Raw genomic sequence first — 72,089 nt, forward strand, 5'->3', positions numbered from 1 at the left:
AATTGTATGCTTTGCGCATATGGAGCTCGAGTGAATTCTCTGCATTGCTACTTTCCACTCCTTTTCTGATATATTAATTGAGAGATCATTTTCCCAGTGTCCTCTTGGATCTTTGAAAGGAAGGGATTGTAAAAGGATTTTATATATTGTAGAGATGGTGTCTGAGTCCTTAAGATTGAGCAATATTTTTTCCAGCATGGATGAGGGTGCAAGATGAGGAAAATCTGGAAGGTTCTGTTTAACAAAGTTCCTGATTTGAAGATAGTGAAAGAAATGTGTAGCTGGAATGTTAAATTTGGAATGTAATTGTCCATAGGATGCAAAGACGTTGTCTATATAAAGATCTCTAAGCAAGTTAATTCCAAACTTTTTCCAGATATTAAAAACTGCATATGTTCGTGAAGGTTGAAAGAGGTGGTTCTCTTGCAGAGGTGCCACAGATAGAAGCTTCTCCGTCTTAAAATGCTTTCTACATTGGTTCCAGATTCTGAGTGAGTGGAGCACAATTGTTATTAGTGTATTGCTGATAACGTGTGTTTATTGAGCGCAGAGCAAGGAATACAAAGAAGTACTGCAGGATTTTACTTCTATTGCGGTCCAAGCCTGTGTATGTTCTTCTATTTGTGTCCAGGTTCTTATCGCCTGTATATTTGCTGCCCAGTAATAAACTGGAAGTTAGGTAGAGCCATGCCGCCTTCTGCCTTTTGTCTTTGTAGGGTCGCTCTTTTGATGCGTGGATGTTTTGAATTCCAAATAAATGAGGTTATTGTTGAATCTAATTGCTTAAAGAATGATTTATTAATGTATATTGGGATGTTTTGAAATAAAAAAGGAGCTTAGGAAGAATATTCATCTTAACAGTGTTAATTCTTCCAGCTAGTGTGAGATGAAGGGTTGACCATCTATGCAAGTCTTGTTTAATTTTTTCCATGCAGACGGCGAAATTTTGTTGATAAAGAGCTTTATGTTTACTTGTGATGTTTACCCCGAGGTATTTAAACTGTTCTGCAATGATAAAAGGTAGGGTGTCTAATCTAATATTATATGCTTGAGAATTCACTGGAAAGAGTACACTTTTATTCAGATTAATTCTGAGACCAGAGAGCTTTTGAAATTCTGTGAGTGCTGCTAAGACTGCAGGCACAGAATTTTCTGGGTCCGATATATACAGTACCATGTCATCTGCATATAATGAGATTTTCTGTTCCAGTCCTTCTCTGATAATCCCCTTTATCTGATCACTTTAAGACTCAGGTGTATCAAAGTTGGCAGGCTGCCATACAAAAGTGAAAGAGAAATAAATCAGAGGAGGAACACAAAGTCGCAGTCTGTGATTTGAAGACTTTATTTTATTACACGCCATTTTCTCCTTCTACAGACTGATAAGACATTAAGAACACAAAACACTGACACTGATTGTGTTTAAAGTTCACAGACCCTGATGAAGGAGAAATCCTTGTGATGTGTTACCTCTAAACGAGGAAAGAGAAGGGAAAAATAAAGTGAAAGCAGGTAAGTGGAGACGTTAGGGATGTTTGTTACCTTGGTTTGGATTCTTTGGAAATGAATCATTAGGTTGTAAGGGAAAAAATTCTAATTTTAAGGCTCACTCAGTAACGTTTAACTGGTTTATGCTACACAAGTTTACCTTTAGCTCGTGCAGATTAAGTGTGTGTTTAGTGAAGGAGCCATGAGCAGAGCAGGAGGTCTTCACATGAGATCAAGGTGCTGTCATGAATTAGCTTGGCCACCACTAGTTTTTAATAGTAAAAGTAACTCAAGTCAAAATCACCACGACAATCATTAATGAACATTATGAACATTGATCAGGATTTTACAGATGTAGGTTAGCCACCACAGACTCCTGCTACTCCTTCAATTCAAAAGCAAAAGAACTGAATGTCTCCAGCAAATTGTCACTACTAGAAATGTAGGTGCGATGATTCAGAACTTATTATGAGATCTGACTGTGCTGTATGGCGATAGTCATACTGATGAATGGGGTAACAGGAATGCAGACGGTTTATGGTATTATCATCAAGTGTTAGGGTGAAAGTAGAAATAAGTAGAGAACAGTTGGGCTGTCAGGTTCTTCTTCTTAGATAGATAGATAGATAGATAGATAGATAGATAGATAGATAGATAGATAGAGATAGATAGATAGATAGATAGATAGATAGATAGATAGATAGATAGATAGATAGATAGATAGACAGACAGACAGACAGACACTTTATTAATCCCACGGGGAAATTCCCATACTCCAGCAGCAGCATACTGATAATGAACAATATTAAATTAAAGAGTGATAACAATAAAGGTATAACAGACAATAACTTTGTATAATATTAACGTTTACTCCCCCGGGTGGAATTGAAGAGTCGCATAGTGTGGGGTCTCCTCAGTCTGTCAGTAGAGCAGGACAGTGACAGCAGTCTGTCTCTGAAGCTGCTTCTCTGTCTGGAGATAATCCTGTTCAGTGGATGCAGTGGATTCTTCATGATTGACAGGAGTCTGCTCAGCGCCTGTCACTCTGCCGCGGATGTCAAACTGTTCAACTTTATTCCTACAATAGAGCCAGCCTTCCTCACCAGTTTGTCCAGGCGTGAGGCATCCCTCTTCTTTATGCTGCCTCCCCAGCACACCACCGCATAGTAGAGGGCGCTCGCCACAACCGTCTGATAAAACATCTGCAGCATCTTATTGCAGATGTTAAAGGACGCCAGTCTTCTAATGAAGTATAGTCGGTTCTGTCCTCTCTTACACAGAGCATCAGTATTGGCAGTCCAGTCCAATTTATCATCCAGCTGCACTCCCAGGTATTTATAGGTCTGCACCCTCTGCACAGTCACCTCTGATGATCACGGGGTCCACGAGGGGCCTGGGTCTCCTAAAATCCACCACCAGTTCCTTGGTCATGCTGGTGTTCAGGTGTAGGTGGTTTGAGTCACACCATTTAACAAAGTCTTTGATTAGCTTCCTGTACTCCTCCTCCTGCCCACTCCTGATGCAGCCCATGATAGCAGTGTCATCAGCGAACTTTTGCACGTGGCAGGACTCCCGAGTTGTATTGGAAGTCTGATGTATGTTTGCTGAAAAGGACCGGAGAAAGTACAGTCCCCTGCGGCGGTCCTGTGTTGCTGACCACAATGTCAGACCTGTGGTTCCTGAGACGCACATACTGAGGTCTGTCAGTAAGATAGTCCACGATCCATGCCACCAGGTGTGAGTCTACTCCCATCTCTGTCAGCTTGTCTCTAAGGAGCAGAGGTTGGATGGTGTTCAAGGTGCTAGAGAAGTCCAGAAACATAATTCTTAAAGCACCACTGCCTCTGTCCAAGTGGGAGAGGGATCGGTGTAGCATGTAGATGATGGCATCCTCTGCTCTCACCTTCTCCTGGTATGCGAACTGCAGAGGGTCGAGGGCGTGGTGGACCTGTGGCCTCAGGTGGTGAAGCAGCAACTTCTTGATTCAATTAGTGGATCTTCTGGTACAGCTGAGGGTCTTGTGTTTAATGGAATGGTGGGCGGTGAAGACACATCAGGAGTACACGTACGAGAAACTTAGAAATTAATGAATTGGGCAATGAATTCCTGTTTGTAATTTTAGTATCTAATGTCATCGCTAACATAGCCCAGCCACAGGGATGCACAAGCCAGTGTATTTCTCTGTGCTGGTCCCAAGCCTGGATAAATGGGGAAGGTTACGTCAGGAAGGGCATCCAGTGTAAAATTTTGCCAAATCAATATGCAGACAACAATACATAGGCCTACTGTATTTCCATACCAGATCGGTCGAACCCTGGGTTAACAACGATCGCCACCAGTACCGTTAACCAACAGGGTGCTGGCAGAAATTGGGCTATTGTTGGCAGAAGAAGGAGAAGAAAAAGGGGAGACATGTCCGGAGGCAGGAGGAGAGGAGGAAAGTAAAGAGAGTGGAACTGAGGGTAGGAACTTTGAATGTTGGCAGTATGACTGGCAAGTGGAGAGAGTTAGCAGATATGATGGAGAGAAGGAAGGTTGATATATTGTGTTTGTAAGAAACTAAATAGAAGGGGAGTAAGGCCAGGTGAATCAGAGGTGGATTCAAATTGTTCTATCATTGTGTGGATAGGAAGAGAAATGGAGTAGGGGTTATTCTGAAGGAACGGCATGTCAAGAGTGTTTTGGAGGTGAAAAGAGTGTCAGACAGAGTAATGATTATGAAGCTGGAAATTGGAGGTGTGATGATGAATGTTGTTAGTGCATATGCACTGCAAGTTGGGTGTGCAATGGATGAGAAAGAAGATTTCTGGAGTGAGTTGGATGAAGTGATGAACTGTGTACCCAAGGGACAGAAAGTCGTGATTGTAGCGGATTTCAATGGGCATGTTGGTGAAGGGAACAGAGGAGACGAGGAGGTGATGGGTAGGTATGGTGTCAAGGAGAGGAATGAAAAAGGGCAGAGGATAGTGGATTTTGCCAAAAGGATGGACATGGCTGTGGTGAATACGTATTTTAAGAAGAGGGAGGAACACAGGGTGACGTACAAGAGTGGAGGAAGATGCACACAGGTAGATTACATCCTATGCTGAAGAGTTGATCTGAAGAAGATTGAAGACTGTAAAGTGGTGGCAGGGGGAAAGTGTAGTTAAGCAGCATAGGATGGTGGTCTGTAGGATGACGTTGGAGATCAAGAAGAGGAAGAGAATGAGGGCAGAGCCAAGGATCAAATGGTGGAAGGTGAAAAAGGAAGACTGCATCTTAGGGAGGAGGTGAGACAGGCACTGGGTGGCAGTGAAGAGTTACCAGACAGCTAGGAAACTACAGCAGACGTAGTAAGGGTGACAGAAAGAAGGGTGCTTGGTGTGGCATCTGGAAAGAGGAAGGAGGAAAAGGAAACCTGGTGGTGGAATGAGGAAATACAAGGGAGTATACAGAGGAAGAGGATGGCAAAGACGAAGTGGGATAGTCAGAAAGATGCAGAAAGTAGACAAGAGTACAAGGAGATAAGGTGCAAGGTGAAGAGAGAGGTGGCGAAGGCTAAAGAAAAGGCGTATGATGAGTTGTATGAGAGGTTGGACACTAAGGAGGGAGAAAAGGACTGGTGGGATACAGATGTGCAGAAGGTTAGGGTGATAAAGGATAAAGATGGAAACGTACTCACAAGCGAGGAGAGTGTGTTGAACAGATGGAAAGAGTACTTTGAGAGGCTGATGAATGAAGAGAATGAGAGAGAGAAGAGACTGGATGATGTGGAGATAGTGAATCAGGAAGTGCAATGGATTAGCAAGCAGGAAGTAAGGACAGCTATGAAGAGGATAAAAATTGGAAAGGCTGTTGGTCCAGATGACATACCTATGGAAGCATGGAGATGTTTAGGAGAGATGGCAGTGGAATTTTTAACCAAATTGTTTAATGGAATTTTGGAAAGTGAGAGGATGATGAGGAGTGGAGAAGATGTGTACTGGTGCTGATATTTAAGAATAAGGGGGATGTGCAGGACTGTAGTAACTACAGGGGGATAAAATTGATGAGCCACATCATGAAGTTATGGGAAAGAGTAGTGGAAGCTCAATTAAGAAGTGTGGCAATGATTAGTGAGCAGCAGGATGGTTTCATGCCAAGAAAGAGCACCACAGATGTGATGTTTGCTCTGAGGATGTTGATGGAGAAGTTTAGAGAAGGCCAAAAGGAGTTGCATTGCGTCTTTGTGGACCTGGAGAAAGCAAATGACAGGGTGACTGAGATGAGCTGTGGTATTGTATGAGGAAGTCGGGAGTGACAGAGAAATACATAAGAGTGGTACAGGATATGTACGAGGGAAGTGTGACCGTGGTGAGGTCTGCAGTAGGAGTAACGGAGGTGGGATTACATCAGGGATTGGCTCTTTCTTATTTGCAATGGTGATGGACAGGTTGATGGACGAGATTAGACAGGAGTCCCCGTGGACTATGATGTTTGCTGATGACATTGTGATCTGTAGCGATAGTAGGGAGCAGGCTGAGGAGACCGTGGAGAGGTGGAGATCTGCTCTAGAGAGGAGAGGAATGAAGGTCAGTAGGAACAAGACGGAATACATGTCTGTAAATGAGAGGAGCTCAGTGGAATGGTGAGGATGCAGGGAGTAGAGTTGGTGAAGGTGGAGGATTTTAAATACTTGGGATCAAAACTACAGAGAAACAGGGAGTGAGGAAGAGAAGTGAAAAAGAGAGTACAGGCAGGGTGGAATGGGTGGAGAAGAGTGTCAGGAGTGATTTGTGACAGACGGGTATCAGCCAGAGTGAAAGGGAAGGTCGACAGGACGGTAGTCCATCCATCCATCCATTTTCTAACCCGCTGAATCCGAACACAGGGTCACGGGGGTCTGCTGGAGCCAATCCCAGCCAACACAGGGCACAAGGCAGGAACCAATCCTGGGCAGGGTGCAGGACGGTAGTGAGACTAGCTATATGATATGGACTGGAGACGGTGGCACTGACCAGAAAGCAGGAGACAGAGCTGGAGGTGGCAGAGTTAAAGATGTTAAGATTTGCATTGGGTGTGACGAGGGTGGACAGGATTAGAAATGAGGACATTAGAGGGTCAGCTCAGGTTGGACTGTTGGGAGACAAAGTCAGAGAAGCGAGATTGTGTTGGTTTGGACATGTGCAGAGGAGAGATGCTGGGTATATAGGGAGAAGGATGTTAAAGAAAGAGCTGAGAGGCAAGAGGAGAAGAGGAAGGCCTGAGAGAAGGTTTATGGATGTGGTGAGAGAGGACATGCAGGTGATGGGTGTAACAGAGCAAGATGATGAGGACAGGAAGATATGGAAAAAGATGATCCACTGTGGCAACCCCTAACAGAAGCAGCCGAAAGAAGAAGAAGAATGTCATCGCTAACATAATAAACATGCATATCATATACACTAACAGCTTGTGTAAAATTAACAACAATATTACATTCAATCAACAAAGATATGAGTATGTTTACTGTTAGTCTCATTTCTGTGATCAACAACTCCACTGGATTGGTTAAAAAATGAATGTTAAATGAGAAAGAGAAATCACTAAGAGAGAGGACCAGTTGTGCCAGTCTGACGAGGCTGTATGATCTGACGCTGTAGATGTCGAGTGTTGAAGGCCTGTCTGAGTTCAAAGAGGCATTTATCACAAGAATAGACACGAAGAGAGGAGTTGTGTCCTCACTAAAGAAGAGCGATTGTGACTCTGGAAACTCTAAATCAAGGAGACAGCAAGTAGATTCTAGTCCTATTAATTTGCATTTTCAAAGGTTTAGTTAATGCCCACATTGTTTTTCTCAATGGTTTGACTTTGTATAGATATTTTGTGTCAAAAATACCTTTTTATACTATAGAGTCCAAGTAGGCACAATTTGTTTTATAGGTTTCTGACCTTCTCCAGTTTCACCCCCCGTTTTTTGTTTTGTTTTTTTTTTTTCCTTTTTGGTTCTGCTTGCCTCAGTTCTTTATTTTGGACATTTCCTCCTACATTCATAACTGTTTTGGTTTCTTCTTTCATCTTCTAATCATCTCTGCAAAATATATCTCATCTCTCACACAGTTCATAAAGATAACAAAAGAGAAAGAGAACACAATTCATGTTGGTGACCACTGGCTGGGCCTGTCTAATGGGCTGGTATGCAGCTGTGTTGATGACTTTTTGGGGGGCTACAATAAGTTAAAGGTGGATGTTCCAGACTGTCTGGTACAGCTGTACCACCAATGTCTGCAAGTTTCATGACAGAGTGTCACTCCTCTGCCATAGTGGTAGAAAGACTCAAAGCCAAACTAGATAAGTGAAGGACTCACTGCGATGAGAGATCATAAAGATCAATGAGATAATAAATAGAAATAATTAAATAAAAGAGCTGAGCGTTGCGTTGAGAAGCTCCATGTCCACCAAAGTGCACAGGCAGTAAAACAAACAAAGAATGTCAGTTAAAGCCGTGGGGTTATTAACACGTAAACACAAATGATATAAATGGTGGTCTCTGCTCCTGTCATTTGAAGTTTTATCTGTGAGTTGTTTTACACACCAGTCTGTCAGAGGAGCTGACTTCACAGGTACAATGAGCTCTTCTTTGTGTTTCAGCCATGAACCTTCAGATGCGATGGACTCTTCTTATCTTATTGTTTCTACACAACACAGATGTCTCCTGGGCAGGTATGGATGGATGGCTGGTTATAGTTTGTTATTTTTAAGTGTGGTAAATACGTTGTACTATTTATTTCCCCATTTCTCCACATAGCAAAAAGAATATTTATTTTTAAGATGGCTTGTCAAAAAAAAATTAATTGTAATAGAAAGTATTTAAATATTTTTCATTTTATGACTTGTGATAATTTAAATGTAGAAAATTAATTTTAGGGCAGTTTATTCTCAAAAATGTCAGAAGGAAGAAATAAAGTCCACACCACCTGTGAATGTAATGCTAGATGATAACAACAACAACAACATTTATTTATATATCACATTTTCATACAAACAGTAGCTCAAAGTGCTTTACATAATGAAGAATAGAAAAATAAAAGACATAGTAAGAAAATAAAATAAATCAACATTAATTAACATAGAATAAGAGTAAGGTTCAATGGCCAGGGGACAGAAAAAAAAAAACTCCAGACGGCTGGAGAAAAAATAAAATCTGTAGGGATTCCAGACCATGAGACCACCCCAGTCCCCTCTGGGCATTCTACCTAACATAAATGAAACAGTCCTCTTTGGATTTAGGGTTCTCACGGAAGGGCTTGATGATGATGGTCACATAGACTTCTGCCTTTTAATCCATCCATCATTGTTGGAGCATCATGATGCTTTGAGTAGGTGGAGGTGGCACAGGAAAAAGAAACAGAAAAGAGAGTAGGTGTCAGTACGGATTTTAGAGCCACCATGAATAGTTATTATGAGGAAATTGAACATACAGAGTATCAGGATTAAGTTAAAGTGAAGTTATAAAAGGCCATGTTAAAGTAATGTGTTTTCAGCAGTGTTTTAAAGTGCTCTACTGTATCAGCCTGGTGAATTCCTATTGGCAGGCTATTCCAGATTTTAGGTGCATAGCAGCAGAAGGCCGCCTCACCACTTCTTTTAAGTTTTGTTCTTGGAATTCTAAGGAGACACTCATTTGAGGATCTGAGGTTACGATTTGGAATATAAGGTGTCAGACATTCCGATATATAAGATGGGGAGATTATTTAAGGCTTTATAAACCATAAGCAGAATTTTAAAGTCAATCCTGAATGACACAGGTAACCAGTGTAGTGACATCAAAACTGGAGAAATGTGTTCGATTTTCTTTTCCTAGTTAGGATTCTAGCAGCTGCATTCTGCACTAGTTGCAAACGATTTATGTCTTTTGGGTAGTCCTGAGAGGAGTGCGTTACAGTAATCTAGTCGACTGAAAACAAACGCGTGAACTAATTTCTCAGCATCTTTCAGTGATATAAGAGGTCTAACTTTACTTATGTTTCTTAAGTGAAAAAATGCTGTCCTAGTGATCTGATTAATATGTGATTTAAAATTCAGATTACAGTCAACAATCACCCTAAGCTTTTTACCTCCGTCTTGACTTTTAATCCTAATGTATCCAGTTTATTTCTAATAGCCTCATTGTATCCATTATTGCTGATCACTAAGATTTCAGTTTTCTCTTTATTTAACTTGAGAAAGTTACTATTCATCCATTCTGAGATACAAGTCAGACATTGTGTTAGTGAATCAATAGAATCAGGGTCATCAGGTGCTATTGATAAGTACAGCTGTGTGTCATCAGCATAGCTGTGGTAGCTCACGTTGTGCCCTGAGATAATCTGACCTAACGGAAGCATGTAGATTGAGAATAACAGCGGACCCAGGATAGAGCCTTGTGGAACACCATATTGGATATCATGTGTCTTGAGTTGTAATTCCCACAACTAACAAAAATTTTCTCCCTGTCAGGTAGGATTCAAACCAATTTAAGACACTGCCAGAGAGGCCCACCCATTGACTAAGGCGATTTCTAAGAATGTTGTGATCAATGGTGTCAAATGCAGCACTCAGATCTAAGAGGATGAGAACAGATAAATGGCCTCTGTCTGCATTACCCCAAGTCATTTACTACTTTAACGAGTGCAGTTTCTGTGCTGTGATTTGTTCTAAAACCCGACTGAAATTTATCAAGAATAGCATGTTTATTTAGGTGGTCATTTAACTGCATAATGACTGCCTTCTCCAGAACTTTACTTAAGAAAGGCAGGTTAGAGATGGGTCTAAAATTTTCAAGAGCGAGGGTCAAGATGATTAAGTAGGGGTTTAACTACAGCAGTCTTAAGACAGTCTGGGAAGACCCCGTATCTAATGACAATTTACTATGTCCAGAACATTATCAATTAGCACGCCTGATACTTCTTTGAAAAACCTTGTTGGTATCGGGTCAAGGACGAGGTGGAGGTTTTAATTGAGAGATTATTTTTGTAAATCAGGTAAATCTATCCTAGTGAAAGAGTTTAATTTGTTTATAACAGGATGCTGGGGTTTAGGAGGATCCTTAGTGTTGGGGAGATATACTATGTTATTTCTAATATCATTAATTTTTTGATTGAAAAATACAGCAATAGCCTCACAGGTTTCACTGGAAGCACTTAGGATGCATTCCTTTGAGTTACCTGGTTTAGCAGACAATCAATTGTTGAAAATAAGACTCTGGGATTACTAGCATTGTTATTTATAATCTTAGAGAAATAGCAGCGTCTCTCAAGACGGACAGTGTTATTGTATTCTGTTATTTTGACTTTTAATATTTCATAGTGGACAGTAAGTTTAGTCTTCCTCCATTTACGCTCAGCTCTACGGCATGTTCTCTTTAAATCAGACACTCTTTGGGTCTTCCATGGTATAACAATGCTAGAAGATTTTTTCACTGTCTTTTCAGGTGTGACTCTGTCAACAGCAGCTCTCACTTTATTATTAAATCTTTCCACCTTACTATTTACATTATCCTCGCTATTATAGCTGGCACTATAAACGGACTGATTGCTTAAAATGTTTGTAAGTTTTAAAGCTGCTGCCGAGTCAAAGAAGCGTTTTTTAACAATATGCTTCTCATGAGTGTTTTTTATCATTATTTCTATATTAAAACGTAGAAGAAAATGGTCTGATAGACGAATATCAGTGATCTGTTTTATATCAGCTTTCAGTCCTTTAGTAATCACTAAGTCTAACGTATGACCTGCTTTATGTGTATAATTCAACATTTATCTGTAGGCTAACATTGTATTTACTTTTCTTATTTTTTCTAATTTACAAATCACATCCTGGTCGTCACTCCACTCTTGTGGTTTCCTTTCCAGACAGCTTCATCGTTGTTGGTCCTTCTAAGCCCGTCGTCACTTATGTCGGTGAAGATGTGGTCCTGCCAGCCTCCCTCTCACCAGCGCTTAATGCTCAGGCCTTTGAAGTGAGGTGGTTTACAACTGACTTCAGGTCACCAGAGCTATTATATGCTGATTACACAATAATGCAAAAAAGTGACACAAGAAGAACTCTGAGCATAGACAACCTCAAGAACGGCAACGTGTCTCTAATAATCAGAAATGTCTGTGTTTCTGATGATCATCTCTACAGGTGTTATGTGTACTCTGGACAAAGAGATGACGAGACTCAGGTCTCTCTCACTGTTGAAGGTCAGTATTGCATTTGGAATGTATGTTTCTGCTTGTATTATGGGATGGCACAGTGGGTCAATGGCTTGCACTACTGCCTAATGAAGTCCATGTTCACTTCCCATGAGCACTTGCTGTCTGTGCAGTTTTCACTCCAAACCACATCCCATCAAGTTTGGCTTTTTTTCTGAATTTTTGATTTTCTTCTCGAGTAGAAAGACGTACAAATTGGGTTATGAAGTGGTGAAGCTAAAGTTGTCCAATATAAGTGATTGTGTCCCATGATGAAATGTAATAATAATAATAATAATAATAATAATAATAATACAGTTATTTATATAGCACATTTTCTATGCTCAAAGCGCTTCACAGAAATACAGAAAGAACAACAGGGCTTATAGGACATTGAAAACAAAAAATATTTCCATAAACACTAAATAAAGATAAACACAGGCTATATAAAGAACTGAAATAGAATAAGAATCAATAGACCAGAATAAAAATACAAAAACACTACAAGACAATAAAGAAGTAACTTAATGTGTGATACAAACACAAATCTTCCTGAACACTCGGACAGACAGAGTAAACTGAAAGAAGGCTCAGAATTTCAGGTCAGTTCATTGAGTTTTATGAGTTTAAAGTTGTTTTTTAAAATGATGAATTGAATCAGCTGATCTCATTCATTTTTTAAGGTTGTTCCAAAGTCTGGGTGCTAGAGAGCTGAAGGTCCTGTCATCCACAGAGCGCTGGTGACTGTCCAGAATTGGTGGACCTCAGTGGGTGCACAGGAGCCCGTTGATGTAGTCCTGTGCTTTCTAGGTTATTAACAGGATTTGATATTCAGTTCTGTAAGACATGAGGAGTCAGTAAAGATGGAGCTGGATGGCTGTGATGTGTTCGCTGTTGCAGGTCTGTGTCAGGACTCAGAGCCAGAGGTGTGATAACAGGTTAAAGGAGCACCTGCCACTAGGGTAGCAGTCAATGAAAGATGTGAGAAAAGAGAAAGAGTGGAATGAGCAAATATGGAGGTGGAGGTCAGAAAGTTTCTTAATGTGTGAAGAAATGAAAAATGACACCAAGATTCCTAGCAGAAGAAGAGAAAGAAGGTATGTTGACATCATCTCCAAAGTGATTGAAAATGAGCTCATGTTCTTAAGCTAAGCTTTAGTACCAATTAGCAGGAATTTAGTTTAGTTTTAAATAGATATGTTCCTTCCAGGATTTAATTTAACTGAGACAAATTGTGAGCTGAGAAAACTCTGATCAACTTTCACTTTTAACACTAAAATAGATCTGCATATAAGTGATAACTCAGTCTGAAACTATGAATAATATGGCCAAGGGGAAGCATATAAATACAGAAGAGAAGAGGGCAGAGGACAGAGCCCTGAGGAGCTCCTTGTGTGACTGGCACTGAACTGGATCTGCTGTCACCAAGACTAACAAACTGTTGCCTATCAGTCAGATAGGACTTGAACCAGTGGAGGGCAGTGCCAGAGATACCCAGCATGTTCGCCATTCTGGACAGTCGAATGTCATGTCTGACCGGAGTGTCGAATGCTGTACTGAGGTCTAACAGATTTGATATGCTGGTTTGTCCAGAGTCTGCTGCCATTAGGAAGTCATTGGTTATCCAAAGCAGAGCAGTTTGACAGTTGTGCTACTCTCTGAAACAGACTGAAAGGGTTCCATCAAATTATTAGAAGTTAAGTACAGTAATTGGTGAGTTGAGAGGCTACAACATGCTCAAGACATTTTGACAGAAAAGGTGAGAGAGACAGGCTGAAAACTGTTAAGACTGTCAGCATAAAAATAAGGGGCCTCATGCATAACGGTGTGCGTAGAATTCACACTAAAACATGGCATACAGACGAAAACGGAAATGTGCATACGCACAAAAAAATCCAGATGTCTAAATCTGTGCGTTCGCCAACTTCCACATTCTTCCATTACATAAATCTCGGTCAGTGTGAAAGTAACACATGTGCACGCACCTGCTGTCCCGCCCCAACTCCTCCCAAAATTACGCCTCTTTGAATATGCAAATCAAAATAAATAGCCCTTAAGCTCAACATTCTGTGACAAGACAATGACAAAAACACGGGGGGAAATAGAAGAATTTCAGCGAATACCAAGTGGAGGCAAAGAAAAGCATACTATTTATTGGTTTAAACAGTGGGATAAACAGCAAAAGGAAGTTGATCGAGTGACATACAGTGTTGGAGAAACTCGAAAGCTCAAGTTCACAAAGTGGCACAGTGCCTGAAATAAAAAAGAACTTGTCAGTTATCAAAGTCGCTGTGAAAAGATGAGTTGTAGCCCACCGTCTGAGTGTCACATGGAAGCTTATTAGAGTACAGAGAAAAAAAAATAGGGACACAGTGGGAAAAAAGCATGAAATGTCAACTTTAATCTTAAAATTTCCACTTTAATCATGTAGTTTATTTTATCATTAAAGCAGAACATCATAAACTTCATCTTTAAATCCTTTAATTTACTAGTGTCCCAAATGCCATCGTAACTAAAGTAGCAAGTTAAATGCTTTGTATTGTATGTGTTCTATGCGCTCTATGTGTGTGAATCACTACATGCTTCCGTTCTTTCTCTTCCTCAGACAGGACACAGAATCCATTGCATTTGTGATATTACAGCTCTCTGAATAATTAAAATACTGAGATGTATACTTGAAATCATTTCAGCATTCATATCATATCAATTACAGCATGTTATTAAACCTGGGAACACGATGGTGTAGTGATAGTGACAAACTGGTGCCCCATCCAGAGATTGTTCCTGCCTCCCGCAAGATGCTTGCTGCACCGTGCACGACCTTTGATTAAATAATTTATTGTAGCAGTACTGTCTCTTTCAAACGAACTAACCTCCAATTTCTGTCCTTACTTTTCTTTCTCCAAATACCCAATCGCCACACAATCAGCTCTGTAATAGAAGTTAAGCCATCTGTAAGCTTAGAATGCCAATTCCTCAAAACTTTTTTTCCTCAAAAAAAAATTCCTCAAAACTTTTACGGAACATTGAAATATCTTCGTAGTACGTGTTTAATTATTCTATCCTTCCATTGTCGCGTCAGCACCAGCAAGCATACTGTGAGAGGCAGGAACAATCTATAAACAGGGCACCATCTCCTTGCTAGCGCTGCGACACCGTGTCCTCACATGTTTAATTATTAACAATACAGATTATTTAAATCAAGTTAAAGTTTTATCTGTATAATATAATAAACATATTTTGCTGCATTTCATCTTAAAAATGATATCGTCATCATATGTAAATACGCACATTATAAATTGGCTCGGGTTGTGTAATATTATAACTGTAGTGCAAGCTTACAGTGAGGTGATTGATTGTTTATAGTTCTTGGGATGAAACTTTCTGAACTGTGAGGTCCGTACAGGAAAGGCTCTGAAGTGTTTGCCGGATGAGAGCAGTTCAAATAGACAGCATGGCGGAGGAAGTGTGTGCTTGATGCTGTATCCCAATAATTCTCTTTCCGATCAGGTGCTGCTGTGATTCACACTCAGATACAGTGATATAAATACTCCGAGTGGTGCAGTGAGAGGAATATGGAAAAAGATGATCTGCTGTGGCAACACCTAATGGGCGCAGCTGAAAGAAGAAGAAGGTGCAGTGAGAGTAACAACGCTAAATGAGCTATGGTATTTAGAATAGTTTGGCCATTCTGTGGACCAAATTGTTGTTACAGGTTAATTACAATCAGGTGCCTTAAACTAATAAATAATATGTGGTTAATTTCAGTGTATATGATAAAGCTGCGTCAGAGATGTAGATCTAAAAAAGAAAAGGAAACCACACAGGAACAAAAGCACTGCTTTAATGCTGGGTGCCACCAGTCTGCAAAACCGAGTGGAGAACTTGTGTATGCCAGGGATTGAGCTACCGTTAAAATGTGCATAGCTTTATGCCAAGTTTAGGTTTTATACATTGTGATTTGAGCATGGAAATGGGAGTATGCAACATTTTTGTGTGTATGCACTGTTTATACATGAGGCCCCTAGGCTTTTTAACACTGGAGTTATAGAAGTGATTTTAAAGTGGCTGGCACAAAGCCAGTGTCAAAGGTTGTATTTATTATTGTTGTAACAGTCGTAATTATGTTATGAAGGTAGGATTTGTGAAGAATGGTAGGGATGTGGTCAAGTACACAAGTAGTAGGCCTCATCTCACAGATCAGGGGCCTCATTTCTAACTATCTGTGCATTGTAACCATTTACATGCAGCAGGAAGTGACCCCTAGGAGACAGTAATTTAAAGAGTGAATCTGGAAAGTATTTTATAAAAAAAAAATGCATAAGGATAATAACCAAGAAAACATCCACACCAAATACTAAAGTCCAAAATGAACCCCAGGAATTTTAGTTCAGAATGGTAGTTCAGAAAATTGAGACTCAAGAGAATTAAAAAATCAAAGCCAAACACATATAGACTTTAGATAATCTGTTAAACTCAGATACGATAACAATATTGATAACAATATCAGAAAACGATACTGTAACGTCAATGACATCACTAAAAATGAGTATATAGTAACATAGTCCCAATGAAGACAAAATGTGTGTCCAAGAAAATACATAAATTAACACTACTAGATCTTGTAAACGTATGGCTCAAAATATAACAAAATACACTAAAAATACAAAAATGAGGCTTAAACCTCCAAATGGAGCCTCAGGCTTTCCTACCTTTATGCTCCACACTCAAAATGCCTTACTGAGGCCTTGACTCCTTAATCTAGTCTCAGGCTTCCTTGAGGCCTAAGCTCTAAAATGGCCGTTTCCCCAAACCATAAGGCACACAATGGGAAAGCACAGATTCAACAAAATCATTATGAAATATTCAAAGGGATGGGGAGGAAACCTTAAAAACATTTGGTTCAAAAATGAAAGTAAATCAGGTTTTCAAAATGTTGAAAGCTTATTATAAAGACAAAATATTTTCAAAAAATAAGCAAATACAAAAAATGAGAAAAAGGCTAAACTTAAAAATGCAGACTACAATACCAAAGGCAATGCCAGTCTGCAGAACTCGACTCTCGGTCTTGAAATATACAGGCAGTTGGTGGTCCTCCAGCTGAAATGCCACCGTGGCTGATTTCACTGAAACTCTATATAAAGGAGACAAGGTACATAACTAAATATGCTAAAACATATTACATAAATAATAAACATCAACATTTAAAACATAATATACATAAGGAAAAGCAAAGCATAATCAAATATTCACAATAATATTGGAAGAAAAACAAAAAGATCACAAATGATTAAAGTACACCTAAATTAGAGTTCAGACTCTGACTAAAACTTGACACTGCACGCCATCAGGCAGGCTTGAACAAGTGGGAAGGCAAGTCACCTGAGAAGCCTTGAACACTCCTGTCTCCCAATAAAGACAGAATGCCAAAGAATTGGAATCCAGAAATCAAAGACGCTGCTCTTCCTGTTTGTGGGAGTGTTGGGCTGAAAAACTCCTCTGGTCTGTCCTGTGTGGATTTCTGTATTTTAATAGCTGGTCTCTGCCAAGGAATTGGAATCCAGAGATCAAAGGTGCTGCTCCTCTGGTTTGTAGGACTGTTGAGGTGACAAACTCCTCAGGTCCAGGCCAGTAATATTTCAATAGCTGGTCTCTTTATTTATGAGTGTGAAGACATTCAAAGAAATGTCCTCAAAGTCTCCAAACCTGCCAACTTCCCTCAGTTGGTCCCAAGCATTTGCAAACTGACGCTCTACCAAGTTTCATTAAATAAATAAAATGATCAGAAACAAGTCAAACAAAATAAAATCAAAGCCTGCACTCCAAACTAAAACAACCAAATTCCTTTATTTGAGCAGTTCATTCTTAACCGTATGCCATGTCAGCTGATGTTAAAGTGTTTCTTCTTCTTCTCTTCACTGATCTTCCACTCTTTTGTGTTTCATTAGTTTTAGGTGCTCAGCCCTCCATTTCTATGAGCTACACTGAAGATCAGAAGACCCGACTGGAGTGCAGCGCTGAGAAGTGGAACCCCCAACCAGAAGTCACCTGGAGGGACATGAATGGGGCAGACGTGACGTCACAGTCCACAATAAAGTCAGAGCGGGACTCCGAGGGTCTTCTGAGAGTGAGCAGCGTCCTCCCGGTGAAGGAGGAGTACAACGTGTTCAGCTGTCTGATGAGAAGTAAAGCACCAAAGCCAGACTGGCACTCCGGACTTGGCATCTACAGTACGTCATTGAATAGTGTGGCACTAGCAGCATTGCCACTTTATTTTTATACAGAATATGACAATGAAGCACATATTTATAGATCAGCCTGAAAAGCTGGGCTTCATTTTAGTAAATATGTGTATAAAGGTGAACTATTTATTTTGGAAAATTATTTAGAAAAAAAATGTAATGAGATAAATTTTAATTATGGTGATCATTTGGGATTATGCAGGTTAATAACAAACAGCTACAGGAACTTGTGCATGCACTTTGTTATAATGGAGTTCTTTTTTATCAGGGTATTCAATAACGGTGCTATTATTGTATTTAATGTCCCCCTTAGTGTTCTGAACAGACTTTATCACCTCCTGGTATTGCTAAAACTCTGAAAGATACCAACGTTGCATTTTATCAATTTTCTGTTTTTCTGCGGTGGGCTGGCGCCCTGCACAGGGTTTGTTTCCTGCCTTGTGCCCTGCGTTGGCTGGGATTGGCTCCAGCAGACCCCCGTGACCCTGAAGTTAGGATATAGCGGGTTGGATAATGAATTAATGGATGGATGGATGGATGGATAGCAAACACTGAAGTGTCTTCCCTGTCACAAGAGCCATTTTACTTTACTATTGTGACTCACCTTGAAATGTTACAGTAATTTCAAAATCTCCTCTCTATATATAAAATCTTAAGCCTAAAAGTGCAACGAGTTTATGTGATGATTTTGTCACACTTTAAATCAGTCTTATTTGAAAAAATCTACATATATATGTTTGGTATTACTCTTCTCATAATATATTGAACTTTAATGTGATGTTGTTAGATTTTCAGGTTTTTATTCCATTTTTAAATTATAAACTAAACAATATCAATAATTCATGTCCCGCAAGATGAGACTTAACCAAGAATACCAAGAGATTTAACCACCCAGGCTGGAAATAAAAGACAAAGAGTAGGACAGCTGCTGCACAGTCTTTTAAATGTTCAAAGTGCTGCCCGAGATGAAGGTCACACGGCATGGCAGCAACAGCAACCCAGCAGCTGATCGAGCAAAGAGGAGGTAAATAAAACTATTTGCTTCCCATTGTATCACCATTTAAGAGGGGGTTTCAAAGGAGCGACCGCTTCTCCTTGGGGTGCATTCAGCCTCCCTCTTCACAACGCGTGCAGCAGATTGGCCACAACTTGGGGTCGGGTACCAAAGGCGCCAGGGGGGCTTGCCCCCCTAGTGTTATATAACAAAATCATGTTATTATTATACAAATGGTAGAACAAATTAACAGTGCCGACCCCTTTGATTTATCTCTGGTTGGGGACATGCTGCCTGAGGGTCTGTCACAATGTGATGGAGAGGGTGACACACAGTGACAGGACGGAGTTTTCTGGCCATGGCTTTGTAGTTGTGACCCACAGTCCTGAGCCCTGACTCCCAGTATGACTCTGAGCGAGAAACTCCACATTCGACTTCTCAGAAACATGAAACATAACATTGACAAACAGGCTTAATCCAGTTCAGGGTAGTGGGTGATGGAGCCGACCCCAGCAACACTGGGCACAGGGCCCACTCACACACACACACACAGGGCTAATTCAGAATGGACACTTAACACAATAGGCATGTCTGGGGGTCTTAGGAGGCTCCTCTTAATTCAAAATTCAAGTTACTAACCAATTTTGTCTTAAATGATGTGCCATATGCAAAAAAATGGAAAAGATCCATAAGTGGAAATGAAATATGAATAAGAGATGGAACAGTCAGATACCACCACACACACGCGTGAACAAATCTTCAGTGTCAGGTACAGTTGGCTAGCAGTGCGACTTCAAAACAAGGCCACCGTGAAAATAAAAAATTAGAAAATTCAGTTGTGACTCAGTCTAGGAGTGGACCCCCTAAATCTGTGTTATATGATTCTAGGAAATGAAAAGTAAAGGTTTCGATGAAAAGACTTAAGAGACAGGCAGCATGGTGGCGCCGTGGTAGCGCTGCTGCCTCACAGTAAGGAGACCCATCTGGGCTCGCTTCCCAGGTCCTCCCTGCGTGGAGTTTGCATGTTCTCCCCGTGTCTGCGCGGGTTTCCTCTCACAGTCCAAAGGCATGCAGGTCAGGTGCATTGGCGATCCTACATTGTCCCTAGTGTGTGTTTGGTGTTTGTGTGTGTGTGACCTGTGGTGGGCTGGTGCCCTGCCTGGGGTTTGTTCCTGCCTTGTGCCCTGTGCTGGCTGTGAATGGCTCCAGAAGACCCCCGTGACCCTGTAGTTAGGATATAGCGGGTTGGGTAATGACTGACTGACTGACTGACTTAAGAGACAAACACCGGAGGAGAATGACACTGAGGGGACATTAATGGAAGTGAGATAATGGGCAGGAAATCTGCTATTTTGTGTTCATATAGTTAATGATGGAGAACGAGAGGGCTGATGGACACGCTGATGACATGGCTGTGAAGGTGTGTTTGGTCCCAGGCTCCAGCAACAGGAGCACATCATCTGTGGTGTAAATGCAGGGTCTCATGATGCTCCCCTTAGCATGAAGGAGTCCCACTTGATGGATTCTTCTGTGTTTTCCTCACCTGAACCTCATTCCTGTCTCACAGACTCACACGTCTTCTCCTCATTTTGCAGGTTTCTCCCCAGGGGTCTCTGGCTGGTTGGTGGCTTTCTGTGTCTTGTTGGTTCTTTGCTTAGTGGTGACTCCCCTGCTGGTCATTCAATGGAGAAGAATGAGAGGTGAGGACAGAAGATCTCACATCGACATCAGAACAGACTGACTGCTCAGTAAATGGTAAAGTTATTCATATTTTTATATTCATTTTTATATTCTTTTTTGTCTTCAACAGAAACAAACACCAGATATGATTCAATAGGTGAGTACAATTCTAAATTTGCTGTTCTCTAATTTAGTCTCGACTTGTGCTGATTTACCTCTTTCTACTTGGCCACTGCTCATCTGTCTCCTGTGATGGTGAGGTGGCTTCTTAGGGGTCTTCAGAGTCCATGAATATCTGAGCAGTTCAATTAGTGAAGGCCTTGAAGTGACAGAATAAATGTGAACTGGTCAGGAAATTCAAAATGGGAGATCAGGCCGGCCAGCCTGAATGAGAAGAGGAGACGATTTGAAAATGGTCAGCATTGAGCCAATGTGGCCCACCACGTTCAGTGAAGTCTTCTGTGTCTCCTTTGTGTTGGTACTTCATGTGTGAATAGAAAAGGAGAAACACAAAATAAACAAGAAAAAATAAACAGGTTTTATTTCTTTGAAGATTTGAATCTAAAATTAATTCACTCATCTATTTTTAGAACCCAGTTTTAAAGTAGCAGAGAGCAGAAAAACACCGCAATAGCCATCAATTTGTGATGTGCCAGTCTGTGACTCACACACACTCACACACACACACTAATGTACTTAACTTATTTAGTATCTTTAGCAGTGGAAACAGTGGAAAAAATGCAGACATTGGAGAAGCGTGCAGGTTCAACACAATGACTTGTGTGGGCAGCAGCACCAACCTCTGTGCCACCATGTTCAGTTGTATCTGATCTTCATGCAGACTAAGAAAGGTGCAAAGTTTGTAGCCAACAAAAAGTCTTCACTAGTAAAAACATCACTCATCAAAAATAGAAGTAGACATATTGCTATATAAATATATATATATATATATACTAGAGAATACCAGGCAGCAGCGGAGAAGTAGTGTGTTAAAGACGGTAATAAAAAAGAAAAGGAAAAATTTTAAAAATAACGTAACATGATTGTTAATGTAATTGTTTTGTCATTGATATGAGTGTTGTTCTCATATCTATCTATCTATCTATCTATGTTGTTCTATCTATCTATCTATCTATCTATCTATCTATCTATCTATCTATCTATCTATCTATCTATCTATCTATATATATATATATACCCGCGCTTGGCAGTGGAGAAGTAGTGTGTTAAAGAAGTTATGAAAAAGAAAAGGAAACATTTTAAAAATAATATAACATGATTGTCAAAGTAATTGTTTTGTGTATTTGGCGGCAGAGTCACGAAGTTGTTTTCGGTAGCTGCATCAGAAAATGTACCACGACGTCTGACACGCCTCCTTCTTAGTGTTTCTCACAGCTTGGATTGCTGCTGTCATATATATACACACACACACACACACACACATACATACACATACATATATATATATATACACATATATATACACATACATATCTTCATATCTACATATCTATATACATATCTACATATACACATATATATATATATATACCTATCTACATATTAGATAGATAAATTATATATATGTGTGTATGTATGTACGTACGTATGTATGTATGTGTATGTGTGTGTATATATATATATATATATATATACACACATACATACATATATATACACATATATATACTTGTGTGTATAGCTTTTATATATGTGTGTGTATAGCTTTGGTCACTGAGTGCAAGTGAGAAATAATAAAATGTAGTCTATAAGTTATTCAACAGTAAAACATTAACGTTTCAAGAAGTACAGGTACATTGAGCACTACTGGAGTGGTTTCAGGTAAACTACATTTTAAAGACTGTGTAACACAACAGGTAAGTAACTAACAGCAGCTAAAATGTATATGGATCATCTCGGTAGTAGATCCCTTTTGAAAGGCGCTACACGACGGCTGTGGTATAGAAATTACATTTTCTATGTGAACGCTCAAATTTGTGCCTCTGGTAATGTGCCTTACCGCATTTAAAGAAAATTAGTTTTGTGTCCTCTGCAGTGTTAAGAGAGAAAGGCTTTGGTTTGGGATAAAAGGAAAAAAGGTGTAAAGAAAGGAAAGTTGCCTTTTTCTTTTATATAGTATAGAGAGATGTGTTCGCTGACGTTATGATCGGCTTTTGGGGACAGTCGCGGTGGGTCTTGTGTAGACTGGTGAGACGTCCCAGCCATTAATCGGCTGTGATGGCACTGTCAGTCCTCCACTCGTGTGCGTGTCTTCATAATCCGAGGTGAGGACCTGATAATCGTATACATGCAAAAGAAAGTGTGAATCGCTTTAATATTATTTTGCCATGGTGTAGAAAAGGGGTCCCGTGTTTGCACTTGTCTGGGCTATAGCGCAGGGGAGGATGAAAAAAATTAAAAGTGCTCACTTTGACTTAAGGCAGAAGCGCAGTCAGCGTCTCAAAGGCCAGCACAGCTATGCACACGCTGGCTGCTCGACTTTTGCTGGGCAGGAGACCACAGTTTTTAAAGACACGCTCATGATATCAAAAGTCTCAGCGCTCTTTGGAGGTCATTCATATATATATATAGCAAAATACCCGCTACCAGAGGAGAAGTAGTGTGTTAAAGAAGTAACGAAAAAGAAAAGGAAACATTTTAATAATAACGTAACATGATTGACATTGTCATGAGTGTTGCTGTCATATATATGCCTGCCTAAATAAGTCACCCTCGCTTTGCTCTTACTTTTTACCGCTCATTTAATCATGGCTAGTGGCGGAAAAATTATAAAATGGAAGGAGGATGGCTTTACCAAAACAATTATTGATGGCGAATCGATTATTCATAAAGCTTGAATTGGTGATCTGTTTTTCTGTGTTAACCTCATATTTTTTCATACTTTCTCAAACTAAGGTGGTGCGAGGGTAAAATGAATTGGGATGCGCTGATCAATGTAATCTGCTTGTAATGCAAAGTGTGATTAAATGCATTATTTTTTAACGCGTTATGGAGCTCATGCATCGAAGCTTCTCAGCTGTGCTTGTGCTAAGAAAAGGAAACATTTTAAAAATAACATAACACGATTGTCAATGTGACCTTTTGTAAGTAGTGCCTGGAGGATTCAGTGTGCAGAAACTCTAGAGACAGCGTGTGTATTAACTTGTGGATTTTTCTGTGAGTATTTGGTGGCAGTATGACGAAGTTGCTTCGGAAGACGGCGTTAGCATGAGCTCAGCTCAGAGCGAAATTAGATGAATGGGAGGGGAGATGATGACGTGACTCCCCACCCGCCTTTAACTGTCAATCCCCCACAAACACAGTCTCGAATTTGCATAAGCACACCCCTTCACCTACAATTTTAACTTAGTCACAAAGTGATCAAAACTCGTTTATATCCTGCGTCCTCTCATTAAACTTGTATCCCGCATTACCATGGGCGTGTGAAACGCCAGCGGTAGCCTGTCTATGAACTTAATTTAAAGTTTAGGTTTACACCTTGCTTTCTTCCGAGTAGCAGCACTCATGAATATGGTTGTATATGTCACTCGCTCGCTTCTTATTGTTTCGCTGCCTTCTCAATTATATAATGCATGTTTTCTTCAGCGCTTTTGGAGGTCTTCCTGGTTTTCTACACACCGCGCTGACAGTCAGTTCACGTGATTACGTGGGAGAAGTGATGATGTCACACGAAACTCCGCCCCCCCACGTCATTCCAGCTCAACTCCATTACAGTTAATGGAGAAAAATACCTTCCAGTTATGACCATTAGGCGTAGAATTTCGAAATGAAACCTGCCCAACTTTTGTAAGTAAGCTGTAAGGAATGAGCCTGACAAATTTCAGCCTTCTACCTACACGGGAAGTTGGAGAATTAGTGATGAGTGAGTGAGTGAGTGAGTGAGTGTGAGTGAGTGAGTGAGTGAGTGAGGGCTTTGTATTTATTAGTATATATATATATATATATATATATATATATATATATATATATATATAAATATATATATATAGTGTCAACTAGGGTGCGCCCCAGAGCTCTGAACACAACATACAAATCACGTCAAACACCGATCCAGGCTAACAGATCATTGTTTCATTACATGACAACACATCACTAGGATTACTTCTAACAATACACCAAGTAAACGGTTTGTCGAATCCTTCTGTTCCTCCTGTGAGTGTCATTGTCTTCCTCCCAACTCTGACTCCTTGAATGAAGGGAGACGCTTCTTCCGGTGCCATAGCATTGCATTCTGGAAGCACTTCTGGTCCATATGGAAGTTGCATGAAACAGGTAAATTCTTTTCTGGCTGTGCCCTCTGGCGACACCCATAGACCCTGACAGGGTTGTCCATCTGAACTACAAGTACCAGGCAACCTCACAAGTATTAAATCAGAGACCAAGCTAGTGGAACACTGCCATCTCTCATACTGGGGGCTATATTGCCGTTTGCACTGAATTTCACCAGTCCATCCATTAACTTTGCACTCTGTCTGAGATAAGAGCTGGAAGTCATCCTGTCAGGGTTGTGCCTCCATCCTTATGGTCCTTCCATTTTGGCCTCCCAGCCAGGCAAGGGATCAGCCTACATTCAAATTGGGACATCACTCCATCTGTTATGACATTACGACATGATATATTAATATTCATCTGAGGTGTGCTTGTTTTCAGCTACAGGCACACATGGAGAGACTGGTGTTGTCAGTCCCACTTCTCTTCTCAAATCTTCACTTTGTTCTTCTCTTTTTGTCTACAGTTGGATTCCTTCCTATATGGCTTCTGCACAAGGAAATTGGTAAGAAAAGATTTTTCTTCTTTGCATTAAAATGCAAAATAAAACTGTTAAAGATTTAAATGGAGGGAGAGAGTTTAGTAATTCAAGAGTTACAATAAGGACATGAAGATCTGGTGCCAGTAATGACACATCCAAGCTGAGCCGTTTAGCTAAGAGAGCACATGAAGTCTATGAATTCTTTTCCTTATAATATTATGAAAATGTTTTTGTCTTTTACTCCATATCTGAAACTGGATTTCTATTTTATAATAATTGTTTTAACTTTCTTAGCCTGCACCCGCACTGCCCTCCTCTCACCCTGTGGTGCCCACTGTGCTGTCCTCTTGTGTCTTATGTATTCCCACTCAGTAAGGTGCCATGTATTTTCTTCTTCTTTGATGTTTTGTGTCCTGCTCTTCTTATCGTTGGTCCATCTATCAGATTAATGCAGTTTGAGGGTCCTGGGGCTCAGACCCTACCTCAGTAGTCCTGGACACAACACAAGAGTCCTCCTTATCCTTTGTTTGCTGTTGTTTTTATTCTAAAGCTCTGTCTGCTCCACTCAGTCTGATTATTAAACATTTGTATTTCTGTCCTCACATTTGGATTCACCACATTATTTTAACTGTGAACCCCTAAGAGTGAGCAGGACCCCGTGAAGTGGGCATCACATGTCACCTGATAGAAGTTCAGTCCTCCACTGTCACTCTGATGTCTCAGGTCACACAGCAGTTTGTTTCTGGTCACCGACACTCAGACAGTTGGCACTGAGGAGCCATTTGAAGTGACAATGGAGAAGACAAATAGCAAGGCCATCAGTAGGAGACAAACTTGTCAAGACGAGGGTCTTCTGGCACGTGTCTTATTGTATTGCAGTCACACTAATTACACCTGCAGCGTTCATTTCTGTGTTTCTGTGGTCACGAGGACACGGTCAGAAGTCTCACAGTAGGACCTCCACTCCTAATAATCATAAATAATTCTGTTCCTTCTTCATCAGACGTCATGCAGATTCAAAGCCACAGGCCAGTAGGCTGTTAATTCTGCAAATCCACTTTCAGTCTGTGCTTGGCACTCCAGCTATTGTCATGTCCATTGTTCTGCTGTCTATTATAAGGGGTCTTTATGAAGGGAAATTTGAAATGCAAAGATATTTTAAGACTTCAGAAGAGGAAAATGAAAGTAAATGAAAGTAGCGAGTGAGAACTGAAGAGATGATGTGTTAAGTTGACCCACCTGATTATTCACTCAGTAACGCAGCTCTCTTCTTCTGCAGAAAAGTCACAACGCGTCACCAATGCAGGTACAATATTTGAACTGGGGGTCTCTGGGGGTCTTTCAAGTCTCACTCTTTATTGGACTCATTAAGTTTATTTCTTTATTTGTTATTTTACAGAATGGAGGAGAATATGCAGCTCAGCAGGTACGGTTGATAAGCTGCTCATGAAATTCTCATTTTCTGTGTCTGTAGTCTTTGTGTCTTCATGTTAAAGTGTCACCTTCATGACCATGGCAAGCAGCACCTTGTGAGCTCTGTGACTGTCCCCAGGTCTGAGTTAATGGCTGAGGTCCCTCTGTGTGGGTGACATGGTGACACAGTGGTAGCACTGCCATCTCACAGTAAGGACACTGGGGTTCACATCCTGGGGGCTCCTTGTGTGGAGTTTGCATGTTCTGCCTGTAACTGTGAGGGTCTCCTCCGTATGCTCTAAAGACTTGCAGGTTAGGTGGTCCGGTGACGCTCAGTTAGCCCTGATGTGTGTCTGAGTGTTTGCCCGCTGATGGACTGGCGTCCCCGCCCATGGGTTGTTCCTGCCTTGCGCCCTGTTGCCTGCTGTGATCGGCTCCATCTGCCCCTCGACTCTGCCCTGGATAAGCAGGTTATGACTATGGATGGCTGATTGTTCTGTGTGTTTAAAGGCAGATGAGCTGCTAGTTAAGGAACAGGAAGACCTCAGCCTCTACTGCCCCCTGGTGGTCTCTTTGAATATCGCTAGTTCTCTTATTCCTATGAAGTTCACTAAACAATCCTCTGTCATAAACAGCTGGATTCTCCTTGGCAGGCGGACATTACTTTATTTTGTGTTCCAAGAACGTCAGACAAGTCAATAAAGACAGAACTAAAGACCGGACCCTCCTCGTGCAGACACAACTCCTCAGATGTCTTCCTCGGTACAAAGGATGCTCATTTGTCTTGTAGACTTTATTCTCAGAAGGTCATTTTGATTCGGTGGTCTCTGCATCGATTAGCACTGCGTGTCATTGTCACTAATCCTGCTACTTAAAGACTCCATGATGTCCCATCTGTCACTTAGGACCCTCTTGTGTTTCAGTGCAGACCCTTTCTCAGGCCCACATTTCCAGCATGTCGATGTTGAAGTATTTGTGAGATGACAACACTGAGGACACACTTGAGGTTTTCACCCCAACGTTTGCTCTTTTAAAGTAAACTGAGTGCTGCTGAGTCCTCACAGGGCCTGCTGTCCATTCTCAGCCCCTCAGTGTCCAGTCCTGTCCCCTCTTTAGTGCCACTTTGTGTTTTGTCCTGCTGTCCTGTCCTTTGTCGTCACTATCAGTGTTGTCACCTTGTATGTCCTCTCGTCCCCCTCTCCTTATTAAAGCCCCCTCACCTGTACTGACCGGTCACATGGTGTCCCTGCTGACTGATGACTTGTGACACTTCATCCTCATCACTGACAGACGGACATCTTGTGTTGTTAGATTCAGTGTCATAAATTCACTGCCCCCCATTGTCACTTCTGACAAGGAACTGAGAAACATAAAATGGGGGGTCTGCTAAATAAAAGGCCACCAACGCAGTGTAAGGACGAGAAAAGTGACAGAGTCACCGACAGAGCAGAGCAAAATGAATCAAAGTGGACAGGAATGACAGGAACAGGAGGACAACAGGCCAGGGGACATGAGACCCTCAGGTTAGTGACGACAAGTCTGAGAGCTGCTGGTGAGTCTGTGAACGAGTGCCAGGCCTCACTGGTGGTCTTCTTGTTTGTGTCTTTAACAAATCCTCGCTGTGTGATTCGTCTTTTATTAAAATGTTCACAGCGTGGTGATCAGGCTCTTTAGGGTTAAATGAAGATAAAATGCAGGAGGTCAGAGGTGCGACTACACAGGGGGCCGAGCAGTGACACAAAGAGACACACGAGGGGCTTGGTGGGCTGAGAACTGAACACGTGCTGTTTGACGTCTTTGTCTTTTTAATGTTCAGGTCCTTCAAGGAGTGTAAATGTGTTGTTGTCTTCCTCAAGTCCCCTGATTTCCTGACGTCTTCCTCTTTTCTTCTTTCTTGTAGGCAGCAGTAGCTCAGTCGGTAGAGCGGGTTGTCCAGCAATCGGAGGGTCGCAGGTTCGATCCTGGCTCCCGGCATGAGAATGCAGCTGTTGTGTCCTTGGGCAAGACACTTAACCTCCTTTGCATGCCCGTGGTGGTCAGAAGGATTGGTGGCGCCAGTGTTTGGCAGCCTCGTCTCTGTCAGTGCGCCCCAGGGCAGCTGTGGCTACAAAGTAGCTTATCATCACCAGCATGGGTGAATGACTGTTGTGTTGTGAAGTGCCTAGGGGGGTTCTTGAACTCTAGTAGGCGCTATATCAAATACAGGCCATTTACCATTTTTCTTCTCCTCAGCTGATGTCACTTTTGACCCTGAGACTGCAGATCCATATCTCATTGTGTCTGAAGACAGAAAAGAAGTGAGACACACAGACACATGGCAGGGAGTGACGGAGAACCCAAAGAGGTTTAACGACAGCCCTGATATCCTGGCCAGAGAAGGATTCACCACAGGGAGACACTACTGGGAGGTGGAGGTCGGGGGGAAGACTGATTGGTTTTTAGGAGTCTCCAGAGAGTCGGCCAACAGGAAGGGGGATGTTTATCTGAACCCATATAATGGATACTGGACTGTGTGTCTGAGGAATGAGAACGAGTACACGGCTCGGATTGGCCGTCCTCTCCCCCTTCCCCTGAGAGTGAAGCCCCAGAGAGTGGGGGTCTTTCTGGACTATGATGAAGGTCAGGTCTCCTTTTACAATGCCCAGTCCCGCTCTCACCTCTACACCTTCACAGACTCCTTCACTGAGCCCCTCTATCCATTCTTCAGTCCTGAAATTAATGACGGTGGTAAAAACGCAGCCCCTCTGGTCATCTGCCCCCTGCGCACACACTGACCCCTCTGTATTAATGTCGTCTGTCCATCTCTGAGCAGCACAAAGCCGATGGAGACTTTCTTTAACATTCAGACCACCGAACTCAAAGCCCCCCTGAGGTGTCCTGCTGTTTGCTGCTCGTCTGATTTTCATTTTAATGTGACATCAGGACTGAACACTTGGGATTTTAAATGGCTCGGATCAAAGCGCCGGCTCCATCATCAAATGTGAATCTGAGGGCCTGAGAATGAACAGAAATCCTGAGTGCGCGTCTTTAATTTGACATTCAAAGAGGAATTCAACAAAGATGGTTGTGTTCTCCACAGCACTGGATTGGTTTTCTTCAGTCGTCGTGTGACGTCACTTGCTGGTGGTCAGTCCTGATGACCCTGAGATGCCCACTTTGTGACATTCAAAGACTGAGAGGACATGAAGAGTGTGAGCTGAGCAGAAGAAATCCGAGACCCTGAATATTGAGACCACCGTCCATTTTGTAACTCGCTTATCTAATTCAGGGTCACAGGGGGCTGTCAATGTGGGGGGCAACACGGATAAGAACCAACCTGTGACACCAGAGCTGAAGGCCGGACCACCAATCACTGTTCTACTACGAGACCACCGATCAGACAAACATGAATTCCTATCTAGCGTTATATACTTCTATTGTTAAACGTGGACTGAAATACACAACACTGTAAGTCTGCTGAGAAGTTCATCAACACTGAGATGAGTTTGTGATGAAATGAAATAAAACAGAAAGGGACGCCAAATGAAATAAAGAAAGGCAGGAATTACAAAAAGAAATCATCGACATCAGTGAGGTGACACGGCGCTGTTCTCTGTAAGAAAATGGCTTCTCGTGAACTTCTCTGAGGGTCCACCTCACAGTCCTGAACCTCCGGCAGACTCGACGTCATTTCAGTGACACACACAGGTGGTCTGCTGCAGTGCTGGAGTCGGAGTGTGTGACAGAAATGACAATAATAAGTTTAATTACTGAACAGAGTGCTAGACGTGATGAAAAAGAACTGAAGAAACAGAATTCAAAATGGATGACTTGACACAAATCAGAACAATTAAAAATGACAACAGAATACAGAATTGTGTGTGAATGGCACCTCTTGTGGTCATGAAGTGTAATTAAAATAATTAAAAATGGACTCAAGTTCATCAATCCAGTCCTCGTCTGAATCAGTTTATTTGTTGTGCATTTGAGTGTGAAGGCGTATGTGAGACTCAGAAATGTCACTTTGTCTGTCATTTATAAATGAACTCAAATAGAGTCAGGGACAGAGCTGCAAGTGTGTTTGTCTGGTGTTACCAGTGACCAGGGGATGTGCGACTGGGAGAACTGGGAGAAAAGTCATGTGACACCAGGAGAACATGTTAATTCCACAGAGACACTAAGCATGATGGGATTTGAAGTCCGGAGTTGTGAGGCACTGGGCCACTTAGGGGCTTAATAATAATAATAATAATAATCATAATCATAATAATAATAATAATAATAATATTATAATATTATTATTATAATAATAATAATAATAATAATAATAATAAAGTTACATTTGTTGAACAGAAGCCTCTATAAATACACGTCGGCCTGCAGTATGAAAGTTGACGTCACTGATGAGATTTGCTGAGTGACTTTGGAGTTGTAGATAAACTCGTGTCATCAGCGTGATCTTCATGCTCTTCCTCTCACTAATCACAGTCACTGCTCTCGTCTGCACACCACACACATGTCGGTGGTCTTACTGTTCGTATCTTTGACTTTCTCACATGTTAATGAAACTCTAAACGTGATGTTCGTGTTTGTCAAGCAGACAAGTCAGAGTTTCCTGTAATCTGCACACTTGTCAGTAAACCTGAACTTGAATGTTTGCCCGTCTTCTCCTTTCTTGTTTGCAATACGATGAGGAGACTGGAGAACATTGGAGGAAGAAACTGTCAGGATCTACATGAATGAATTAAACTGTTTAATGTTTGTTGAATTATTGCATCAAGAAAGTAAAAAGGTGACAAAGAAAACAAGGAGCATCAGAGCAAAGTGTGACAGGTGACACTGATTTTAAGAAAGCCCACCCAGATACGCCAGTTACATGGAACTTCATGCTTGTGTACCTGTGGACCATTAATTTTTTAATGATTCCAATTTCACAGATGTGTGTGACAGGAAATATAAAACACAAACCTACAGTATTAAAATAATCAGATTAATGTGTCCTAAAACCTAAAACACTGACTGAAAAAATTCTCACAGAAAATGGCTTGATATCAATTTTTTTCGGTTAATTTTGTTCACATCCACACAAGGGCGCCGTTTGCACAGATTTATTTATTTAAACGTCATTTCAATGTCACTCATTTCTGTGACGCTGTCTATTTCTCAAAATGTTTTCTTTATTTCAGTTCTTAATCTTAGAGGCTGCGTTCATTCATTAATAAAGGCTTTTGTGCTGACGTGTGCTTTGTAAACGCTAGAGTCTGTTGAGAGTGTTGGTTTGTTCTGTGGTGTGAGATTTACATTAAAAAAATACATTTTGCTCTTAAAAACTTGGATTTTGGTTGCCTCTAAGGAACCGTGTGGGAATTTTAAAGCTTTTTTCCCTTTAGAAGGGTTTTTGCTTTTTTCGCCGCACAAGAGCAAAAGTAGCTGGGTGTTTGGAAGTGCGCTTGGAAAAGTTATTTGTACCTGTACTTTTCTTGTTATCTGTATTTGAATTAGCATCGAGGCGGCAGGGTAGAAAGCAGCAGTAACTGATATCGGCATTTGTAAATAAATAACCGCGTCGTCGTAACAGCGATTCCTTAGTTTAAAGGAAAAGAAAAAAAGGCCGCGGCTGACTTCAAAGCAGTAAAAGGTGGAAACTCAGCAGCGGCCAGCGTTAAGACACCGATCAGGCACAAGGAGCAGTAGGAGCAAATAAGGTAGTAAAGTTTTATTTATTTGTTTATTTTAGATTAAACAGTCCTTAGCGGTCCAGAGGCAGAACAGTTAAGTGGGCGACAGCGTATTGGGTCATTAATACAAACAGTGAGAGTGAAGAGCTTATAAGTAAGAAGAGCGCAAAGCTAGAAGAGACAGAGAAAAGTAAAGTTAACCTCATAGAAAGGCAAACAGCAGGCAGCTGAGAGGGAGAACAGTACAGGAGCTTAAGGGGAAAAGGTGTAAAATATCTGTAGCAGATCTTAGTGTTACCATTTAAGTTAAGGAGCAGCTGAAAGAAGAAGAAATTTAATTTTAAGAAAGAAAAAAAAATATATAGTTAAGGCAGCTTAGTAATCCCAAATCAAATTTTAATAATGAGGCCAGTGCAATGCAAGTCCTGTTGGATGTTGGACTTTTAGATGATGGTTTGGAAGAGCCAGTTGTCTATGAGGGCTACATCTGCAAGAGATGCCAGCTGATCCAGCACCTCGAGCTCAGGGTCTGAACTGGAGGAGGGCTGACCTGCGTTGTAATAGAGAATTGGCGGACTTGGCCCAGGTGTCCTTTAGAGAGATAGTGTGCACCCCTAAGGTGGCGCGGGAGGAGATTCCAGACCAGACAGGTAGGAATAGGTGGGTCACGGTCGCAAGGCTAAGGTAAAGGGTGCACACTGTCCGGGGGCATCAACCCCAGAATTAGAAGTGTCTAACCGTTATCATGTCCTGGCGGAGCTGGACGGTGACTCTGATAATTCTGAGGTGGTAGGCAGGGTTGAGGAGCCCCAACGGGCCACCTCAAAACCAGTTCCCAAAAAGAGAGAGGTAGTGATAGTTGGGGACTCAATCATTAGGGGGATTGAAGCGCAGGTGTGCTCCAGAGAGAGAGTCTGACGTGTGTTGCCTTCCGGGAGCACAGGTGGGAGACCTCCTGGAAGGGTGGATAGGCTCTTGGCCAGAGCGGGGGTGGATCCAGTTGTCATTGTCCACGTTGGAACAAATGACATACATAAGGGTAGTCTGTCAGTTCTGCGATCCAAATTCAAAGAGTTAGGTACCAAGCTGAGGAGCAGAACTGACAAGGTAGTCTTCTCCGAAGTTCTGCCTGTGCCACGCGCCAGTCCAGGTAAGATTGAGGAGATTAGAAGGCTTAACGTGGCTCAAATCTTGGTGCAGGGTAGAAGGGTATAGGTTTATGGGGCATTGGGACTCCTTTTGGAACAGATGGGACCTGTTCCGCCGTGACGGGTTACATCTGAACCGGAGGGGCACCAATGTATTGGGGAGGCGTATGTGTAGGCTAGTCGAGGATTGGAGGAGCAGGGAGTTTAGGACAGGCCAGATTTAGATCTATACATGGAAGAACAAACAATGGTGTAGAAATAAAAATGCATAGTAATGTAAATTTTAAGCAAACACGTAAAGATAGAAGGATTAACACATTAAAAATAGCTTGCCTTAATGCTAGAAGTATCAAAAATAAGGTAAGTGAGTTGGAGTTGTATGTAGCAGAGCACAATTATGATATTATAGCAATAACGGAAACCTGGCTAAATAACAAAGATGGGGATGAGTGTAACATAGAGGGATACACATTTTTTAGGAAGGATAGACAGAACAGAAAAGGAGGTGGGGTTGCTGTTTATGCCAAACAGGAATTAAATGTAAGTCATCTTCAGTTGGATGATGAGCCCCATCTTAGTGAGGACATGTGGCTTCGCCTGGAAAATATTAGGGAAAAAGGTCTCATTTTAGGAGTGTGTTATAGACCACCCAATTCAGACAGTAATTTCAACACACATCTTTTAGTAATATCAAAAGGCAAGTTTACAGGGGATATTATAGTCATGGGGGACTTTAATTATCCAAATATTAACTGGGATAACCTTACAGATGGAGGAGCACAAGAGCAGGAGTTTTTAGAAGTAATCAGCGACTGTTTTTTAACACAGCATGTTAAAGCACCAACAAGGGGTGAAGCCTATCTGGATTTAGTATTCTGTAATAATCAGGATAGAATTGAGGGTGTAGAGGTGATTGAACCACTAGGGTCAAGTGACCATAATGTAATACAATTCTCAGTATTTTGTAAGAGTACAGATGCAAAGACTAAAATTGTTAAGTTGAACTTTAGTAGGGCTAATTTTGAGCAGATGCACAAAGTCTAAGTAGGATAGACTGGGATAAGCTTTTAAATGTGGAGACAGTCGAGGAGCAGTGGAACAGGTTTAAAATGTTTTACATGTAATGCAGGACAGATACATACCTAAATTTGGAAGTAATAGGAAACTAAAAAACTCCACGATGGATTAATAAAGATTTAAAAAGAAGTTGCAAAGGAAAAACTGCTGTATAAGGCATATAAGACTAATGACTGCAAAGAGAACCGTAGCGTATGAGAAATGAGGGCAACCATTAAGAAGGATATCAGAGAGGCTAAAAGACAGTTGGAGAGGAATATAGCAGATAAGGCGAAAGAAGACCCCAAGAGATTCTTTCAGTATTTTAGTAGTAAAAGAACAGTTAAGGAGGAGGTCAAGTTCATCAGGAATAGTAAAGGGAATTAAAAGATACAGACAATGAAATAGCAGATGCCCTAAACTTACATTTTTCTGAGGTGTTTACAAGTGAGCAAGTGGATAACCTGCCAGAGGTAAACTACTAAGGAGGTACTGAGGGATTTGGAAATTGTAGAGGGAGAAGTGCTGCTCAGATTAAATAAGATGAAATCAAACAAATCACCAGGCCCAGATAATATTTATCCTCGTGTTCTTAAGGAGGCTAGTGAGTACATATATAAACCCTTGACACATATTTTTAGGAAGTCACTGTGCACTGGAGAGATTCCAAAGGACTGGAAAATGGCAAATATCATCCCATTATATAAAAAGGGTGACAGGGCAGATCCAAGCAACTATAGGCCAGTAAGCTTAACAAGCATCACAGGAAAATTAATGGAAGGAATTATTAAGGATAAGATTGAGCAACACATGACAAGGACAGGAGTTATTCTGAACAGTCAGCATGGGTTCAGAAGGAGGAGGTCGTGTTTTACTAACATGTTGGAATTCTATGAGGAGGCAACAAAAGGATACGATCAAAGTGGAGCTTATGATATTATTTATCTGGACTTTCAGAAAGCATTTGATAAGGTGCCACATGAGAGGTTGGGCATCAAGTTAAAAGAAGTGGGAATTCAGGGTGATGTTTTTAGATGGGTGCAGAATTGGCTCAGACACAGGAAGCAGAGGGTGATGGTGCGAGGAACCTCATCAGAACTGGCCGATGTTAAGAGTGGTGTTCCACAGGGGTCAGTGCTAGGGCCGCTGCTATTTTTAATATATATAAATGATTTAGATAGGAATATAAGTAACAAGCTGGTTAAGTTTGCAGATGATACCAAGATAGGTGGATTAGCAGATAATTTGGAATCCGTTATATCATTACAGAAGGACTTGGATAGCATACAGGCTTGGGCAGATTTGTGGCAGATGAAATTTAATGTCAGTAAATGTAAAGTATTACACATAGGAAGTAAAAATATTAGGTTTGAATACACAATGGGCGGTCGGAAAATCGAGAGTACACCTTATGAGAAGGATTTAGGAGTCATAGTGGACTCCAAGCTATCAACTTCCAAACAGTGTTCAGAAGCCATTAAGAAGGCTAACAGAATGTTAGGTTATATAGCACGATCTGTGGAGTACAAGTCCAAGGAGGTTATGCTCAACCTTTATAATGCACTGGTGAGGCCTCATCTTGAGTACTGTGTGCAGTTTTGGTCTCCAGGCTACAAAAAGGACATAGCAGCACTAGAAAAGGTCCAGAGAAGAGCGACTAGGCTGATTCCAGGTCTACAGGGGTTGAATTATGAGGAAAGATTAAAAGAGCTGAGCCTTTACAGTTTAAGCAAAAGAAGATTAAGAGGTGACATGATTGAAGTGTTTAAAATTATGAAGGGAATTAGTCCAGTGGATCGAGACTTATATTTTAAAATGAGCTCATCAAGAACACGGGGACACAGTTGGAAACTTGTTAAGGGTAAATTTCGCACAAACATTAGGAAGTTTTCTTTACACAAAGAACGATAGACACTTGGAATAAGTTACCAAGTAGTGTGGTAGACAGTAAGACGTTAGGGACTTTCAAAACTCGACTTGATGTTTTCTTGGAGGAAGCAAGTGGATAGGACTGGCGAGCTTTGTTGGGCTGAATGGCCTGTTCTCGTCTAGATTGTTCTAATTCTAATTAATGTAAACACATTTAGATTTTAACTACAGCTGTGCACTTCACTCACACGCCTCAGATGAGCCCTTGAGGTGACTGAAGAGTCCCTGTTAGAATTCAAGATAACTCTTATCATCATGTGAAACTTTTGTCCAAAGTGACTTACAAATCATGATGATTTATTTCATAATTCAGTCATAAAGTAGCCCCCCAGTGGTCTCATGTCAAGTCAGATCTTTTCATTCGCTCCTCTGATTTAGATGACAAGACACCTCACTGTGTTTCAGGATCTCAGCTGTTTTCTTTTTTATTGTCCAAATCTCCTGATGACTCTGAGATGACATTTGTGAATGTGTCTGCCCCTCAGCTGGAGTTCTTGGACCTTTTCATGTCAGATTTGCTCAAATCTCAGTAACAAACAGGATGGTCCTACTGAATGCTGCAACAATGAAATTCCCAGTAGCTATTGCAGTGTCACTTGTCACTTTATGGAGAGCCTTCTGTCTCTGAATCGAAAATGAAGACCTGATGAAGCAGAGCGCCAGAGCACATTTGTGTTTGTGTCGTCACACACCGACTTCAGAGGCCTCTTGTTATATTCTGACGCCATCACGTCTCTTACTGAATGGTGAGGAGTGATGAGTGGACCCGCTGAGTTCACTTCACCTCAAGGTGGGCGAAATCATGGAAATGATCGGGGACTTTGACAAACTCAGTGAAATGCAGTGACGTCAATGATTTCATGCAGAATGGAGATAAAAAGTTTTGATAAAATACAAGCTAATGGTGAACAAAGGTGTAGAAAGGCAAACAATGTGAAAAATGTCCACTAAATAACCAGAAAATAAAATCTCACGTTACTCAGGTCACATCATCCACATGTTGGTTATCCAGTGGTGTACTCAAAACGTATTGTGAAGGAACCAGGACACCAGTGAGCACCAAACCCCAACACGATCACACAAACACAAGGATGGCTTCTTACCAAACAACCTCTCCAAAGTCACTAAGCACAAGCGCAGGTTTTCTCTCCTCTCACCACCACTCTGCCCTCCTCCAGTCGAGTGTTGCTTTCCATCCTCCCAGCTCCAACTCTCCTGGATAAGGGAGAACATCTCCCTGCAGGGCCACCTTGCATCACCCATGGACCCCAGCAGGGTTGTGCTGCTGGACTAAAACTCCCAGCATTCCCTGCTGATTCCCAAATGGGCGTTGTCATGGATTGCTGCTTGTTTCCTTAAGAGGCATTAGCTGTCTTGGAAATGTGTTCTTTTGAAATTGCGGCATATTAAGTAACTAAACAATATAGTAATATAACAGAAAAGGCAATATCCCTCCCATCGTGATTACGGTGGTACAAGAATCACATGAGAAACATATACTTTAGCTTACATTTACTGACGGTTGACGCGGTTACAGACGGGAAGCATATGACAGACTTTATCCAGGTGGGAATCTGGATCAACACAGTCTGCCATTTCTGGTCCCCACACTGGGAGGTTTTTCAGAACTTTGCCGACACGCGCCTCAAAGGGTCTGGCTGTTGTCCAAGCCTTTTATACTGTTCTTCTTCAACTTGCTGGTCCTCTCTGTTTCCAAACAAGGGCAGGAAAGGGCTGAACACCTCCTCCACAAAATACAGAAATATCATATATAATAAGAAATAAGAATAATAAGAATAAGAAATATCAATATAAGTGCTTACATGCTCATTCTCCCAACAAGGAAAGAAGATTTTGTACTGACAGACAGAAATACTCTTCTGTGTTTAAGCTGACTATACAATCCTCCAGTTGTCTTTGGCTATCTAATCCAATGCTTGGCTAGCAATTCTAACTGCTGAGCCCCTGTGTGCCGCATGCACATGTGAATAAAACTCATAACAGTATTGTCCAGATATAGTGACATAAAGAAAATGTATCATAACACTCTTGCCATCTAATGCCTATGGGGGATTAAGTATCCCTCTATGTCAGTCCTTCCCTGTCCTCTTCCTTTATCCTGGCTAGGGGAAGTATTTAGTGTATGTCCGATCTGGATGCCTGTCCATTTATTTGGGGCTTGTTGTGGTTCAGATGTCTGTCCATCCATTACGGCGGCCCAATCCAACCTAGCCTGCATGTCTTTGGACTTTGGGAGAAAACCCGAGCAGACACGGGGAGAACATGCAAACTCCACGCAGGGTGGACCTGGGAAGCGAACCCTTAAGGGTCTCCTTACTGTGAGGCAGCAGTGCCACCGTGTGCTAGAGCCAATTACCCAAGGCAGCAAACAAACCCTGGGCAGGGCGCCCACCACAGGGCACACACCAAGCACAATATATACAGTAAATTCTAGTCCATGTAAGGGCATCAGCAGCCTTAAAATAAAACCAAACTGGATTCTGTTTCAGTCCAGGCCTAAAGTACAACTCTTCAAAATAAAAATCTCAGGAGCCGGTTTTTGTCCTCAGGAGCCTAACCCTCTCCTTTACATCAACCAGCAGCTCAGCCACCTGGCACCTCTTAGTCTGGCGTGCCTCGCACTATCTAACCCTTCTCAATTCTCTCTGAACGATCGTCCCCCCCTCTTGCAGCCACAACTGTACTTATGAAGACTTCTCCATTCCCAGGGTCGACTTGCCTAAACAAACAGCGATACCATTTCAGGCCTGTCGTGGAAATCATACACTTCAAGTAAAGATCAAAATATCCAAAAACAAAATCTAGACAATAAAACACAAAACAACAGAAACATTTATACCTAAACTTGAGGTTACCAAGATATAAATGGAAACATGACGCTACACATACACTACTAATCCATCCTGTTGCTGTCTTTCGACCTTCCCAGACACCTGTTACTGCGTTTAGCTTCGGCATCACCTTTAAAACACCGGTCGGTAAAAGTGGAATGTTACGCGAGAGGCTTACAAATGAAAGAAACAGCAGAACATCCAAAAAAAAAAAGAAACAAACAGCCTGAAGGTGAGTCCAAACACCTTATTAAAGTCATTTTTTTTCCCGTTGTAAACTCGCTGGCTTATTACTCATGGCGGCTCACACCTAAAACCTATTGAGACTCTTAGTAGCCCCAGTATCTATCTGTACTAAACTGTATTAGCGTCACAGTGACATCCTCCTCCTTTTGGCCTTTCTGTTCACTCAGGGCCCCCCATCTGAGTAGCGGATCCTCCTGCCCGTCCATCCCATCTGCCACCTACAGTACAAAACTCAGAGGTATCAGTAAATTATTGTTAAACAGATACAAAATCTGCGCAGGCCATAAACAGAAATGCAAGTCACATGGGACTGACTTTTTGAACTGAAGACAGGACAGTTGACCAATGATTGGTGGGGGAGGCGGGTCTTCAGTTCAAAAGTGCAGCATTATGGGAATGCCTATAATGATGATGACGTGTGCTGATTTTTCCAGGAGTGTCTATTTTAAAATACAAAAAAATGACAAAAGATCATCAAATCATGAATTTATATTGAAATGGCACTGAATCCATCAATCTTGTTTTTATTTTCTGTGCAATTCGAGTCGCAAAATCCAAGTTTGCTTATAATTTTATAACCGTATTGTAATGCAGTGAAGCCCACAGCCACACTCCCTCTCAATGGACCACACATGTTAGGGTCTTGTCTTTTCATTGTCATGTCTGTGGTGTCACATTCGCAATGACGACATGTTGATGATGACAGTCATGTCACTGGAGCCTCCTCTTGTTGTCACTTTATGGTAGAGCAGCATCACAGGACACTTTGGCTTCCTCAGATCTTTAAACATTTAAATGTTGAGGTCTTTCAGTGTGACGAGGTGACAGAAGACACCACAAAGTCACACTGGACAGGGAAGTCACCGCACGTGGACCACTTGGATCATCAGGAGTGGTCAGCAGGTGCTCAGTGTGGTCCGGTGGGTAGTCAGAAACGTGAGGTTATGTTCTTGGTGGTCTTTGTCTTCATCCTCCCTGAGTGTATCTTTGGTGCTTTGAATGGACAAAATACTCAGAAGTACGAAGTCTGTGTTGAGTTCTCTGCTGAGGTCTTGTCATGTCTGCTCCAGCATTGTCACCGTGGCACAGAACACAGAACACCACATCAGTAAAACAATTTGTGTTACGATTTACAAAGAGCTTTATACACTTGTGAATCACAGACTGAATCGTCACTTGTGCCACCATGTTGTCATCCTGCTTTACGGTGATGACAGTCCAAAGTGTGTCTTCATACCCCAAGAGTGAAGTTGGTCAGTAATATAATAAAGAACTTGTTTTATAATGAAATTAAAAGCAAACTTTAAATGAATTAATCAGACAGAGATCAGTTTATAATTTAGTAACAGGATAAATCACCAGTCCCAAGATGTCTCAAGCTGCGTGTTTTCTCTTCTTCTTCTCTTTCTGGTGCCTCATTTGTCTGAACTGGTGGCACACTGGTCAGTGCTGTTGTCCCATCCTGGATTCCAGTTCTATTCCCAGTTATCGTCTCTGTAGATGTTCTGACCTCACTATTATGACTTAATACAACAACATTTATTTCTATAGCACATTTTCATACAAACAGTAGCTCAAAGTGCTTTACATAATGAAGAATAGAAAAATAAAAGACACAATAAGAAAATAAAATAAGTCAACATTAATTAACATAGAATAAGAGTAAGGTCCGATGGCCAGGGTGGACAGAAAAAATAAAAAAAAACTCCTGATGGCTAGAGAAAAAAATAAAATCTGTAGGGATTCCAGACCATGAGACCACCCAGTCCCCTCTGGGCAATCTACCTAACATATTGAAACAGTCCTCTTTGGATTTAGGGTTCTCACGGAAGAGCTTGATGATGATGATGGTCACGTAGACTTCTGCCTTTAAATCCATCCATTGTTGTTGGCATAATAGACATTCAGGTAGCTGAACTCCCGCCTTTATCAGTTTATCATCCTGCAGACCACCTTGACACGAGGAGTACGAATCTCCATCTTATTAACAAAGAACAGGCGTGAAACTACAAAGTGAAGAAACAAACAGTCCATAACTCAAAGGCAAGTAAAACAATAGAAACACAGCGGAGTGACAAGTGAAGAGCAGCACACAAATAACAAACGGCTCGCTAACGGGTTCTGAACTGTAAATATTAATACATAACGGTAAACTGGCACAGATATGAACTTACTGATCATGTGACCAAAGGCCTACACAGGCAGGATGAACTTGGGGCCTAAAGAAGGCTTGTAGTTGCCATGGTTACACTGATTTACATTGGGACCGCCCCTCTGTATGGCAGCTCAAGAAGGACAAACATCACGAGGCTCACACGTTTAGAGCGTTAAACACAACAGTATAGGACAATAAAATAATAATTAATATATGAAAAAATATATCTTGCCTATCTTTGCCAACATGACCCCCACCTGATATCAAACACATCACCCTTAATGACTGTGATGAAATAATGAGAGAAGTTCAGATACTGGCCTGTTGTAACGTTTGGTTTCCCTTTCCTTGCCAGCTTTAACCTCAGCTGTACAGACTCTGCCCTCCCCACTAGGAGCCCCTCTAGTTATCAGTCCAGGGGTCTAATCGTGTCTTTAAACTGACAGTTCCACACTAGGACCACATCTCCAGGTTTAATGTTGGCCCTCCAGTTTTCCACGTACTACATGACTGCAGAGTAGAGTTGTGCTGTTTCCTCCATTTGTCCCTAAAGCCATTGGCCAAACACTGCACTTGTCCCCAGTGCCCCTTGTGCACGTCTTTTGTATTGAAGTCACCAGGAGGAGCTTTAAACATGACAGCCATTTGGGTGAGCAGTGTGGCAGGAGTTAGTGGCTGTGGGTCCTCTGGGTCATCAGGGTCTAGCATTCATATGAGCCATCACTTCAGCCATGAAACTCAGGAGATACTCATGAGTGAGTCTTACTGTCCCTGATTGTAAAAATGTTCAGTCAGGTGTCCTCTGGGTCACATCTATCATTCATTCATACACCCCTGCCTTGTGTGAAGAATGTGAAGGGTTGAAGTCCAGGACAGTCTCGCTCAGAGTGATATCTTTCACCAAAGTCAATGTTAAGGTCTGATGTCATTTATAATTCTTTGAACGCTCCAATAAACAGAGTGGCTGATGTTAACTGAGCCTCTAACAGAGATGAGCCATCTGAAGGCACTGATGAAACATGAAGTGTCCGTGGACTCGACCAGCACTACATGGACCACCCTGATACTCACACAGGTGAATCTGACTGCCCTCTGTTACCTGTTTGAAGTGAGTCAGAAGTGCAAGGACTGAACACATCAAGCTCTACGTTAGTAAAGGGAGGTTCTGTACTTACTGCTGCTAAGTCAGCCATCTTCTGAGTGTGAAATACACAACAAAGTTTCCTTCAAATGACACATTAAATATGGCTCTGCTTATAACTGTTTTTGCACCAACAACACACAGAGCTCCTCCATGAAGAGATGTCCTTGATGTTCAGTCTGCTCGTGGTAATGGCACTAACCAAGAAACAACGTGAAGACTTCCAGGGATTAACAGAGGGGTTTCATCTTTGAGAGAAAGTTGAACTTCACTAATACGACTTCCAACTCTGAACGTCTATGGAGGGATCAAGATTTATTAGTGCACTGCCTTTGGGAATGGCTTCTCTGTTCTTGAGAGACTCAAACTCTTTAGCATATGCAGTGCCCTCCATAATGTTTGGGGTCCTTGGTGCCCCCCTGTGTTCCACAGTTTAAAACTACAAAGCAAAACATTCAGATGTGATTAAAGTGCACATTGCAGACTTTCATTAAGGGGATTGGCACACATTTCGGTCACACCATGTAGAAGTCACAGCACTTTGTCTACATGATGTCCTCCCATTGCAGGGCACCATAATATTTGGGACAATTGGTGTTTGTGATTCCTCAGGTGTGTTTCATGGCTTCATAAGATACCTCAGCTTGCTTCTACTGTTTGGAGTTTGGAGCTGCCATTGTTCAACATGAACTGTGCCAATGAAAATCAAAGAAGCTGCTGTGAGGTAAAACACGAGAATAAAACTGTTTGTGATGTCAGTAAAACCTTAGGATGACCCAAATCAACTGTCTGGAATATCATGAAGAAGAACACAGTGGTGAGCTCAGGAATCACAAAGAGACTGGTGGGCCAAGTAAGACCTCCACTGGTGATGATAGAAGAATCTCACTGTGGTCAAGAAAAAGACCCAAACGCCTGTCTGACAGACCAGAAAGAGTCTTCAGTAGGCAGAGGTGGATGTGACAGAGACGACTATCAGCTGAGGACTTCACAAACAGAAACACAGAGGCCACACTGCAGGATACAAACCACTAGTTAGCCACAAAAACAGGATGGCCAGATTACAGTTTTGTGAAAAAGGACTTCAGAAAGTCTGCAGAATTCTTGGAAAAGCACTTGTAGACAGACGAAAGAAATGATGGCAACAGCAACGTGTGTAGACAATAAGGAACGTCCCAAGATCCAAAGCAGACCACCTCATCTGTTAAACATTGTAGAGGGTGGTGTTATGGCTTGGGCATGTATGTAAGTCCTGGCACACTTCTCTTCATTTATGATGGAACTGCAGACTACAGCAGCACAATGAATTCTGAGGTGTATAGAAACATCTGATCTGCTCAGTCCAGTAGATGCCTTCAAACTTGCTGGATGGCACTTCATCCAACCACAAGGTAATGACCCCAAACAGACTGCTGAGGCAACACAGGAGTTTTCAAAGCTAAAGAATAGAACATTTTTGAACGACCAAGTCAGTCACCTGATTTAAATCTAATTGAGCAGGACTTCCACATGCTGAAGAGAAAAACATAAAGGAGACAAGCAGGAGCTGAAGATGGCCGAGCATCACCAGATAAGATCCTCAGCCCCTGGTGATGTTTGTGAATCATAGACTTCAAGCAGTCACTGCATGTAAGGGATATGTGACAAAGTCCTAAACATGATGGCTTTAATACAGGGGTTCCCAGCCTTCTTCATGCCAAGGTCTCCTTAGGCTGAGGACTCGCTACTTATCACCATCCACTAAAGAACATACCACGTGTCTGTAATAAACTGCTATACAGGCCTAATGAGTGCAGGTAACTAAACTCTATAAAACAAAGCACTTTCACTATGGAAAAAAATAGACAAAAAATAAATATAAAACTCACCCCAGGCCTAGTGAGACATTTGTCTTGGATGTTCTTGCACAGTTTGCCCACTCTGGGTTGCAGCTGGCTTAGTGCCAATCTCAAATCATTTCCCACATGTAGCCGCGCTCTGTTTTTGGTTTTCAGTTCATTCAATGCAGAACGGCCTGCTTCACTCAGGTATGTTGTTCTAAAGGCTAAGAGGCATCAGACGGCTTTTTCGCTCAACACTACGTATTTGCTTCTGAGATTGCTCCAAAATTCTGATAGGGGAATGGCCTAGAATTGCATTTTCAAACTTCACCTCAAATCAAGACAATCCTCTTCAGCTCAGGATTCACTCAACTGGATTTCTTATTCAGTTTAAATGACGATTGTCCAGCTCTGGGAAACAGTCGCTGAAGTATTCCTTCAGGTATGATCCGATATGATAGGTAGGACCACTGTAGGTCTGCAGGCACATTGGATGTTACTGTCAGCTGGTGAAGGATCAGGAACATTACAGTATTTCCTTTGTTTAGCTTTTTCTCCCAAAATCCAATTTTTTGTATAAATGCACAAACTTTATCTTGCAAATTAAGTATGCTGTGATCGCGGCCCTGCATGCTCTGATTCAAGATATTTAAAAGTTGAAATATGTCGGCCAAATACGCAAGCTTCAGATCCCACAAGTGGTTGTCAAAACAGCAGGCAAACTGGGAGATCTCAGATGAAAGAAATTCACGCAGCTCTCTGTTGTAAAACTGCCCTGTGAGACAGCCAGTGGACCTCTGAATGCAGCAGAAGGCTTTCAAGACTCTCACTGCACAGTTTTGCAAACAGCCTGTCTGTGTTTAAGGTGCCGTGCTTTCATACTATTTACAATACAATAAAATGCAATTTCATTTTGTATAGCCCGAAATCACACAAGAAGTGCCGCAAAGGGCTTTAACAGGCCCTTCCTCTTGACAGCCTCCAAGCCTTCACTCTCAAATAAGACAAAGAAAAACTCCCAAAAAAACCCTTGTAGGGAAAAAATGGAAGAAACTTTGAGAAAGGCAATTCAAAAAAAGACCCCTTACTGGGTAGGCTGGGCATGCAGTTGGTGTCAACAAAAGGTGGTCAATACAACACGATGCACAGAACAGAACAAATCCTTAATACAGTATAATAGTAAAATAAAAATATTACAAGTACAGAGCAGAATTTAACAGTAGATGATATCCCATAATATGATTTGGATTTGTTTAGAGTCCTGGAGACCTCGGTCATCAAGCTGCCTCCCCCGTTGGCCATTCCATAGCTGAAACAGCGCTGGGCCAGCCAATCCAATGAAAGGACCCCTTTTTCCCATGATTCCTGTGATCCTCCATCAGGGATGACTTTACCTTAAGCAGGCAGACAACTTGGCAGGTGGGCCGTGGCACCAAGTGGCACATTTGAGTACCAAGAAGAGAAACAGAATAGGTGAGGGTTAGTATCCAATTCTAACTATCATGTTACTTATGTTTTAGTGCTAATGACTAACAACAGAGATGCAGTCTGTACAGTTAATCAGCAGCTCAAGTCAGGGTGTGCTAAACTGAAGTAGTGAGTCTTCAGCTGGGATTTAAAGGCTGAGACCGAAGGGGCATCTCTTATAGTAGCAGGCAGACCAGTCCACAGTTTAGGGGCCCTGTAACTAAAAGCTCAACCTCCCACTGTTATTTTATTAATCCTTGGAATCCTAAGCAGACCGCCATCTTGACATCTTAATGTGCGCTCAGGTTTGTAAGTCATGATAAGTTCAGACAAGTAAACCGGACCTCGGCCATTTAATGCTTTATATGTTAAAAGGAGGATTTTGAAATCTGCCCAAAACTTAACTGGGCGCCAGTGTAAAGATTTAAGAACTGGAGTTATGTGTTTGTATTTTCTTGTTCTTGTAATAATTCTTGCAGCCACATTTTGGATTAACTGGAGGCTGAATTAAGGTTAGAGTTAGGCTTAGGGTTAGCAGTAGTCAATCCTACTAGAGATAAGTACATGAATTAATTTCTCAGAATCCTGCTTATTTAGAAAACGCTTTATTTCCCAACATTTTTAAGATGGAAGAAACATGATTTGGATAACTTGTAATGTGTGCTTTAAATGACAATGATTTAAATGATTTGAAAGCATTTACAGTAATCCCTCCTCGATCACGGGGGTTGCGTTCCAGAACCCCCAGTCACAAACACGTCATGATAGGTGAAATTCCGAGAAGTAGAAACCATATGTTTGTATGGTTATTTTTATATATTTTAAGCCCTTATAAACTCTCCCACACTCTTTATAAATATTTCCCGCACAGTTATACACCATGAACCCTTTGTATTATCTTAGATATTAAGTAAGATTCATTGAAATTATGTATGTAAACACACTGTTTATATACAGTAAAACCTAAATATTATTTAAAGATATCAAGCGTCTCCGATATCACATACAGTATGTTACAGACATTACGATAGACAGGGCACCAGCAATAAATACGTACAATGCAAGAAAAATTGTATACAGTAAATGTGTGCACAGTGACACTGAACGTACATACATGTACTAAGTACGGTAAGTAGAAAATTAATTATGGTTACTCACCAACAATGACACGATGACTTGTCCGATAACAATGAGCTTAATTTTACTGCAAAACAAAGGAGAGCGTTACAGCTCTTCTAAAGGAGCCTCTTCAGGCGACTGTGTAGCACTGCCGTTGTTCTTCTTTCGGCAGTCTTCAATCCAAATCCGTAAAGCAGATTCCATCCAGACTACTGCCTTATTACATCCACTTACAACTCGTTTTGCACCCTGGTTAAAAGGACACTGCGGCCATAGATCTTTTATTCTTTTCCTACTTTTTAAATAAAAAGAATTGTAGCCTCATTGATGCCGTAATGGCGTCCTACAGCGGTGTAGCTTTTCCCTTCCTTCAACATATCCAAAACTTTTACCTTTTTGTCAATCGTTAACATCTTCCGTTGGCGCTTGGCACGGCCCCTGAAGAAGCAGCAGGAGCAGATCGTTTTGGAGCCACAATGAAGGGCTTGACTACGCACAAAAATAAACACAAAAGAGCACAAAAGTTAACTCTTAACACAGCAAAACACGTAGAAGGAGCCGAATGAGCGAGACGAGACTTCCTGGTTAACGCCGCGGAATCGAATTCGACACTCCGTCGCTGAGCCAATCAGCACACAGGAACTTAACTGTGTGCTCTGATTGGTTAGCTTCTCAGCCATCCACCAATAGCGTCCCTTGTATGAAATCAACTGGGCAAACCAACTGAGGAAGCATGTACAGGAAGTAAAAAGACACATTGTCCCCAGAACCCGTGAAGCAGCGAAAAATCTGTGTTATATATTTAGATATGCTTACATATAAAATCTGCGATAGAGTGAAGCTGCGAAAGTCGAAGCACAATATAGTGAGGGATTACTCTACAACTTTAACAAGATCTTGACGCACTTGTTGCAATTCGCCCTCCATTCCTTGTGTGACACGTGCTTCTCTGTGACGTACGCAGTGTGTATCCATGACATTTGGAGCTCTGGCCTTTATTAACATGACGACTCCTCTGTGCTTGCCTGACATGGCAGTGGTGCCATCTGTACAGATGCCCACACAATAAGACCAGTCAATGAAATTTGGCTGCATGAACACACCCAATATTTGATAAAATGTCCTGCGCTGTTGTCCTCCCCTGAATTTCTTTGCAGAATAAAACAAACCCTCCATCTCCAGTAAATCTGACGTCTGTACTGTTAGCCATATCTGTGTGTTTATCCAACTACAACTCAAACTGTTCAATATCTGTTGTTCACCTGTTCCAGTTATTAGTCTGTTACCTGGTCAGCCATGTCAGATGTCCATCTACACACAGTGCTGTCTGACAAAGTGTCAATTTAACGGTCAGCTTCCTCTCTAAGCAGTTCCCAAACGGTGCTCTTTGGTCTTTCTTTGCACTTGTAATACAATACGACACCAAAAGAGACGCCTTCAGTGTCCGCTGTGAAACTGGTGTTTGCCGTGTCAAAGTGCTCCCTTGTTTCACAAGCAGTGCTGCTTTTTTAGGAAGACGTCAACATGTTTCCCAACATCAGCAGGATGCTTCTGTTTTAGATGTCTTTTCAAATTAGACGGCTTTGACATTCGCTTGACTGAATTTCCTGACCAAGAGTATATTTGTGGTAATCAAGTGTGTCTGTTTCCTTACTCAGCACAAATCCAAATTCTATGTATGAACCTTCATGCTTTCTAGATTCAGATTCTGCTTTAGAATATGACTGACTCGTTTGATCAATTTAAACAGAACTACAAGATGAGTTTTCTTAGGAATGTTTCCATTTTAAAAACAGTCCATCATTACGTATGTTTTAGTATTTGACGCACTGTGTCTAGCTTACTGTGAACTGCTTTAACTCCACAATGCAACGTATGCAGTCAACGGAGACCTTCAACTAGCGCTAACGAAGTGACGATGATCTTAGTGAAGTAGAAGGTGATCCAGACAAATACTTTATTACTTACAACATTTTAAATAATAAAATCGTATGATTTTTATTTTCTCCATTCTCTATCAACATAACCCTACGGACCCCCAAGTGACTGTGGACCACAGGTCAGGAACAACTGCTTTAATAGACCTGCCATTACTGTGTCCAAACATTAGGGTGCCACCCCTGAAATGGGGGTCCATGCAGAAAAGTGTTACCATTTTAACACGGTGTGACCGAAATGTGAACAAATCCTCTTAAAGGAAAGTCAGCGAAGTGCACTTGAATCACATTTGAATTGTCTGATTTGTAATTTTAAAGTGTGGAGCAGAGGGGGAAATCAAGGACATATTGTATGAGTCTTTGTCCCAAACATGGAGGGCACTGTCCTACTCTCCGCACATTACAGATGATATTATCTCTTGACTGTTTATGTTCTTCCATTCTTACAGCAATGCCAGCCCTAACAGCGGCCCTCACTGATAGCAGACGTGTTGAAGCTCTCAACTATGTGATGAAGGCTGGTAACAGCTCAGACCAAGGGCCAGCTTGGACCAAAACGTTGTGACCCAAAAGACTTGGTGAGACAGTGACATTGAATATTGATAACTCAGATTTCTGTATCAGAGAGCCTTTGGAGCCCTGGCCCTCAGCACTTCCACCACACCCGGACCAGGGACACCTGGAGTGCTTCCGGGTATGCAGCCAGCACTTCGCCACACTGGGGAGTGTAGGCGGAAGATTGTCGGGAGGCACCTGGAGCACATCCGGGTGACTATAAAAGAAGCCGTTTCCCTCCATTTGATGGCTGGAGTCGGGTGGATGAGGAAAGAGCTCAGGAGGAGAAGAATGGAGGTGGTCAGGAGAAAGGAGGCATTGGATAGAAGGCCTGGACTTTGGGGTATTTTGGGGTTGTGTGTCTCATTTGTAAATATTAGTAGTGTAAATAAACGTGTGGTGCTGATTTAAACATGTCTGCCTGTGTGTGTCTGGGCCATATTCCACACTGTATACGGTTAGAGGTCATTTTGTGTAACCTAAGATTTGAATTAGCAGGCAGGTCTTGTGTTCTTTTAGCAAGCTGACAGCGGCTTCAACAGAGTGGCAAGGACTTGAGACCATCATCTGTGTAAAAATCTCCCTCTACAAATTTCTTAATGTCTTTTATATATTGCACTTCACCTTCCTGAGCACACCACTTGAGTCTGTAAATGGCAATTCCAGGAGAACGGTTGTTTCCAAATACTGCGCCTTCATTTGATATTCGAGTAGGTCTTTGGAGAGATCACAGATAGGCAGAAAGCCAATGGAGAGACTTCATTAAGTAGACAGAGAGAAGAAATCAAACTCCCACTGAGGCCCACCATGTCACTGTGCAGCTGTCAGAATTTCCTGGGCCTACGGCTTTATGGAAACAGCTGGAATGTGAAGTTGTGTTGTGTAAGTCAGTTTGTAGAAAAGTTTGATCTAAATAAAATAACTGAAATTGCTATTTACGTGGGTTGCCATGCTTGGTTTGTATTTTCCTGCACTGAGCCCACTGCTGCTGGTAGAGACTGAAATATCTTAAAAATCTGAAATGGAAAAATGAATGGATGGGTGAGAAGAAAACTAAAAGAAATAAAAATGTATAAAGAGATAAGTGGGTTAGGAAATTGATGGAGGGCTGGAGACAGGAGTCAATACAATAAACTGATTTAAAGTAAAACTCTAAGACCACCAGAGAGTATCATGTGCACAGTAAGGAAACATGTTTCCCTGTACAATGAAATTCTTTCTTTGCTGTCCACACCAATTGACAAAACCAACATATAAAGATAAACATAAATAATAATAAGTAGCAGACTGATAATAAGTAACAGAGGCAGCATGAACAGTGATGGACAAGTCCAATACAGTTGTGTGAGGTCGATAGAATGAGGTGCACCATGGTTATAAACTTCAGTCAGTTATATTGGAGTCTAATGGCCTTGGGAAAGAAAGAGTTCTTTAGCCTGTAAGTCCTGAATTTCATACTCCTGTACCTCCTGCCTGAGGGTAGAAGTGTGAACAGTTCATGTTGGTGGGGTCCCTGAGGATCGAGGCAGTTCTCCTGTGGACTCTGCAGTTGTAGATGCTCTGCAGAGAGGGCAGTGGGGTCTTGGTGATCTTCTCAGCAGTCTTTACCAATCTCTGCAGGCGTTTGCGATCCATAGCAGTAGTGTTGCCATACCATACGGTGATGCAGCTGGTCAAGGTGCTCTCAACAATGCAGCTGTAAAAGTTGCTGAGGATCTTAGTCCACATACCAAACTTCCTCAGCCTCCTCAGAAAGAACAGCCACTGTTGAGCCCTCTTGACCAGCTGTGTGGTGTTAAGAGTCCAAGTGAGGTCCTCACTGATGTAGATGCCCAGGTATTAATTGCTGCTCACCTCTCCACTTCAAGCCCTCGGATGAACAGTGGCCGGTGAGGTCTCCTCTCCTTCCTCATGTCCAATATCATCTCCTTCATCTTGTCTGTGTTGAGGGTGAGGTTGTTGTCCCACCACAGCACCACGCCAGACTGTCCACCTCCCTCCTGTAGGCCACCTCATCCCCACCAGTGATGAGTCCAATTACTGCAGTGTCGTCTACAAACTTCAGGATGATGTTATCTTTGTGGGAGGTGACACAGTTGTGGGTGAACCGGGTGTAGAGGATGAGGCTGAGGACGCATCCCTGTGGGGCGCCTGTGTTTGTGATAATGGTGGCTGAGATCCTATTACCAATCCTGACAGACTGGGGCCTGCCAGTCAGAAAGTCTAGAAGCCAGTCACAGAGGGTGGGGTGCAGGCCAAGTACAGACACTTTATGGGTGAGTTTTTGGGGGATAACCGTGTTAAAGGCAGAGCTGTGGTCAACAAAGAGCATCCTGATGTAGTAGTCTTTGTTCTCCAGATGGGAGAGGGAATGATGTAGTGTGACCACGATGGCATCTGAGGTGGACCTGTTGGGCTGGTAGGCATACTGCAGGGGTCCAGAGTGTCCGGTATGCTGCCCTGAATGTGGGCCACCACCACTCTCTCAAAACACTTCATAATGATTGGAGTGAGTGCTACCGGCCTGTAGTCATTCAAGCAGGTGGGTGGGCTTTTTTTTAGCAAGGGGGACGATGATCGTAGTCTTAAAGCAGGACAAAACAATGCGCTGATTGAGGGTAAGGTTGAAGATGGACCAGAGAACATCAGCCAGCTCATTGGCACATGCTCTGAGAGCCCACCCAGGGATATTGTCTGGTCCAGCTGCCTTATGGGGGTTGATCTTACTTAGTGCTTTGTGTACCTGACCTGAAGAGACGATTGGGGGAGGGGAGGGGGGATTGGGCGGTCCAGGTGTGTGTGTGAGTGTGTGTGTGTGTGTCTTCACTTTGTGCTGTTGCTGTATGTCTCAAAGTGGGTGTAGAAAGTGTTGAGATCATCCAGCAGACTGTCTGTGGAGCTGACTGTGCTGATGGTGGTCCTGTAGGCCCTGCCACATACGTCCAGAGTCAGCAGTAGAATTGAAGCCCTCCAGCTTTTCTCTGTACTGCCTCTTGGCTGCTGTGATGGCTTTTCTTAGTCCATACTTCACAGCTTTGTACTCCGTCTCAGTGCCTGATCTAAATGCAAGAGAGCGGACACGCAGCATGTGGCGTACCTGACTGTTTATCCAGGGCTTCTGGTTGGGGAACTTCCTGACTGGTATTGTGGGCACAATGTTGTCAATACAGGTGCTAATGTACCCAGTCACATACTCAGCATAGTCCTGTATGCCGACAGAAGTTGGCATGCAACCCTAAACACATCCCAGTCTGTCTGAGTTAACAGTCCTGCAGGGTGCGCTCAGTCTCTGGGGTCCAAAGTTTAACCTGCTTAATGATAAGGTTTGTTTGTTTCAGCCTTTATCTGTAGGCTGGGTACAGGAACAGAGAGTGACATGGTCTGAGTGTTCGAAGTGAGGGCAGGGTGCAGCCCTGTATACACCTCGTATGTTGCTGTAAACCTGATCCAGTGTGTTCTTCTCATGGGTTGAATGTTCACGTGTTGTTGGTATTTAGGAAGTATACTCCATAAATTGCACAGATTAAAGTCACCAGCTGTGATAAAAACAGCATCAGGATGAGTCGTCTCTAAGGCACTGATGGCATCATGGAGTTTGCCGAGCGCTGCCGTGGATTTAGCTCGCGGTGGGATGTAAACAGCGGTCAGAAATTAGGTTTAGCCTTAGGGTTAGGGTTAGGTTAGTTAGGGTTAATGGAGGATTGTCCCACAAGGGGAACAAAATGCACAGGTTCACTGGAAAAAGAGTATTAAAACTTTAGTCAATTGTCACAATAGACATAGAAATGGATTATAATTATTATTAAATCAGTATTTCGACCAGTATTATTAATAACATACCTTTATATAACCTCTAAGAAAATACACTCCATATGAGGTATATCCTAGTCTACCTATTAACTGTACATAAATATACTGTCAAATTAATTACATCTTCCATTATTCTTTGTTAATTATAATAAAGGGATAAAAACAGGATCACGAGAACCCCCTATCCTTTTTTAACCTTAGGGTTAATTCTCTGAAAAGAAATATATTAATATTAGAGACACTATATAATATAAATTTAATTTTAATAAATAATTTTTAAGATTAGGCATAGGGTGTTACTGTATAATTTGGCCTATTCCACTGATTTAACATCAGGGTTTCTATTTATTGGGATTAAGGTTAGAGTTAAGGCAAGGGGCAGACCATCTATTTTATATCGATTTACAGTCTAATTTAATCCCTGAAAGACGTATCACTTGTTGAATATGTTTTAAAGCCTGAAAATCTTCCAATCGACCAATAGTGAGTCTTCCATCATTAAATGGATCCACTAAAGAGCATTGCATCCGATCTAATATTGCTCTTTGCATAAAATTAAAAAGTTTTATTCTGGCCTTCTCCATTTCAGGCATTCCAAACTTAGACCTCATATAAAATGATATGTCAGCCATCGGAAAAAATTCCCTAATCATCTTACAAAATTGCTGAACCTGCTTAAAATTAGGTTCCTCTAAACACCAAATTTCAAGCACTCTGATACAAAAGATTACTTGTTGTACCAGAACACACGGATCTTTTTTTGAAAATAAATCCATAAAATGTGTTTTATAAACTATCTCAATCACCTCTACCTGCTGACCCACTGCTTGAAAAGGCTTTACAGTAAATATGTAAAAGTTGCATCCCCTATAAACAGGACTGGCCATCCAAAAACAGGTGTCCAAGAACGCATTGTACAATGGACCATCGGTGAAACCACCTCCTGTTCAAATGAGGATACTTGTGACAAAGTAGATACTTCAGAACAGGTACTATGCAACGTTTTGTTTTTATGACCAATACCTTTCATCATCGTATCTTCCATTGTTTTGTTAATATTAACCTTATTTATTTTTGATTTCTTAGGTTTTTTAAATGTTACACTGCTTTCCGAACAACCAGAATCTACAGATACAGGAGATGAAGAAGAAGATGGAACAATATCAGCTACAGGTAAGTTTTCTGTCTCCATGTTATCATTACTTTTATGCGATAACTGAATTACCGTAATCTGTTCAGGGCCAGGAGATACTGTTGGCAACTCAAGCTGTGGCTTAAAGTCCAATCGAGTTGAAACAGTACCTAAATTTACTGGACCAGAAGAAGATGTCATCAACTCAGGCATGGCCATCATCCGTGAGTATAATTTCTTTCTAAAGGTTTGAACAGAAAAGGTGTTTAAACCTATTCTTGGCCTGTCTTATTGCTCTAATTATCACAATCTCATCCACCTCAATAATTTGATCTAACGATCCTTGTATTACCTGATTATAATGTTGTTTCAAAATATTTACATTTGTAGTCATCCAGTCTCCTGTATTAGATTTAATCCATAAGCAAAATTCAGAGACAGAACAGAAATAATCAAAAAAAAACAGTACATGTGAGCAATACTCACACCAGACATTCTGAATCTTAAACAGACAGAGGGAGGGTTTCAGTGGAGGGTAATGTCAGGGGAGCCCAGCCTCTTGAGTCTCTTGGAATCTCTTTTTGGAAAGGCTGCGTCTCTTCAAGCGTGATGGCCTGCATCCGAACAGTTTCGGCGCCCGGGTCCTCTCCAAAACATATCGAAGGTAATTCGTTTATCTTGACAATCTATCTCTGCTCTTAACCCTTCCGAAATAATACTGCTGTGCCAGGACATGATGAATGTTTAATAGAGTCTTCCGTTAAAGTGCACACCATTAATACTGTAATAAGCAATCTCAATGCACGTAGAAAACCTAGGAAATACGGCATAAACTCCAATAATCTAATTAAAATCACTATTTTAGAGGAACAATGTATTAAAACTATAAAAACAGATCACAGATTAAACAAAAAATGCACACAGAGCGGCGCTAATAATAATAATTTAGTTCCTATTCCAAATAACAATAACGCACATAGTACTCATCTCTGCACCTCCGAAACATTAAATATGGCACTATTAAATGTTAGAGCTTTAACTAACAAAACGTTTTTTATCAACGATCTTATTAGTGATAAAAATAGATCTTATTGCACTAAATGAAACATGGCTGAATTCAGATGCGCTGCAGTTTTAATCGAATCTGCGCCTCCAGATTACAGTTTTACTCATTCAAACCGCCAGGGAAAAAGGGGGGGCGGATTGGCTAACATTTACTCGAGCCAGTTAAAATGTAAAGATGTCAGTTTTGGTAAGTTCAAGTCCTTTGAGTATCTCGCCGTTGTTATTCATGGAGATTCTCAAGTTCTAGTACTATCCGTGTATAGACCTCCTAAATATAACGCGCGCTTTTTGAGGAATTCTCTGACTTAATGTCAATTTTAATTACTAACTATGACACACTCCTAATAGTTGGCGACTTTAATTTTCATATAGATAATCAGTGTGATCTAAAAGTAAAAGAATTTATGAACCTCCTGGATTCTTTTGATTTGAGACAACTCATAAATCAGCCTACACATAAAGCAGGTCATACATTAGACTTAGTGATTACTAAAGGACTGAAAGTTGATATAAAACAGATCATTGATATTGGTCTATCAGACCATTTTCTTCTACTTTTTAATATAGAAATAATGATAAAAACACTCATGAGAAGCATATTGTTAAAAACGCTTCTTTGATTCGCAGCAGCTTTAAAACTTACAAACATTTTAAGCAATCAGTCCGTTTATAGTGCCAGCTATAATAGCGAGGACAATGTAAATAGTAAGGTGGAAAGATTTAATTCTAAAGTGAGAGCTGCTGTTGACATAGTTGCACCTGAAAAGACAGTGAAAAAATCTTCTAGCATTGTTATACCATGGAAGACCCAAAGAGTGTCTGATTTAAAGAGAACATGCCGTAGAGCTGAGCGTCAATGGAGGAAGACTAAACTTACTATCCACCATGAAATATTAAAAGTCAAAATAACAGAATACAATAACACTGTCCGTCTTGAGAGACGCTGCTATTTCTCTAAGATTATAAATAACAATGCTAGTAATCCCAGAGTCTTATTTTCTACAATTGATCGCCTACTAAACCCAGGTAGCTCAAAGGAATGCCTCCTAAGTGCTTCCAGTGAAACCTGTGAGGCTGTTGCTGTATTTTTCAATCAAAAATTAATGATATTAGAAATAACATAGTATATCTCCCCAACACTAAGGATCCTCCTAAACCCCAGCATCCTGTTATAAACAAATTAAACTCTTTCACTAGGATAGATTTACCTGATTTACAAAAATAATCTCTCAATTAAAACCCTCCACCTGCGTCCTTGACCCGATACCAACAAGGTTTTTCAAAGAAGTATCAGGCGTGCTAATTGATAATGTTCTTGACATAGTAAATTCGTCACTAGATACTGGGGTCTTCCCAGACTGTCTTAAGACTGCTGTAGTTAAACCCCTACTTAAGAAACATAATCTTGACCCCTGCTCTTGAAAATTTTAGACCCATCTCTAACCTGCCCTTCTTAAGTAAAGTTCTAGAGAAGGCAGTCATTATGCAGTTAAATGACCACCTAAATAAACATGCTATTCTTGATAAATTTCAGTCAGGTTTTAGAACAAATCACAGCACAGAAACTGCACTCGTTAAAGTAGTAAATGACTTGGTAAATGCAGACAGAGGCCATTTATCTGTTCTCATCCTCTTAGATCTGAGTGCTGCATTTGACACCATTGATCACAACATTCTTAGAAATCGCCTTAGTCAATGGGTGGGCCTCTCTGGCAGTGTCTTAAATTGGTTTGAATCCTACCTGACAGGGAGAAAATTTTTGTTAGTTGTGGGAATTACAACTCAAGACACATGATATCCAATATGGTGTTCCACAAGGCTCTATCCTGGGTCCGCTGTTATTCTCAATCTACATGCTTCCGTTAGGTCAGATTATCTCAGGGCACAACGTGAGCTACCACAGCTATGCTGATGACACACAGCTGTACTTATCAATAGCACCTGATGACCCTGATTCTATTGATTCACTAACACAATGTCTGACTAGTATCTCAGAATGGATGAATAGTAATTTTCTCAAGTTAAATAAAGAGAAAACTGAAATTTTAGTGATCAGCAATAATGGATACAATGAGGCTATTAGAAATAAACTGGATACATTAGGATTAAAAGTCAAGACGGAGGTAAAAAGCTTAGGGGTGATTGTTGACTGTAATCTGAATTTTAAATCACATATTAATCAGATCATTAGGACAGCATTTTTTCACTTAAGAAACATAAGTAAAGTTAGACCTCTTATATCACTGAAAGATGCTGAGAAATTAGTTCACGCGTTTGTTTTCAGTCGACTAGATTACTGTAACGCACTCCTCTCAGGACTACCCAAAAAGATATAAATCGTTTGCAACTAGTGCAGAATGCAGCTGCTAGAATCCTAACTAGGAAAAGAAAATCAGAACACATTTCTCCAGTTTTGATGTCACTACACTGGTTACCTGTGTCATTCAGGATTGACTTTAAAATTCTGCTTATGGTTTATAAAGCCTTAAATAATCTCGCCCATCTTATATATCGGAATGTCTGACACCTTATATTCCAAATCGTAACCTCAGATCCTCAAATGAGTGTCTCCTAGAATTCCAAGAACAAAACTTAAAAGAAGTGGTGAGGCGGCCTTCTGCTGTTATGCACCTAAAATCTGGAATAGCCTGCCAATAGGAATTCGCCAGGCTGATACAGTAGAGCACTTTAAAACACTGCTGAAAACACATTACTTTAACATGGCCCTTTTATAACTTCATTTTAATCTTAATTTAACTTAATCCTGATACTCTGTATGTTCAATTCATCATAATAACTATTCATGGTGGCTCTAAAATCGGTACTGACCCCTACTCTCTTTCTGTTTCTTTTTCCGGTTTCTTTGTGGTGGTGGCCTCACCTCCACCTACTCAAAGCTTCATGATGCTCCAACAATGATGGATGGATTAAAAGGAAGAAGTCTACGTGACCATCATCATCATCAAGCCCTTCCGTGAGAATCCTAAATCCAAAGAGGACTGTTTCATTTATGTTAGGTAGAATGCCCAGAGGGGACTGGGGGTCTCATGGTCTGGAATCCCTACAGATTTTATTTTTTCTCCAGCCGTCTGGAGTTTTTTTTGTTTTTTCTGTCCCCCCTGGCCATTGAACCTTACTCTTATTCGATGTTAATGTTGATTTATTTTTTTTATAATTATGTCTTTCATTTTTCTATTCTTTAATATGTAAAGCACTTTGAGCTACTGTTTGTATGAAAATGTGCTATAGAAATAAATGTTGTTGTTGTTGTTGTTGAGGTACCCTCCACAAAACACAGGGAAATACGTTACACACAGATACTAAATAAAACATTAACATAAGACAATTATCAGAAATGATATTAACACATAACAATACTTTAAAATAAGCAAAAAAGACAATGTAAACCTAAGCCATGAAAAAAATCATTATGGCTAGATTATCGAAAATAACTTTGAATCAAGTTTTAAATGTCGCTAAAGTCCTGCTCTCAACCACACTACTTGGTCATTTATTCCATATGTGTAGGGTTAGTCCGTGGTAAATAATCATGCAAGAGGCACAATGGTAGTGCTGCAGCCTCATGGTAAGGTGATCAGGGGTTCACATCTTTGGTCCTCCTTGTGTGGAGAGCAAAGCTCTTTGATTAGTAAGAAAAGCACTACATATTAGTAAAGAATTATAATTTTTTATCTGTAGAAAAACCTCCATTTGTTTGAGAAGGTTCAGCTCATTCGTTCTCTCCTCGTAGCTCAGACCTTTCAGTCCTTGAATCAGCCTAGTTACCCTTCTGTGTTCTTTCTCTAGCACTGAGTTGTCTTCTTTGTAACATGGAGACCAAAACTATACACATTACTTCAGGTGAGGTCTCAATAGTGCATTATAAAACTTGTACTTCACAAATAGCGCTGCTCCACAACCCATACCTGCTATAAGCCTTCTCGATTGCTTCAGTACACTGTCTGGATGTAGTACATAGTAATGAGACCACAGTAATGAATCAGAGGTCCTGCTCATTAAGGGGTATTTTCAGACCTCCTATTGTGTATTCTAATCAAAAGTTTTTATTTCCTACACTCTGTGATGAATGGCCGGGGATCGTGTCCAACCGGGAGACCTGGAGGTGCATAAAACCAGGAGAAGTGCAATTCATACCCTGGGACATGAGAGGGCAGCACCCCCAGGTTGCATTGAGGCCACGGGCTTGGGGCTTAGAAGCTCAAACCTGTTGGGGTCTATGGCCACTTCCTAGGGGGTGCCTGGACAGCTTCAGAAACAAGATCTGCAGCACTTCCGCCGGAAGGTTAATTGGGAAGCACCTGGAGCACTTCCAGGTGCACTATAAAAGGGGCCGCCTCACTCCATTCAGGGAGCCGGAGTCGGGTGGAAGAGGATAGAGCTTATGGGAGAGGAGTGGAGGTGGCAGAAGAAAAGAAAGAGGAAAGGACAGGACTGAGCATAACTGAGGGTTGGTGCGCAGTGTGTTGTGTGCTAAAAGTACTGTAAAGAAATAAGAGTGTGCATTTGAACATTCTGTGTCCTTGGTGTCTGTCTGTAGCCGGGCTGATCTTCTACACCTCTTAAAAATAATGGTGTCAGAGTGGTTCTTCAGAACAATACCATATGGAAATCATCTTTGGCTCTCAAAAGACCCATCTACTTAAAGAACCTTTAATTATTTTGATCCATAATAGACTCCTTATAGTAAATAACCATGAACAGATTGTAACAGATTTGTGAAATACCAATGGTCATCATTTTAAAATGACTCTTTCTGCATTCAATAACACAGGCTAAGTTCAGGTTTTCTTAACCTGTTAGTGCCCTTCTAGGTATCCTACCATACATTCATACATACAAATGTGAAAAGACAAGTCACAGCCCATCGTGTTTTTATTCTGTTTCAGACAATCTTACTAACGCTGACCCCCGCGCTGATGACACGACTTCATGCGGCTGTGCCCAGCACATCTTCAGACGCTGGCTGCACACACACCTCTGTCATAGAAATCAGTGGGCAACCATCTGGCAGTGTGCTGACAGACTGCTCTAGAGTCACAAAATGCAAAAGTCGATGCTGTCAGAGATGTGGCCAATGAACTAAGGAATATAAGGGCTGTACTATATGATATAGACCACAATGTAAATGAATTGATTAAAAAATAAATGTTACAGCTGATGACCTGTTTTTATATTCTGCTAATTACATTCAAACAAAGCTGTAACACTGTCCAATTTAGGTGATCATTTGGTGGATCAGGGTTAGGGTCATCATAGCACATCTCTTCATGTACAGGCAAGCCGCGATACACTTTCTGTGCACTATAGAGCAGTACGTTAAGAGAATGGAAATACATTCTATTTACATAAGCAAATTTATTCTCTGAAGTCGCCTTTGTAGTGTAGCATTGGTGAAGAGTGACACAACGGATTGATTCGCTTCTCTTTACAGGGCTATTTGAGGTGACTTTAAACACCTGTGACTGTACAGAGCTGCCATTTCTATAGGTTCTTGAGCTACAGTGCATCCGGAAAATATTCACAGCGCATCACTTTTTCCACATTTTGTTATGTTACAGCCTTATTCCAAAATGGATTAAATTCATTTTTTTCCTCAGAAATCTACACACAACACCCCATAATGACAACATGAAAAAAGTTTACTTGAGATTTTTGCAAATTTATTAAAAATAAAAAACTGAGAAATCACATGTACATAAGTATTCACAGCCTTTGCCATGAAGCTCCAAATTGAGCTCAGGTGCATCCTGTGTCCCCTGATCATCCTTGAGATGTTTCATTGGAGTCCACCTGTGGTCAATTCAGTTGACTGGACATGATTTGGAAAGGCACACACCTGTCTATAGAAGGTCCACAGTTGACAGTTCATGTCAGAGCACAAACCAAGCATGAAGTCAAAGGAATTGTCTGTAGACAGGATTGTCTCGAGGCACAAATCTGGGGAAGGTTACAGAAAACTTTCTGCTGCTTTGAAGGTCCCAGTGAGCACAGTGGCCTTCATCATTCGTAAGTGGAAGAAGTTTGAAACCACCAGGACTCTTCCTAGAGCTGGCCAGCCATCTAAACTGAGCGATCGGGGGAGAAGGGCCTTAGTCAGGGAGGTGACCAAGAACCCAATGGTCACTCTGTCAGAGCTCCAGAGAGTTTCCAAATACTGCACCTTCATTTGATATTCGAGTAGGTCTTTGGAGAGATCACAGATAGGCAGAAAGCCAATGGAGAGACTTCATTAAGTAGACAGAGAAGAAATCAAACTCCCACTGAGGCCCACCATGTCACTGTGCAGCTGTCAGAATTTCCTGGGCCTACGGCTTTATGGAAACAGCTGGAATGTGAAGTTGTGTTGTGTAAGTCAGTTTGTAGAAAAGTTTGATCTAAATAAAATAACTGAAATTGCTATTTACGTGGGTTGCCATGCTTGGTTTGTATTTTCCTGCACTGAGCCCACTGCTGCTGGTAGAGACTGAAATATCTTAAAAATCTGAAATGGAAAAATGAATGGATGGGTGAGAAGAAAACTAAAAGAAATAAAAATGTATAAAGAGATAAGTGGGTTAGGAAATTGATGGAGGGCTGAGACAGGAGTCAATATAATAAACTGATTTAAAGTAAAACTCTAAGACCACCAGAGAGTATCATGTGCACAGTAAGGAAACATGTTTCCCTGTACAATGAAATTCTTTCTTTGCTGTCCACACCAATTGACAAAACCAACATATAAAGATAAACATAAATAATAATAAGTAGCAGACTGATAATAAGTAACAGAGGCAGCATGAACAGTGATGGACAAGTCCAATACAGTCATGTGAGGTCGATAGAATGAGGTGCACCATGGTTATAAACTTCAGTCAGTTATATTGGAGTCTAATGGCCTTGGGAAAGAAAGAGTTCTTTAGCCTGTAAGTCCTGAATTTCATACTCCTGTACCTCCTGCCTGAGGGTAGAAGTGTGAACAGTTCATGTTGGTGGGGTCCCTGAGGATCGAGGCAGTTCTCCTGTGGACTCTGCAGTTGTAGATGCTCTGCAGAGAGGGCAGTGGGGTCTTGGTGATCTTCTCAGCAGTCTTTACCAATCTCTGCAGGCGTTTATGCATCCATAGCAGTAGTGTTGCCATACCATACGGGATGCAGCTGGTCAAGGTGCTCTCAACAATGCAGCTGTAAAGTTGCTGAGGATCTTAGTCCACATACCAAACTTCCTCAGCCTCCTCAGAAAGAACAGCCACTGTTGAGCCCTCTTGACCAGCTGTGTGGTGTTAAGAGTCCAAGTGAGGTCCTCACTGATGTAGATGCCCAGGTATTAATTGCTGCTCACCCTCTCCACTTCAAGCCCTCGGATGAACAGTGGCCGGTGAGGTCTCCTCTCCTTCCTCATGTCCAATATCATCTCCTTCATCTTGTCTGTGTTGAGGGTGAGGTTGTTGTCCCACCACAGCACCACGCCAGACTGTCCACCTCCCTCCTGTAGGCCACCTCATCCCCACCAGTGATGAGTCCAATTACTGCAGTGTCGTCTACAAACTTCAGGATGATGTTATCTTTGTGGGAGGTGACACAGTTGTGGGTGAACTGGGTGTAGAGGATGAGGCTGAGGACGCATCCTGTGGGGCCTGTGTTTGTGATAATGGTGGCTGAGATCCTATTACCAATCCTGACAGACTGGGGCCTGCCAGTCAGAAAGTCTAGAAGCCAGTCACAGAGGGTGGGGTGCAGGCCAAGTACAGACACTTTATGGGTGAGTTTTTGGGGGATAACCGTGTTAAAGGCAGAGCTGTGGTCAACAAAGAGCATCCTGATGTAGTAGTCTTTGTTCTCTAGATGGGAGAGGGAATGATGTGGTGCGGCCACGATGGCATCTGAGATGGACCTGTTGGGACAGTAGGCATACTGCAGGGGTCCAGAGTGTCGGTATGCTGCCCTGAATGTGGGCCACCACCACTCTCTCAAAACACTTCATAATGATTGGAGTGAGTGCTACCGGCCTGTAGTCATTCAGGCAGGTGGGTGGGCTTTTTTAGCAAGGGGGACGATGATCGTAGTCTTAAAACAGGACAGAACGATGCGCTGACTGAGGGTAAGGTTGAAGATGGAGCAGAGAACATCAGCCAGCTCATTGGCACATGCTCTGAGAGCCCACCCAGGGATATTGTCTGGTCCAGCTGCCTTATGGGGGTTGATCTTACTTAGTGCTTTGTGTACCTGACCTGAAGAGACCATTGGGGAGGGGGGGGATTGGGCAGTCCAGGTGTGTGTGTGAGTGTGTGTGTGTGTCTCACTTCTGTGCTGTTGCTGAACGTCTCAAAGCAGAGTGTAGAAAGTGTTGAGCTCATCCGGCAGACTGTCTGTGGAGCTGACTGTGCTGATGGTGGTCCTGTAGGCCCTGCCACATACGTCCAGAGTCAGCAGTAGAATTGAAGCCCTCCAGCTTCTCTCTGTACTGCCTCTTGGCTGCTGTGATGGCTTTTCTTAGTCCATACTTCACAGCTTTCTACTCCGTCTCAGTGCCTGATCTAAATGCAAGAGAGCGGCACGCAGCATGTGGCGTACCTGACTGTTTATCCAGGGCTTCTGGTTGGGCAACTTCCTGACTGGTATTGTGGGCACAATGTTATCAATACTGGTGCTAATGTACCCAGTCACATACTCAGCATAGTCCTGTATGCCGACAGAAGTTGGCATGCAACCCTAAAACACATCCCAGTCTGTCTGAGTTAACAGTCCTGCAGGGTGCGCTCAGCTCTGGGGTCCAAAGTTTAACCTGCTTAATGATAAGGTTTGTTTGTTTCAGCCTTTATCTGTAGGCTGGGTACAGGAACAGAGAGTGACATGGTCTGAGTGTTCGAAGTGAGGGCAGGGTGCAGCCCTGTATACACCTCGTATGTTGCTGTAAACCTGATCCAGTGTGTTCTTCTCATGGGTTGAATGTTCACGTGTTGTTGGTATTTAGGAAGTATACTCCATAAATTGCACAGATTAAAGTCACCAGCTGTGATAAAAACAGCATCAGGATGAGTCGTCTCTAAGGCACTGATGGCATCATGGAGTTTGCCGAGCGCTGCCGTGGATTTAGCTCGCGGTGGGATGTAAACAGCGGTCAGAAATTAGGTTTAGCCTTAGGGTTAGGGTTAGGTTAGTTAGGGTTAATGGAGGATTGTCCCACAAGGGGAACAAAATGCACAGGTTCACTGGAAAAAGAGTATTAAAACTTTAGTCAATTGTCACAATAGACATAGAAATGGATTATAATTATTATTAAATCAGTATTTCGACCAGTATTATTAATAACATACCTTTATATAACCTCTAAGAAAATACACTCCATATGAGGTATATCCTAGTCTACCTATTAACTGTACATAAATATACTGTCAAATTAATTACATCTTCCATTATTCTTTGTTAATTATAATAAAGGGATAAAAACAGGATCACGAGAACCCCCTATCCTTTTTTAACCTTAGGGTTAATTCTCTGAAAAGAAATATATTAATATTAGAGACACTATATAATATAAATTTAATTTTAATAAATCATTTTTAAGATTAGGCATAGGGTGTTACTGTATAATTTGGCCTATTCCACTGACTTAACATCAGGGTTTCTATTTATTGGGATTAAGGTTAGAGTTAAGGCAAGGGGCAGACCATCTATTTTATATCGATTTACAGTCTAATTTAATCCCTGAAAGACGTATCACTTGTTGAATATGTTTTAAAGCCTGAAAATCTTCCAATCGACCAATAGTGAGTCTTCCATCATTAAATGGATCCACTAAAGAGCATTGCATCCGATCTAATATTGCTCTTTGCATAAAATTAAAAAGTTTTATTCTGGCCTTCTCCATTTCAGGCATTCCAAACTTAGACCTCATATAAAATGATATGTCAGCCATCGGAAAAAATTCCCTAATCATCTTACAAAATTGCTGAACCTGCTTAAAATTAGGTTCCTCTAAACACCAAATTTCAAGCACTCTGATACAAAAGATTACTTGTTGTACCAGAACACACGGATCTTTTTTTGAAAATAAATCCATAAAATGTGTTTTATAAACTATCTCAATCACCTCTACCTGCTGACCCACTGCTTGAAAAGGCTTTACAGTAAATATGTAAAAGTTGCATCCCCTATAAACAGGACTGGCCATCCAAAAACAGGTGTCCAAGAACGCATTGTACAATGGACCATCGGTGAAACCACCTCCTGTTCAAATGAGGATACTTGTGACAAAGTAGATACTTCAGAACAGGTACTATGCAACGTTTTGTTTTTATGACCAATACCTTTCATCATCGTATCTTCCATTGTTTTGTTAATATTAACCTTATTTATTTTTGATTTCTTAGGTTTTTTAAATGTTACACTGCTTTCCGAACAACCAGAATCTACAGATACAGGAGATGAAGAAGAAGATGGAACAATATCAGCTACAGGTAAGTTTTCTGTCTCCATGTTATCATTACTTTTATCGATAACTGAATTACCGTAATCTGTTCAGGGCCAGGAGATACTGTTGGCAACTCAAGCTGTGGCTTAAAGTCCAATCGAGTTGAAACAGTACCTAAATTTACTGGACCAGAAGAAGATGTCATCAACTCAGGCATGGCCATCATCCGTGAGTATAATTTCTTTCTAAAGGTTTGAACAGAAAAAGGTGTTTAAACCTATTCTTGGCCTGTCTTATTGCTCTAATTATCACAATCTCATCCACCTCAATAATTTGATCTAACGATCCTTGTATTACCTGATTATAATGTTGTTTCAAAATATTTACATTTGTAGTCATCCAGTCTCCTGTATTAGATTTAATCCATAAGCAAAATTCAGAGACAGAACAGAAATAATAAAAAACCAGTACATGTGAGCAATACTCACACCAGACATTCTGAATCTTAAACAGACAGAGGGAGGGTTTTAGTGGCGGTAATGTCAGGAGCCCAGCCTCTTGAGTCTCCTGGAATCTCTTTTGGAAAGGCTGCGTCTCTTCAAGCGTGATGGCCTGCATCCGAACAGTTTCGGCGCCCGGGTCCTCTCCAAAAACATATCGAAGGTAATTCGTTTTTCTTGACTATCTATCTCTGCTCATAACCCCTTCGAAATAATACTGCTGTGCCAGGACATGATGAATGTTTAATAGAGTCTTCCGTTAAAGTGCACACCATTAATACTGTAATAAGCAATCTCAATGCACGTAGAAAACCTAGGAAATACGGCATAAACTCCAATAATCTAATTAAAATCACTATTTTAGAGGAACAATGTATTAAAACTATAAAAACAGATCACAGATTAAACAAAAATACACACAGAGCGCTAATAATAATAATTTAGTTCCTATTCCAAATAACAATAGCACATAGTACTCATCTCTGCACCTCGAAACATTAAATATGGCACTATTAAATGTTAGAGCTTTAACTAACAAAACGTTTTTATCAACGATCTTATTAGTGATAAAAATAGATCTTATTGCACTAAATGAAACATGGCTGAATTCAGATGCGCTCAGTTTTAATCGAATCTGCGCCCGGATTACAGTTTTACTCATGCAAACCGCCAGGGAAAAGGGGCGGATTGGCTAACATTTACTCGAGCGATTAAAATGTAAAGATGTCAGTTTTGGTAAGTTCAAGTCCTTTGAGTATCTCGCCGTTGTTATTCATGGAGATTCTCAAGTTCTAGTACTATCCATGTATAGACCTCCTAAATATAACGCGTCTTTTTGAGGAATTCTCTGACTTAATGTCAATTTTAATTACTAACTATGACACACTCCTAATAGTTGGCGACTTTAATTTTCATATAGATAATCAGTGTGATCTAAAAGTAAAAGAATTTATGAACCTCCTGGATTCTTTTGATTTGAGACAACTCATAAATCAGCCTACACATAAAGCAGGTCATACATTAGACTTAGTGATTACTAAAGGACTGAAAGTTGATATAAAACAGATCATTGATATTGGTCTATCAGACCATTTTCTTCTACTTTTAATATAGAAATAATGATAAAAACACTCATGAGAAGCATATTGTTAAAAACGCTTCTTTGATTCGCAGCAGCTTTAAAACTTACAAACATTTTAAGCAATCAGTCCGTTTATAGTGCCAGCTATAATAGCGAGGACAATGTAAATAGTAAGGTGGAAAGATTTAATTCTAAAGTGAGAGCTGCTGTTGACATAGTTGCACCTGAAAAGACAGTGAAAAAATCTTCTAGCATTGTTATACCATGGAAGACCCAAAGAGTGTCTGATTTAAAGAGAACATGCCGTAGAGCTGAGCGTCAATGGAGGAAGACTAAACTTACTATCCACCATGAAATATTAAAAGTCAAAATAACAGAATACAATAACACTGTCCGTCTTGAGAGACGCTGCTATTTCTCTAAGATTATAAATAACAATGCTAGTAATCCCAGAGTCTTATTTTCACAATTGATCGCCTACTAAACCCAGGTAGCTCAAAGGAATGCCTCCTAAGTGCTTCCAGTGAAACCTGTGAGGCTATGCTGTATTTTCAATCAAAAATTAATGATATTAGAAATAACATAGTATATCTCCCCAACACTAAGGATCCTCCTAAACCCCAGCATCCTGTTATAAACAAATTAAACTCTTTCACTAGGATAGATTTACCTGATTTACAAAAATAATATCTCAATTAAAACCCTCCACCTCGTCCTTGACCCGATACCAACAAGGTTTTTCAAAGAAGTATCAGGCGTGCTAATTGATAATGTTCTTGACATAGTAAATTCGTCACTAGATACTGGGGTCTTCCCAGACTGTCTTAAGACTGCTGTAGTTAAACCCCTACTTAAGAAACATAATCTTGACCCCTCGCTCTTGAAAATTTTAGACCCATCTCTAACCTGCCTTCTTAAGTAAAGTTCTAGAGAAGGCAGTCATTATGCAGTTAAATGACCACCTAAATAAACATGCTATTCTTGATAAATTTCAGTCAGGTTTTAGAACAAATCACAGCACAGAAACTGCACTCGTTAAAGTAGTAAATGACTTGCGGTAAATGCAGACAGAGGCCATTTATCTGTTCTCATCCTCTTAGATCTGAGTGCTGCATTTGACACCATTGATCACAACATTCTTAGAAATCGCCTTAGTCAATGGGTGGGCCTCTCTGGCAGTGTCTTAAATTGGTTTGAATCCTACCTGACAGGGAGAAAATTTTTGTTAGTTGTGGGAATTACAACTCAAGACACATGATATCCAATATGGTGTTCCACAAGGCTCTATCCTGGGTCCGCTGTTATTCTCAATCTACATGCTTCCGTTAGGTCAGATTATCTCAGGGCACAACGTGAGCTACCACAGCTATGCTGATGACACACAGCTGTACTTATCAATAGCACCTGATGACCCTGATTCTATTGATTCACTAACACAATGTCTGACTAGTATCTCAGAATGGATGAATAGTAATTTTCTCAAGTTAAATAAAGAGAAAACTGAAATTTTAGTGATCAGCAATAATGGATACAATGAGGCTATTAGAAATAAACTGGATACATTAGGATTAAAAGTCAAGACGGAGGTAAAAGCTTAGGGGTGATTGTTGACTGTAATCTGAATTTTAAATCACATATTAATCAGATCATTAGGACAGCATTTTTCACTTAAGAAACATAAGTAAAGTTAGACCTCTTATATCACTGAAAGATGCTGAGAAATTAGTTCACGCGTTTGTTTTCAGTCGACTAGATTACTGTAACGCACTCCTCTCAGGACTACCCAAAAAAGATATAAATCGTTTGCAACTAGTGCAGAATGCAGCTGCTAGAATCCTAACTAGGAAAAGAAAATCCGAACACATTTCTCCAGTTTTGATGTCACTACACTGGTTACCTGTGTCATTCAGGATTGACTTTAAAATTCTGCTTATGGTTTATAAAGCCTTAAATAATCTCGCCCATCTTATATATCGGAATGTCTGACACCTTATATTCCAAATCGTAACCTCAGATCCTCAAATGAGTGTCTCCTTAGAATTCCAAGAACAAAACTTAAAAGAAGTGGTGAGGCGGCCTTCTGCTGTTATGCACCTAAAATCTGGAATAGCCTGCCAATAGGAATTCGCCAGGCTGATACAGTAGAGCACTTTAAAACACTGCTGAAAACACATTACTGTAACATGGCCTTTTATAACTTCATTTTAATCTTAATTTAACTTAATCCTGATACTCTGTATGTTCAATTCATCATAATAACTATTATGGTGGCTCTAAAATCGGTACTGACCCCTACTCTCTTTTCTGTTTCTTTTTCCGGTTTCTTTGTGGTGGTGGCCTGCGCCACCTCCACCTACTCAAAGCTTCATGATGCTCCAACAATGATGGATGGATTAAAAGGAAGAAGTCTACGTGACCATCATCATCATCAAGCCCTTCCGTGAGAACCCTAAATCCAAAGAGGACTGTTTCATTTATGTTAGGTAGAATGCCCAGAGGGGACTGGGCGGTCTCATGGTCTGGAATCCCTACAGATTTTATTTTTCTCCAGCCGTCTGGAGTTTTTTGTTTTTCTGTCCCCTGGCCATTGAACCTTACTCTTATTCGATGTTAATGTTGATTTATTTTGTTTTATAATTATGTCTTTCATTTTTCTATTCTTTAATATGTAAAGCACTTTGAGCTACTGTTTGTATGAAAATGTGCTATAGAAATAAATGTTGTTGTTGTTGTTGTTGAGGTACCCTCCACAAAACACAGGGAAATACGTTACACACAGATACTAAATAAAACATTAACATAAGACAATTATCAGAAATGATATTAACACATAACAATACTTTAAAATAAGCAAAAAAGACAATGTAAACCTAAGCCATGAAAAAAATCATTATGGCTAGATTATCGAAAATAACTTTGAATCAAGTTTTAAATGTCGCTAAAGTCCTGCTCTCAACCACACTACTTGGTCATTTATTCCATATGTGTAGGGTTAGTCCGTGGTAAATAATCATGCAAGAGGCACAATGGTAGTGCTGCAGCCTCATGGTAAGGTGATCAGGGGTTCACATCTTTGGTCCTCCTTGTGTGGAGAGCAAAGCTCTTTGATTAGTAAGAAAAGCACTACATATTAGTAAAGAATTATAATTTTTATCTGTAGAAAACCTCCATTTGTTTGAGAAGGTTCAGCTCATTCGTTCTCTCCTCGTAGCTCAGACCTTTCAGTCCTTGAATCAGCCTAGTTACCCTTCTGTGTTCTTTCTCTAGCACTGAGTTGTCTTCTTTGTAATATGGAGACCAAAACTATACACATTACTTCAGGTGAGGTCTCAATAGTGCATTATAAAACTTGTACTTCACAAATAGCGCTGCTCCACAACCCATACCTGCTATAAGCCTTCTCGATTGCTTCAGTACACTGTCTGGATGTAGTACATAGTAATGAGACCACAGTAATGAATCAGAGGTCCTGCTCATTAAGGGGTATTTTCAGACCTCCTATTGTGTATTCTAATCAAAAGTTTTTATTTCCTACACTCTGTGATGAATGGCCGGGATCGTGGTCCAACCGGAGACCTGGAGGTGCATAAAACCAGGAGAAGTGCAATTCATACCCTGGGACATGAGAGGGCAGCACCCCCAGGTTGCATTGAGGCCACGGGCTTGGGGCTTAGAAGCTCAAACCTGTTGGGGTCTATGGCCACTTCCTAGGGGGTGCCTGGACAGCTTCAGAAACAAGATCTGCAGCACTTCCGCCGGAAGGTTAATTGGGAAGCACCTGGAGCACTTCCAGGTGCACTATAAAAGGGGCCGCCTCACTCCATTCAGGGAGCCGGAGTCGGGTGGAAGAGGATAGAGCTTATGGGAGAGGAGTGGAGGTGGCAGAAGATAAGAAAGAGGAAAGGACAGGACTGAGCATAACTGAGGGTTGGTGCGCAGTGTGTTTTGTGCTAAAAGTACTGTAAAGAAATAAGAGTGTGCATTTGAACATTCTGTGTCCTTGGTGTCTGTCTGTAGCCGGGCTGATCTTCTACACCTCTTAAAAATAATGGTGTCAGAGTGGTTCTTCAGAACAATACCATATGGAAATCATCTTTGGCTCTCAAAAGACCCATCTACTTAAAGAACCTTTAATTATTTTGATCCATAATAGACTCCTTATAGTAAATAACCATGAACAGATTGTAAACAGATTTGTGAAATACCAATGGTCATCATTTTAAAATGACTCTTTCTGCATTCAATAACACAGGCTAAGTTCAGGTTTTCT

At 41.2% G+C, this 72,089-nt stretch overlaps 1 protein-coding gene and 1 long non-coding RNA gene across 3 annotated transcripts; both read left to right on the top strand.

The window, feature by feature from the left end:
* The first annotated feature begins 1,480 nt into the window (after positions 1 to 1,480).
* LOC120517308 lies at positions 1,481 to 11,437 on the top strand. The gene is made up of 3 exons (XR_005631019.1): positions 1,481 to 1,512; positions 8,077 to 8,148; positions 11,316 to 11,437. It is a non-coding gene; the product is annotated as an uncharacterized LOC120517308 (long non-coding RNA).
* Positions 11,438 to 17,637: 6,200 nt separating this feature from the next.
* Positions 17,638 to 29,641, top strand: LOC120517324 (E3 ubiquitin-protein ligase TRIM39-like). 2 transcript variants are annotated; one of them, XM_039739546.1, is made up of 7 exons: positions 17,638 to 17,869; positions 20,471 to 20,575; positions 20,686 to 20,712; positions 25,312 to 25,350; positions 26,606 to 26,632; positions 26,726 to 26,752; positions 28,972 to 29,641. In XM_039739546.1, the coding sequence occupies exons 1-7, from the start codon at positions 17,698 to 17,700 to the stop codon at positions 29,511 to 29,513; spliced, it is 939 nt and encodes a 312-aa protein (XP_039595480.1). In that variant the 5' UTR covers positions 17,638 to 17,697; the 3' UTR covers positions 29,514 to 29,641. The 2 variants fall into 2 exon arrangements, with proteins under 2 accessions (XP_039595480.1, XP_039595490.1); XM_039739556.1 differs by lacking the exon at positions 25,312 to 25,350.
* The last annotated feature ends 42,448 nt before the right edge of the window (positions 29,642 to 72,089 follow it).

This window comes from Polypterus senegalus, chromosome 1, assembly GCF_016835505.1.
Source record: "Polypterus senegalus isolate Bchr_013 chromosome 1, ASM1683550v1, whole genome shotgun sequence".
Taxonomy (NCBI): Eukaryota; Metazoa; Chordata; class Cladistia; order Polypteriformes; family Polypteridae; genus Polypterus; species Polypterus senegalus.

Bases quoted from the DNA above. Each gene is read 5' to 3' on its own strand.
- LOC120517324 (XM_039739546.1), top strand. From the start codon at position 17,698: ATGAATGGGGCAGACGTGACGTCACAGTCCACAATAAAGTCAGAGCGG. The intron at 20,713-25,311 runs GTGAGTACAATT...TTTTGTCTACAG, and splicing joins CACCAGATATGATTCAATAG to TTGGATTCCTTCCTATATGG. The intron at 25,351-26,605 runs GTAAGAAAAGAT...CTTCTTCTGCAG, and splicing joins GCTTCTGCACAAGGAAATTG to AAAAGTCACAACGCGTCACC.